This window comes from Aphelocoma coerulescens, chromosome 4 (genome assembly GCF_041296385.1).
Source record: "Aphelocoma coerulescens isolate FSJ_1873_10779 chromosome 4, UR_Acoe_1.0, whole genome shotgun sequence".
NCBI classification, from domain to species: Eukaryota; Metazoa; Chordata; class Aves; order Passeriformes; family Corvidae; genus Aphelocoma; species Aphelocoma coerulescens.
The window spans coordinates 74,209,296-74,281,384 of record NC_091017.1 but is presented as its reverse complement, the minus strand read 5'-3'; the positions used below and the strand labels follow the sequence as shown (position 1 = coordinate 74,281,384).

General features: G+C 43.3%; 1 long non-coding RNA gene across 1 annotated transcript; it reads right to left on the bottom strand.

Moving 5' to 3' along the window:
- Positions 1–43,240: 43,240 nt before the first annotated feature.
- LOC138110072 (uncharacterized) lies at positions 43,241–65,636 on the bottom strand. Its single transcript, XR_011150779.1, has 3 exons — positions 65,508–65,636; positions 54,095–55,801; positions 43,241–43,819 (listed from the first exon to the last, which is right to left on the bottom strand). It is a non-coding gene; the product is annotated as an uncharacterized lncRNA (long non-coding RNA).
- Between the last annotated feature and the right edge of the window lie 6,453 nt (positions 65,637–72,089).

Sequence of the window (72,089 nt, the reverse complement as noted above, 5' to 3'; positions counted from 1 at the left end):
AGCTGACTGGTGATCTCTGAACCATGCCTGCAGCAGCACTGATGACAGGAATTGCATTTGGTATGTCTCAGTATGATATTTTGTGTCATATTTTATGCTGATGTAAACTGATATGGTTTAACTGATTGTATCAGAGCTGGGCCAAGCTGGACTGATGGAGGATCTGACCCAAATATACATCTTTTAATTCATCCTGAGCTGAAACTCGTTAGGACTTTGGAGAGATTCACTGGGTTGTTTTCACTTACGTTGTGTGAAGTATGTGTCAATGTAGACAGGCCAGAGCTATTCATCAAAAAAACCTAAATAAAACATTACTTCCCCACTGGAAAACCGAATTTAATCTCAACCACATGCACAGAAAAAATGTCAATTTCTGACAGGATTTTTCACCAGAAAAAAAAAGTGCAGAGATGTTTGTCTGCTTTCATCAGCTCAGTTAGTCTCAGGAGCTATGGTTCCAGGTTTCTTGTGATCTCTTGAGTATCCAGCCAAGCTACATCTTTCATGATGTCTCATTGCAATGCCCCAGGAATAGGCACGCCTCAGATCTAGATCTTTCAAGCTTTTATTTCTATTATGGTGATGTGTGAAAGTGCCAGTGCTGCCCCCCTGAGATAGTGAAAGTGTCAAAAAAGACAAGAGGCAGAAAGTGAATATATGACAAACAGCAAGATGAAAGGGAGAAGCAGAGCAACAGCCAGAGCAAAGAGTTTGCAAACTTACTTCAATCACATGTAGGCACAAGCTCACTGTTGTGAATCACAGAAACATATTTAATAGAAATAGCAAAACACATCTGCTGTCCCTTCCCTCCTGCCTCTATCCACTGCCTCATTGGGGTTTTTCTGCAGGGATTTCAGCAGAGCTTTCTCTCTGGAGTTCCAAAGGAAGATGAAGAACAGTCAATAAATAAGGATCTTTGTGAAAGAAGCTCTTCATTACTGGATGGCTCATGGTTAGCAACTACAATATGTAAGCAGCCAGAAAAGGGTGAAAAAGCTCTCAAAACTCATTTGGGAAAAAAAAATTGAAAATTATATGGAGGCAGAGAGTTTGTATGGTAGTGTGTATGAAAGGAGCAAGTAAACTCCCACCTTCCACTGACCTCAATTTGGGATCCTGTGCAGGAGCTGCTTCACTCCTGGGAATGCAGATTCCTTTCAAGTTGCTTCACCCCTGCTGGACATGGGAATGTGGAATGAGCACGGACTCAGGGTGAATATGGAGCAGTGCTGCAGTGCTGTGCTGAGCTGTGATGTGCTCCTGCCTCAGAGCCCTGCACTCACCGGGGCTCTGCCAGCTGAATTGCCTTGGCATCAGCTCCTGGCTCACAGGGACTGTGCAAGGGATGATCCCCAATGAGCACTGGGGAAAAGTGGAGGGAGCACAGGAAGGACTACAGGTGCACAGTTAGGTAAGACTGATCTGATTGCAGATTAAAGGCACCTAAACACAGTCTTGTACATTCACTGGATGTCCGAATTTCCATCACAGCCACCAGAGATGAAGGACACAATTTACTGGCTGAAACAAGATTCTGATGTGATTTAAGAGGCCCCACTTCAGGTCCCTACCACCTGCTTTGGAAGGGCACGGGCCTCCCATTAATCCTATTTCATATTTATTAGTCTGCACAGATGTCTCACATGTGCTGGGGGTCTCAGGTTACACCAGACAACACCCTAAACCTGGATCAAGCTTTCAGGGCTTTCTCTGAGCCAGACCCTACCTGTATTAACTAACCAAACATGAATTCGTTTCTGGTGATTTATGAACATCAGAGGCTCGGGTACTTTCTAAACACCCATCAATAAATACCACAGTTCTACAATCTGATGGTTTAGGGAACAAAAAGGCAAGTTTCAGCTCTGCTCTGCAGAGATACAAAAGTTGGAAAAGAACTGGAGTGGAAAAGGGCAATTCATTTCCAATAGGCAGGGGTAGTTGAAAGATAATTCCTTGCCTTGGGTACCCAACCAACCCTTTAGGACATTTCCAGCAAGAATGAATAGAAATATTTCACTCGTAATCAGCCCTTGTGATTAAGCACGGCAATAACTCTGGAGGTGTGTCAGGGTCATTTGTCACATGAAGAGGGATGTGTAAATGTACTTAACCATGACAAGTATGAACATGTGATGGTGTCTTGGGTAGATTTTTTGGTTGTCGGTGGTTTGGTTTTTTGGTTTGTTTTGGTTTCATTTGGGGTTTTTTCTTTGTTTTGTTTTGGGTTTTTTGACAAGGTTTCAGGGTTTTTTTATTATTTTTTGTTTTGCTTTTTAATACCTTATAACTGAGAGGTTTTTTATTACATATTTCCAAGGGCTTTATAAAAAGGAATGACTTATTTCTATAAGCTCAGTAACAGTGAATATGTAGAGCCTAATTCCAAAACCCATTTCAATCAGTGACTCTGTCCATTACCTTTTGAGCATCAGGAGCAGAGACAGTGAGCAAAATTCCTACGTTCAGTGTCTGAAGAACAAACATCTCCAGTTCCTCATGGTTTGCATTAAAGCTCCCAAATTCATCACTTTTTAAAATTCCTCCAATCACTTCTTCAGACATTGTTTGTTAAGAAAAGGCCCAACCCTGGTTTTCAGTGACATCTTTGGTGTCATAGAGAGATCTGTGTTAGAAAATGAAGTGCTGATAATTCTACAAAGCCATTTCCTTCAACACGTCCTCCCACCTCCTCCTACCCACTCCATGTGTCTGCTTCATCCATCTGTTTCATCTCATGAAATGCATGGATCATGAGCTCCCTGGAGCACGTCCAATTTTCTCTGCCTCTGTAGTTCAACATTCACATTTTCCCGTCCTGTAGACAGGCATAAATATTGTGTAGTGAGCAGTTTGCCTTGTTTCCAATTCCAGCATGTCATATCCTGAAAACTATCCCTTGTTCAGAACGGCTCATGGGTTTATTTATCAATTAATACACGGCACTATGATCTTTGAATCCCCCACTGGGTGTATTCTCGATGCACGCGTTTATTGCTGGTGCTCTGCTATTTCTGTGTAAATACCCGAGTTGCTCAATAATCCCTCAGTAAAATTGCATCTGTGTGACACTGAGGGCCCAGCTACAGCACCTGCATTCAGAGGGGTGAAGGGTTTTGCACTGCTGGGGCCTCTCAGCCTGAACCTTAAAATGCATCTTGTTGCCCAACAACTGCTGCAGGGGCATTCCCTCAAGCTGAGGTGGCAGCACAGGCAATTTGCGTTTGAATCTTGCCCTTCAGATTAAAAACAATAATTTTGAGGTAAATACTCTGACATGCGATAGTATTCATAGAAATCAAACAATATATGGCAAACAGACACATTCTTTTCCATTAAAAATGGAAGCAAATGTAAGTGAAAGGTATCGACCCAGCCTGGGACAAGGATGTTACAATCTGCAATAATTAAAACCATTCCTTTGACCTTTGTGGAAGAAAAGCACCAGTCATTCCTATAGATTTTACAGGCATGGAAGTCTTGGTCTAAAGTGCAATTTTAATTTAAATAGGCTCCCCCCCCCCATTGCAAACAGCCTCGGTAGTGATGGGAGGATGTGTGCAAGAACTTCAGGAATAAATTTCTCAGGCTTTTACCTTGGAATTTTATTTCTCTTGTTTGTATTGGAGTCACTGCCAGGGTATACACCCACTGACAGCCCTGAGAGAGCAGGGAAGAGTCAGCTGAAAAACCTCAATATGGAGATTTTGATCTGGGACCCCACTTCAAAAGAAAATCATAGAGTGTATTTAGCTTGGATCTGGCCTTATGGGTATAGTGAACCAAAGCTGTCATGGTTTCTTCTGAATTTTTTGGACTGTTTTATTTCCAGCAATATTTCTGTTTTCCTTCCTTTGTGTTAAGAACGCGATCCCATGAGCTCACATTTTGCTAATCCAATCAATTCTGTGCTTTGCAGCTGGTGGAAGTGCACAGACAAGCACCATCATCTCTCCTGATGATTCATAACTCACCACAGCCCAGATGAGTTCCAACACTCAGGAACTGCAAAGGTCATCCCATGCCTTCACTTCCTTACTCCCAGGAAAATGAAGGAAAAATCAGGAAGGATTTTGCAAGCATGGGGGGCCATGGGTTGTTCCAACTGTGATGACCTGATCCAGGTAAAAAATACTGAAAGTCTCCAAGCAAAGATCAAAAGAACCACCAGACATCTTGCTGTTCAATGTGCAGCTTCTCACTGGAAGAACAGGACCCATGCAGGGAACGCGCTGTCACTCCACGCTGCTCTTTGTCTTTCTGCATTAATCTGTAACTATCTTTTTTACTGGACCTTCACGTATTTCCATTGTGAGGAATGAGACAACTCTTAGTAGAAATTAAAACAATTTATTAAAACAGAAAAATTGAAAAATTGCAAAAATTAGCAAAATATAAAAATTTGGGATCCTAGTGGCTCAGGAGGTATGCCCCAGGAACGCAGGGATTCAAGATCTTCAGGCTCAGACAGCACTGGACCTCAGGTAGAGAAAAAAAAGGGCTTGCAGTGCTAGGCTGGTCAAAAAGAAATATATTTCTAAAAGGCTCCTGGAAAGGAGTAGGTTTCTCCAGCACTGAACTCAACAGGCTGGAGAGGAAGGGGGGAAGAGAAAGGGCATGTCTTTCTCTTGCACTTTTATAGCCTTTGCGCTGCCCACAGTCCACCCACAGCCCGCCCCTTTGGTTTAAGGTGATTGGTGTTTTCCCTTTGACAGATTATCTCTGTCCACCAATGGCTCATCATTGTCAGAGGAGTGGTATTAGTTGAGATAAGGGTCATTAAAATTCAGGTTGCTATGGAGCTTACAGGGTAATGGCTGTGGGAGCTGGGCTGTTTGTTGGAACTGGGGTTTTGAAATTTTCTCTGGAACCAAGTACAAGTAAAAACATAAAAAAATACATCCAACACATCTTAAAACACTTGTAAAAGTATACAGTAAACACAGGAAGGATAACTCTTATGGTGTACAAGTGATTAATGTTTGAAAAGGGATTTTAACTGGGGAACATTTAACTGGGGATTTTTTACTGGGAAGGGTGCAAATGAACTGCTTTGAACAAGTGAAAACCATAATAATAAAACTTGATTTGTGTACCTGGGCTGATGGGTTAATTTTAACATTCAATTTAAAAATATTTAACTCAAAATTAATTAAAGCACTTAATATGCAAAGACCAAGCACAAATAGGGATTTCATGTATGACATCCATGCATCTAAATCACACTCCCTGTAACAAATAAAGAAAAACATCGTGGGGCATGTAGTCTTTTTTACTGTTACCGTTGATGAAAATCTCCTTGTGACCCAACAACATTGACTTTGCCAGGCGTTCGATTAAACCCGAACAGGGAGCACTCTGATGTGAGCAAATACTTGCACAAATGAGAAATTCACCATGAATTTGTGAGGAAAGAGACAACTCTTGGTTCTTAATTAAAATAATTAAGAACAATTTATTAAAAGAATAATCAGCAAAAAAATTTACAAGTAAAAAATCATTAGGGATCCAAGAGAATTACAGCCAAAAACCGCGTCCGCAGCGATTAAAGACTGGTTGGCCAAACCGGTTCCAAGTCTCCAGTGCAGAGAACCTGCAATGCTGGGGTGACTTCAGCTAATCTGAAGTCAAGGTAATTAAAATTGTCTCTGGAGAGAGACAAAGGCCTGTGCTCCCAGCATCAGGCTTCACCAGCAGCTCATCTGAGGTGAAAAAGGCCCCCTGAGTGGGTGTCCAGCACTTTTATAGAGTCTGGGTCCCGCCCATGACCGCCCGCTGTCCAGCCCCCATGGTCCTGGATGATTGGTGGTGTCTTGAGGTGAGGTCATCTCAGTCTGCCAACGGCTCCCTGGTGTCCAGGGGAAAGATTTCCTTGGCTCCAAAGGCAGGAAAAGTTCTCATTAAAATTCCAGGTTGCCACGGTGCTGAGTTGCAGGCCAATGGCCAGGTTCTAAAAATAGCTCCCTGTCAGTTCGAAGGTCTGCTTTTGGCAAAGCTCAAAACTCACTTAAAACTTACAGGGGTTAAGAACACTTGGTAAAAGGTCTAAAACTGGGATATAAGTATTTCAGAGAACTCTTAAAAACGGTAATTAACTTGAACATATACAGGAATTAAGACATTGTGGGTTTTTACACTTTTTAGGGACTAAAGAGGGGAACAAACTTGTGGAACTTTTATTAACAAGGGATTTTTAACGAGGAATCATGTAAAACACTCTTTAATCAATTAATCAGGGGAATAACTTTGGAACTTAATAACTCTCAACTGGGTTGATGGGTATATTGAATAAGCAATAATTAAACAATTAACAAAAGATAAAACACTTAATATGCAAAGGATAACTCTCAATTTCATATATGACAAACTACACAAATGTGATGCGTGTCAAACAGAAACCTAAACACAAGAAAATAAACCCAGGGAAATGTAAATATGTAGAAAAGAAAATAAACGAGTCTTTTTTAGACCTCAAACCTGAGGACCATATTCTCATAACAAATTGCTGTTAACATCAGAAATAACATCATGGTCTACCTGATTCTGTATTAGTTACCACATAGGAGTAAACAAAATTAATTTTAGCCCATTATTTTATCCCTCTGCAAGTTTTCAAGCATCTCTTTTCAGGACATGTCGCATTCTAGCCTAAGAAAAGACTATAAGGTGAACACAAAAAGTGAAATAAAAAAAAATCTTGGTTATAGGTCTTTATACTATTATCATTGGGACTGGGGAAAGCAGTCACCCTGGTGACTAATTTAGCGTCATCTGGTTCAACCAATGAGTGAGATATACTAGATTAAACACCTACCTACTCCTCCTTCCCCCTGGTTCTGGAAAACAGGGTCAAAGCAAGCAATCAGGAAAGAAACAGGGCTCTGGAAGATAACTGCAGAAGAGAAGGAGGTTGAATATACCAAGACAATTGTGGGAAGTGCAAATCACAGCTTAAACTGCTGCTAAAGGAGACTTCTTGGAAGTGCATGGTCCTGAGATAGGATTGTGATTAGCTGCAGTTTGAACATCCAAGAAAAGCTGACAGTGTAAATAAATAATATCAGAACACCAGAAGAGTTCTTGGCCATCACTGAGACCTCTTCTGCACAAGAGCAATCACTTCATGGTGTTCCAAGCACAAAACATTTAGTCTTCAAAGCTGCAAAAGCACCACAGGAGATGAATAGAAATAATGAAATCATAGAATCACAAAATAGCTTGGGTTGGAAGGGACCTTTAGAAATCACCTAATCCTACTCCACTGCAATGAGCAGGGCCCTCTAGCATCTAACCTAAATCTCTCCTCTTTTAGTTTAAAATTTTTCCCCCTTGTCCTATCCCTATCTGTCTGTGTAAAAAAGTCACTCTTCCTCTTTTTTATAGCTCCCTTTTAGGCACTGGAAGGCTGCAATAAGATCTCTTCAGAGCCTTCTCTAGGCTGAATAATCCCGACTCTCTCAGGCTGTCCCCACAGGATCCCAACAGTGACCTCTCCCCAGAGAGGGGGAGGGATTTATATTCAGCCACATAAAATTCCCCCCTCACCCTGCAATTTACAGCCCTTTGCTCTGCTCTGAGCACTGACCTTTTATTTACACCCATTAACCCAATTTACTGCCTGAATTATAAATGTGTGTGTCAGCAGCACCAGGAATCAGCATTTCTGTGTGGGGCTCTGTTCCATTCGTCTCTTGGACGAGCTGCTGGGGAGAAGGGGGATCCAAAGCATTTCCCCTGATGCTCTTCAGCAGCTCCATGGAGTGTGTTCCCACTGTAACACACTCGTGCACCTCAGGATATAAAGTCATGTGGGAGCCGGGGAGTGCAGGATGCCTCCAGGTAATGACAAAAAATACACAGCTTTGGATTATGAAAATGTTCCCATGCTAATGCTAAATGCAGGTTTTCTGCTTTTCCCTAGGCTGGAGGTCTGGCAGGAACTCATCTGTAGTGAGTCCAGGTGAGCTTGGAAAGTTGGCAGGGGTATGGAAGTTGAGTTAATAATGAAATGAGGACTGTGAAAGATCCCAGATCATGGAACAGAGAAATAGGATGAAATAGTTTCGAGAAAGTTTGTGGGAAGATTGATTAGACTGAGCTTATTTAGGCAGTGTAAAGGAGCACATGGTGTGGCAACATGAAATAAAGATGGTAATAATGTTGTGACAAGTCATTTTGTATGGCCTCTCATGTCATCCAACCCAAATCACGTTCAACAGCTGTCCTGGGTTGAGTTGTATTCTATTACCATCCTCATGAGCAGTGGAAATCAGGTGGGGCAGTGTTTCCTTGCCTCCTCCCCCCAGACTATCTTGCTGTTAATGGCCCATCATTGTCCTGCCCATGACTCACAGATAACTCCCTCCAGACTATCTTCTGTTAATGAGCCTAATCAACACCTGGCCTCATGACTCATTACCCCATTGTGAGATGCTCCACCCAGAGGGAGGAACCAAGCATCCCATCATGGATATAATCTGGGACCCTTAACACCAGAGACTGGCTTCCCACTGGATTTCCAGAGGACAGGAGCCCCACAGCCACCACTGGACTTTCTGAGGAAGAGCAGACCCCTTCTACTACAGGATCACCACTTCAGAGGACTGCAGCCACCATTCCACCAGACTGCTACCACCACCCTGCCTAACAGGGACTCAGGTTGTATCTTGACTCTGTCAGTGTTTTCTTTTACTTTCTTTTCCTTTTCTTTAATTTCCATTAAATTGTTATTCTGACTTGGTGCCTCCCACTGGTTTGTTTTCAAACTAGCACAACAGCAAAGACAAATTGGGTAAGAGGAAAAACCCTCTGCAGATCTCTGCTAACAGACTGTCTGCAGTTACAGGTTCCTTTCTTAGCAGGTTATTAATAGATCAGACAAGTCAGCTGCTCCTTCCACATCATTTTTGGGAGGCAATATGGACTATACTCGAGGCTGAGGATTCATCTGCCTTCAAAGTAACCACTCCAGGCTTTCTTTAGTAGTCAGTGAAGAGAGATTGACACATAAGGCAATGAACATTATCCACATGAAAGGTTGGCAGCATTGTTCCCTGGGACCACTTCTTTATTCCCTTCATCTGCAAGAGTGATGAACAGATCCACCTAGAGACCCACCTTTTAGGTACTTAAACTGGAAGACATGCCTCCCACCCAGAGTGCCTGATATCCTTCCCTTACCTTCCTGCTCTTCCTGAGCAACAGATTGATCTTTATCCTCTTATTCCCTGCTTTATGACCCTGCCAACTGCAATACAGAGCACTGTCCCACTTCTGGTGCCACTTTAGCCTCCGCAGCATGCATCCTTTCCAGCCCTCCCCAAATCCCGTCACGCTGACGAGAATTAAACTCATTAGTGAATCATTTGCTTCATAAAACATTTGGTTGAAAAGCAAGATGAATCTGGGGAATCCTGATGGAATTATACACATCTCAATGAAGGTTAGCATTTCAATGAGAATGTTATGCTTTTTTTTTTCAAGTTTCAGCTACATTCATTTCAATTTTTTTCCCTTTCTCTGATTCTTTTGTACAAATCAAAGTGGGCACATGGAACACAGATAAGAATTCACCTCATTTCATTTATATATGAATTTCTCACCTTAGGTTCTCTTTTTGGTTAATGAAAAGAGGCCAGAAAAATCGTGCCCTTTTTATCTCTGACATTTGTATTATCTCTATATAATCTCTCTGTATAAGGGTCTATTTCCCAAATCCAGTGTCAGGGCTTATTTCCCAAGTCACAGAATCACAGAATGGTTTTGGTTGGAAGGGACCTCAAAGATCATCTCATTCCAGCCCCCTGCCATGGGCAGGGACGCCTTCCACTAGACCAGGTTGCTGAGAAATTCCTGCCCATTAGAGGCATTTCTGTGCTTTCTGAGCAAATCAGCAGGAAAACAGTAAGAAGTTGGTATGCTTGGATAAAGCCATGTTATGAAATGAACTGTACCCCAGCCAAAACCAGGACAGGATTTTTTGAGATTTCCTTCCTGCACATATTGAGGGCCACTGCAGAACAATCTACCTGTTGATTTTTCAGCTGAAGTTCAATTCTTGAATTTTTGCACTTCTATAATTGATTGTAAAACTTTGTAATTCATGCTAAGTTTGTTATTTAAAGATGTCATCCAATCAGGGAATAAAAAAAAAAGTGCACTACATTTAACTAGCTAAGATAGAGCAAATTACAATCAAATATACAATTAATATATGAGTAAACCTCATGCAAGCTGAAAATAAGATGTACATATTTAAGGCATGATAATTAACCACTGGAACAAATTACTGAGGCTCATGGTAAATTCTTTTTCATTTGGGAGTTGCTAAATCAAGACTAAATGTCTTTCCAAAAAGATCTGTTCGGTTTGAAGTCATTAGGTGAGAAGCAGAATTATTGATGAAATTTCATATTCACTGTATTTCAGAAAGCCCAATTAAATGTTCATTGCAATCTTCCCTGCCTTAATAAGGATTAGTTTATTTGGATGTCCCTTTACAATAGTAATGAAAATAACCATGAGTATCATAAAAATGTTAATGTTTTAATATAATATGCACTGATCTGATCAAAGTACCATTCTACTGTTTACATGCACCTGGAGTGACACAGCCTGAAATTATTGGAAGGAAATATGCCATTAAGGTTCTTTTCCTATACTCAAAAAGAAAATTGAAATTTCTTCCTTCAAAGTATTTTGAGATCATTTTCATATCAATTTCAACATAAAATACTGAAACATCACTTGAGGTGGATATTCCATGTTCATTTTCTATGACTAATCTTTAAATACATTAAAGCACACAATGATAATAATAAAATAGATAATGCAAACACTGAACACTGAGCATTTGGAAACCTGACCTTGGCTATAATTAGGGCATTTATACTTATTTGAGCTGCATATTCCTATCAGGTATTGATGTCATATTGATTTCTACTTTAAATACCAGCTTTAAAAGAATAGAAACTAGTTTTTGGTCTTATTTTGCCTTATGCCTTTCTCAGCTGTTGAACTATTTAATAACAAGACAAGATCACAAGTAAGAGAACTGAAAGACTGCAAACACAATGAAACAGTGAAGGAACGAGATAGCAGAGAGTAAAAATGTTTGACAAGAGAAAGGACAGAGTGTGGCAAGAATAAATATTCCACAAAAGCAGCAATAATGTGGCTCTGTGAAGGTAAGGAGGGGATAAAGTTTCACTTGAGAGGTAATAATTTCCACTGGATGTACTGGGATAGCCAGGGCTATGGGGAGAGAGGAATGATGAGAGGCAAATTCCTACAGAAACCGAAAGATTTTGCTTCATGTGATAAATAACTCGTCTTTCTCAGGATAATTCCTTCACGCTGCAGTTCTTTCCAACCAAGACAAGTTTATCCCTGATTTCTAGCTGTGGTGGGATGACCCAGGCTGGATGCCAGGTGCCCACCAATGCCTCTTTGTCACTCCTCTCCTAGCCTGGAAAGGGGAGGAAAAAATCTATCTAAATGCTTGAAAAGGGCAGGGAGGGATCACTCACCAGTTACTGCCACAGGAAAAACAGACACTATTGGGGGACATTAATTTATTTCAAATCAGAGTAGGGCAAGCAGAAATTCAAGCAAATCTTAAAAACCTCTTCTTCCCATCCTTCCCTTCTTCATGGGCTCAAATTCACTCCCAAATTCTCTACTTCCTTGCTTCCAGTGGCACAGGGGGACGGGGAATGGGGACTGTGGTCAATCCATCACATATTGTCTCTTCTTCTTCCTCCTCAGGAGAGGATTTCCTCACATTCTTCACTTGCTCCAGCACGGAGTCTGTCACATGGGATACATTCCTTCACTAACTTCTCCATGGGATGCCATCCCTCAGGAACAGGCTGCTCCAGCGTGGGTCCCCCATGGGGTCACAGGTCCTGGCAGCAAGCCTGCTCCAGCGTGGGATTCCCACGGGGTCCCAGCCTCCTTCAGGCATCCCCCTGCTGTGGTGTGGGAACCTCCAGGCAGGTCTCTGTTGCCCTGTGGACCTACCTGTGCTGCAGGGGCACAGCTGCCTCACCATGGGTTGCCCCATGGGCTGCAGGGGGATTTCAGCTCCAGCACCTGGAGCAACTCCTGCCTCTCCTTCTGCACTGATGTGGGGTCTGCAGAGCTGTTCCTCCCACGTATACCTCTCTCCAGCTGATGGAGGTTTCTCCCCCTTCTTGCACACATTATCCTGAAGGCACCATCACCAATGGCCTCAGGCTTGGCCAGGGACAGGTCTGTCTCAGAGCCAGCTGGCACTGGCTCCATGGACACAGGGGAAGTATCCAGCAGATCCTGACAGAAGCCATCCCTGCATCCCCCTCTACCAAAATCTGGCCATGGAAACCAAACACCCCAGCCCCGAACTGCTCAGCAGTGCTTGAGTTTCCACTACACAAACACCAATTAGTGAGCTGCCACAGTGGGCTTAAAATTGCATGGCTTGCTTGTGATACAATTTTACTTGCTAGGGGGGAGAAAAAAATTTAATTCCACTGTTTAGTTCTGCCCAGAACAAACAGATGTAGGAGCACTCCCAGAGCATATGGGTTAAATTAGTGCCTGCTGTGTCCCAGCACCAGCATTTGTCTGATTTAGTGACACTTGTTTTAAACAGTTGGAAGAGGGTCCAGGCAGCTCTGGAGGTGGTTTTCAGCTGGATTCATCCTTAAACAGCAGCCTAATAAAATTCCGGTTTTATGTTCAGTGTGTGCTGAGCTGCCACCAACTCTGGGTCACCAGAGGAGGCATTCCCTGAGGTAAATTGTGCAGGTCACATACTAGCTGCACAATGTCCTTTTGATGATAAAATACTAAGCAGAGCTGACATTTAAATTAGCATCCCTGCATGTTTTCCAGCTAGATAATGATATGGGTAAGACAGCCAACACCTGTGGCACCGGGAGGGATCCAGTTCCCAGGGAGCCCTGGCCAAAGGTTTGTCATCATCCCAAAACCATTTATGTTGCAACTGATTGAAAATAGGCTCAGGCAGTCAGAACCCGGGTGTCTTGGGAGGTGCTTTGGGTTAACAAGCCTGGGTTTAATTCTTTGAGCCTCGTCCCTCCCGGGACTCAGTTGGCTTCACAGAGCTGAGGTCTTTGCATCAACCCTAAAGCCTGGGGAAAAGAGGGATGAAAAGAAGACAGAGCAAATGAGCAGATAGACAAACCACAAAATCTCTTTGCCTCTAGAGAATGGCAGAATAACTAAAAGGACTAAAATAACTAAAAGGTCATTACAAGGACACAGAGCGAGTTTCTCAGCATCGGCTTTCAGCAGTGCCTTCCTGAACAAAACAGCTCCCCTTCCCCTCTGCACCAACATCAGCTCCAGGGTCTGTTCAACAGCTGAAAGGCAGGGTGTTTTTATGCCAGAATGGTAAAATCAATGCCCTTACGCAGCATTTTCTGATGGAGTTCAGCTCAGTAGTGAAGAAGTGGCTGTGTCTAATTAGAGAGACAGGTCCTGCACAACCCCAGTGCCTGCCCATGCCCTTCCAAGCACAGTGGGTGGATTTCCTCCCTCAAGGTGAGGCACCAGGCAGGGTTGTGGAGCTTCACACTGCATCAATTTAACTGTGTTGTAAGGTGCAGGAGCTGCCTCCCCTTCTTTCAGCACAGTGTGCCTCGTAAATATTATTGGGTATCAAGTGGGACTAAATGAATCCACACAAATCAGCCAAGTTCCCCTGCTCCAGCATCTATCCTGAAGCTGGAGCCTGACCCTTCACCACTGCCTGATTTGATTTGGAGCATATTGAGGATATTTATGGCCCAGTGGCTTTAACCCTCATCAAACACTAAACCAAGAATACCCACACAGAGAGTTTCACTTCTCAGCCCCCACTGGCTGTAAATCAGCTTGCTCAGTGAATCAAGGAATCTTCCAGAGATTGTTTCTGGCTGCAGGAATCACCTTGCACAACCCTTCCCCATAAACAAGGGGTGCCTTTTGGCAAGGATCCTTTCAGGGCTATCTGCAGGCAAACCAGAAGGATTTTTTTTGTTGAGTTTTTTTAATTTGAACCTACCCTTTGCATCTTTTGGGCTGCCTTTTCACTGATCCTTCCCTCCAGCAAACCCCTGAAGATGAAAACCTGCTTAGCCTTTTTCTGCAACAGGCAGGGAGATGGCAACAGCTGTCCAGGCTAAGAGAAAAGGCAAATTTCAGTCAACTCAAAGCAAGGATGAAAATTGGAAAATTCTGTTGCCAGTGAGTGCAACCTGGCACTGGGGAAAGCACATGAACATCAAAGTCAGATGGGTCAAAGCACTCAGCTCTGAGTCAATTATCATATTTTCTTAGACATAAATCACATTTCAGACAGCCTAATTCCCTCCAAAAGTAACAGCACTTGAAAGTGTGTCCTCGGGTAACCCGTGCCCAGGATGAGGCAGGCAGAGGGGTTTGGCTCTGGGGAGCTGTGTCACCCACTGCCGGGTGTGCACTCAGCCCCTGCTGCTGCTGAATCAGGCATTTCATTTGGGCAGGGTAGACATGCAAAAATATGTGAATTTCTCCACAGCAGCTCAGTGTTTGAAAATCATTATGCTGATTTAGCATCCTGACCCTAAGCTGCTCCATGGCAGATTTAGTAAATATAGCCAAACTAAAAGAAGACTGTAATAAACCATTAAGTGCAAATCAAATAGCTTGGTTAATCACTGTGTAACTGCAGTTTTATACAGCTGTCTGCTTGCCTGAATTGCACTGGGATAAATCTGCAGTGGCAGATTCGACCCTTTGCTTCTGTGCTTCTGTTCCCTGCCTGTAAAAAAAGCAGGATAATATATTTCCCCAAGGCACAGGGCTGTTGCAAAGATACCTAAACTTAAAATGCTGATTCTCACTTATTAATTTGATAATATGCTGCTCAAAACTAGAAGAATGCAAAGAGCTGACAAAGAAAAGGCAAACTAAAACAAAACAAAACAAAAACGAGAAAGCAACTAACCCACAAGTCAGGCTTCAAGAAATGCTGCTGTTGAGCTTAGGCTGAATGTGCGTGGGAGTGAGGGCCAAAGCATGACATCTTATTTTAATTAAATGAAAGTAATCAGTTCTCTCTGCTCAGGAGAGATAATGCAGAACTGTACAGCTTGCTGTGGGATGTTAATCCTAAATAAGAAGCTGGTCTAGGATACAACCCTGTGCCTAGAATTGCATTAACACAGCAAAGAGGGGTCTGGATCAGCCCTGGTCTTACCCAGGGTGCTTCTTGGCTTTATTTCGTAAGGGCTGATACTGCAAATGTAAGAAATTAAGCAGATGTCCCTCTTCTTTTTGTATTTCAGGTTTGATATCATGGTAGAAGTTTCCAGACAAGGCAGACACAGCTGGAAGGTACAGGTAGGGAAGGAGCAAGAGAAAAGGGTAGTATGTAAAGGGAAGAGGGGTTATTCTTCCAAAACTTCTCAGGAGAGTGATCTCGGTAAAGTATTTCTGTGAGTAATTTCTTGCATTGAAAGTTGGAGTTAAGTCATTGGCTGTGCTGGTGATACAAAGCTGGAGAGCAGCATGAATACAAAGAGCATTGGAAAAGTCACACAGGAATAAACACATGCCTTTGAAGCTTGTCAAAACAATAAAAAAAGGATTATACTCTGTAGCACAAAATGATCTCATGCATTTTGGGATGAAAAATGGGGATTTCTGTTTTAGGGTTTTTAAAAAGGTGGGAGTCACTTCTGGACTGAGACACCAGGCAGATGCAGCCATGGAAGAGGCAAAGGTGACCTGCAGCTACATCACCATCAGGGACCACTGAGCACCCACCTGGTGTTCTTGGGAAATCCAACAGTCAAAGCTGCAGAAAGTTTATTCCTGGCATTGAGAGGATATTCTATTTTATGCAAGAAAAAGGAAATTAAAATAAAGTAGGTGACTGCTTCTTCTGTTTACTCTAGAAAAATGAAGTCTGAAAGGGATGAAATTGCAAAGCTGTTCTTGGGGATAAACACCAGGGAGGAGAAAATAACTGCTTAAGTCAAAGGACAGACCTAGAGAAAGAGAAATAGGTGTAAACTGACCAGAAATAAATAAATCCAGTCAGAAAATCCAAGGGAAAGGTTTCTTCCAGCCAAAAGAGTGAGGTGCATTCATCCAAACACGGAGGGAAACCCAGTTTTTAACATAGAGCTTGATGGATAAAAGTGGAGTAGAGTGGGTACACAAATATTTTTACAGGGTGAGGAAAGGGGGAAGGAAAGGGAAGGATGTTGGGGTAACTTCAGCACTCAGAAGACAGTAAAAATATAAGCACTCTTCTTCTTAAATAGTTGAGCAGATTGTAAACAATAAAATAATCTTACTGACAAATAATGGATGTCAGCTAATACAGATTTGTTAAGAAGAAATCATGTAAAGGAAATATAATCTCTCTCTCTGACAGGATAACAGGCCAGTGGAGAGAGGAGTAGCAAGGAATGCCTCTTTTACTTAAGGCTTTTGGCAATACCTCATATGCCATCCTCATAAACAAGTGTCAGGAGCCAACTCAGCTAGAAACAACCATAGAATTGGTGCAAAACTAGTAGAATAATCAGACACAGAGAGGAGTTGCCACAGGTTTGCTGTTAAAGTGATGTATTAAGTAGTTTTTCACAGGGTTTGCAGTGAGTCTTGCAGTCATCAGTGTTTTCATCAGTGAATTCCTGTTCTATTTTATTGCTACAAGAAGAGAGAAAAAGCTGCTTTGTGATATGAACAAGTATGAGAAAAATTGGTTTGGACAAGTGCAAAATAATAACCCTCAGTAAAAATCAAGTTATACAGATAGAGGATGGAATCCAACTGCTGAAGCCATTGCTCCTCAACACAGTACCTGGGAGACTTTGCAGATCCAGCCAGGATCACATTAAATACGCTGGTGCTCCTAAAAAAGCCAAACACCATCTAGAACCATATGAGACACAAATTCCTTGGCTCTTAACTGTTGGAAGTGCCTTGATTCTCTAGATTTAGTGCCACACATGAAGATGTAGACTATGTGTAGACAAGTGGAACCAGAAGAACTTACAAAGGTTTACAGGTCATGACGCCTGGGAGAGGAGTTGGCAGATCTGGGGCTGTTCATACTGACGAGGAGAGGAGAGAAGCAGAGAGAGACAGCAAACAGATTCTGCTGCAAAGAGGATTTCTATTCTTGCTGCCTCTGACAGGAGAGTGAGGACGAATCTTGAATTATATCAAAAATTACAGGGTAGACATTTAGGATAAATAATCTAATGAATGGTGAAGAATTTGAATTCATTATCTGGATGATCTGTCTTCTGCATCAGAGTTATTTAAAGATAGACCAGGAAAATGTATGGCAGGAAGAACAGGAGTGGTGATCCTGGTGAAAGATTGTGTGACAGTATGAACAACTACTCAAATTCCTCTTTTTCTCTGTTTTGCTTTTTGGTTCTGGTGAAATGGTCTGTACAATAAAATTTTGGAGAATACAGGCAACAAGACTTGAGGTCCAAAGACCAAAGTTCACTTTGATGTACACACATACGTGGTTCATGCACCACCCTTATGTATCCTGGGGTCTCTTACTCTAGCAGGGGTTTGCAGCTGGAGTTCTGAGAGCTCAGGTGTGAGGGGTTTATGTCTTTTGGGAGGATTAATCAAAACCAGTTATTCTTCAGCACTTAATTGTGAACACTATGAATCAGAAGGAAGTAATGGTCAAAGGATTATAACAGAAAACAGATTATAACAGAAAAATAATTAGCAGATACCTTGGCTTATTAAATTAGTTTTAAGAAACTTTTGGATTGTTAAGGAGTGGGAGGATTTTTATTTCTTTGGCATAACTTTGTTTCCAAGTCAAAGAGTAGTTTCTGAACACTAAGCTAAACCAGAAGTTTTGGGGTTGGGTTTTTTTTTCCCCCCTCCCAAAAAAATCTCAACCATCTTATGAATGGAAACACAGATAAATGAGTGCTCACGCATAATTTATAACATTTGCTTTAACACTGATGAATCCCAGGCTCACTTTTTCTCTCCTGACTGAATGCTGATTATCTGACCTTTCTCACATGAACAAAGTGTGGCAGCTTGTGACCTGCTGCAGGAGGAGCTGATGTAACCTCGTAGCTGTGTCTCACCACCCCACTGATCACACCAGAGCTTGCTCTTTGCAGCAGTTTTGGACACCAGCCCTCTTTTGAGTATGGGGCTGGTTTTGCAATAATCCGGTGCATCTCTGATTATCAAACTTTCAGAGAGGTGACAGATGCCTGTTCTGACTCCCTGCTGTCTCCAAGTCCTGTACCAGCAGGAGAAAGGTGATATCTTTTCAGAGCCTGCCATGGGAAAGGAAGAGTTTGGAGCATCTTCTACCTGTTTATCTAATTCTCTTTCCTCACCTCCCCCCGAAATGCAATTCTTTGGTATAACCTAAACAAGGGAGCTGAAACAAACAGCTTCACAGCGTGACTATAATCTATTTAAGCCATTTTAAAGCCAGCAGATGTTTTATAGCCTAAGATTTTCAGTGCTGTCTCTTTACAGACTTCTGCTACTCTGCAGGTGGCTCAAACTAGGCCAGTGACTGCAGACAATTAAAACTTAAAACCTTTCATTAGCAGTCACCAGGTCTCCAGGTCACTCTGATGCTTAAATGCACCTTCTGTCACGATTCTCTCAGGGCAGGTCAAACTGTGCTGGACCCTGCTCAAAGCCATCAGAGCCAGCCAGCCATGACCTGCTGCCTGTGGTCAGGAGAAGACAGAAATAAACTCCCTGATCCCTTCAGTGACCTCTGGGTCTGGCAAAACTTAGCAGAGCCTGTCCTCTGTATGAGATTTGAGAGATGCTCCAGAAATTTGCTTCTCCCCAGTGCCTACTCAGACCCACCTGTGAGTATCACACTCTAATACTGCCATCAGAAGCACTTTGGGCCACAGAATCCTCCTCATTTCACAGGTTTCACATCCATCCTCACAATGCCTTCCTACCACTTCACCTGTTATAAGCTGCAATACCAATTTGCAGGGTTACTCCTGGCATTCCATGATATGTTGGCCCCTCTTACGTGGAAATTCTCAGGCTCAATGAAGGATCACTTGCTGAGGGCTTGCATGAGGCTCAGGTCAAGCATTACTGCAGGAGGAATTGATTCCTTGATGCAGTGTCCTCCGGCTTTAGGAATTTTAACAGGGGCGGGGACATGCCATGAGTCAGATGCAGATAAGAACTCACCCAGATCAATGGCATCACACAGTGATCTGCAAATCTGTTCCTGGAGTATAAGCACACACAGAACACTGATGCCTTTAACAAAGGCTTCAAAATGTAGATAGAGAGGAGTAAGTCTGGTTTAAATGTTACTGGCTTCAGTATGCCGCCCACATGCAGGAAACACCAAAGTAAACCATTTTGTTTGCCATGTCATATTTAATGTAAACACCAAATACTACTTGTTTCAATATTTCATTGTACTCTGCAGCTGTCTGAATCTGTAATTTTATGTTCTGAACCAACTGAGTCGGAATTTATGAGTAGGTTTTTAGTAATGATCTGCCAAATGTGAAATGATTGCGCTTGTTGTTTAAATGAAAAAGGAGTGAACCTTTTCTTCATGCTTTAACTCAGCCTCCTGAGCTGCCTTTTCGATAGAGGACTGCAGCACTGAACAGCGATGCTGTCTGTAATTTCTCCCCCAGGCTCCCCCCGGTATTTAGATTTCAGCTCCTTGATTTTAAAAGGTCACTTAGCAAAAAGAGAATGCCACACTGTTCATTCCTCCCCACCTCCCTGGCCCATACTGTCTCTCCTCTTTTTGTGGAGATACGCAGAAATCAGCAGACAGTGCTTGTTTAAAAACAGTGCCTGAACTTAAAGGAGAACTATTGACTCTTGTTTTTCATTCATTGTGCTCTTGTCTGGTGTTAGAGGGAGATTTTTCCTAAAATGCAGCTGTTATCACCCCGCTCCTCCCATCTCTTTCCCAGGCATCTTCTGCACACTTTCACTGAACCCTGTGTGCCACAGCTCTTGCCCAGGGGCAAGAGTCACTGGAAGCTCTTCTCATTGCCAGCTGAGTTTGCCATGGCCCACTGGCAAAACAGTTCCCTTGATTGGAGTCTTTCATTTCTAGCTCATTCTAGGGAAAATATCCAGGTTATTGTAAGCCTTCCCAAAGTACAAGAGATGCAGCCAGGTTATGCTGAGATAACTAAATATGCTGCAGAAAGATGCTGGGTCTACTGGAGAAGTCCTTCATCATCCTGTAGTGCCGAGATCAAACGCTGAGTGGGTTCATCCTTGTTGTCTTTGAACCCCACCAGAAAATAGACCCCAGCTTCTAACCCAGCTGGAGCTCTCTGGGTCATGTGATGCCATGATGATATTTGCCTTTTCTTTTATACCTTTTTATAACTCTTTATAGCTTTTGTATTCTTAGTATTTTTTAGCCTACATTCTTGGACTTAATTCTCAAGCTCGGAGACGAAACATCTTAGAAGCTTCATAGCTAAGGATCAGTGTTCCCCAGACACCAAGGTCCTCTCCAGAACACATTTTGTAAACTAAGATATAACCATCCAGGGGAAGGTTCCTTGGGGAGGGGGGCTCACTTGAGCCTCTTGTTGGGGAATCTTTGATAGATGTGCTAATTAGTAAGAGTTATAATGAAATACCCAATCTACTGTGGGTGTGCATTGCGGGGTGCATTTCGGCGCATTCCGCCTGGACGTGGTGCACCTAAGGATCCTTAAAATAAATACTGAGGTAAAATCCCTTTTTGCTTTCTAACCATGTTTGATCCTTGATTTTAAGACCAGGAAAAGGCATCAATGTCCACACTGTTCACAGCAGCACCATCCAGAGTGGACTGGCTATGTCTGCGCTTCATCCCAGATCTCCTCTGAGCCCTGTGTGGCGTCCCTGTAGTGTTGATCCAGAGCTGCTAAGTGCTTTTCTCCTCAGAGTGCCCGGAATAAGCAGAGGGCTGGGTTCACAGCGGGGTTTTCGTGGCATGACGTCCATCAGGGTTGTGTGTCCCCGGTCTGGGGCATGACTGGAGCATGATCATGGAGAGGGGACAGGGCCGTGCTGAGACAGTGCCCAGGGCACAGGGAGCCCAGCTGACGTGGTCTGTGCCTGCACTGTGTGTGTGTGGCACTCACAGGATGTTATGCTCATTCTTAAATATTATCTCAGTTAATATCCTGCTGTCAGGAGAGGCAGAGGAGAGAAAACCGTATGGCTCTGCTATCATTTCTCCTCAGTACCAGCAGCAGAATTAGGATATGTGTGTTACTGAGAGCCAGCTTATCTGTGGCAGCACTTCAAAACAATTTCCTTCATCTGGTCATCTTGTGCTTCAAGGCTATTCACTTATTTAAGTATCTTTTAGCAACCAGTATCACTCAGGCAGTGAGGATGCCTGTATTTTAAGCGAGTTTCATTATTTCTTTGCTATATAGTGTAAGCTCTAATATGCTCACTCGGAGAGACTCTGGTTTGAGATAAATCAGGAAATGCTTCCAGAAAAAAACTGTCATTTCTTCTTTCTTGTCATTGGTTCTTTATTGTAATTCTTATTTGTTGCAGTTCCCTGCAGCAATTTCTTTACTGGGATTGCTTTCTGGTGAACTTTTTGCAGTGAACTTCAGCTGCCACAGAAATTGCTCATCACATCTGCATTCCTGTGTCATCTGCACCCCACTGTGCTAAAGCTGATGGGAGACTGAGGGCTGTAAATGTTGCCTGGTTTTCTTCAGTCCCTGTTCTCTTGCTTGTACAGTGCAGGGAAACATATAAATTGTACATTCTTCACAAATAATGTGGTGCCCAGTCCAAAACCTGCTAACCTAATGGAAAGTCCCATCAGTTTTAATGGAACCTGCTCCTTATTCCACCAAGAAACAGCTCTGATCCTCACTCATGCTGACTTCAATGGGAATAAATCCATGTGTAAATTTTAAAGAAAAGGGTTTGTGAACGAGGCACTGCCTCTGTGTGTCCACCACACATCACTCCACCACAAAGCTGGCAGTGCCTTGTGCCTGCTGTCCCCAGAGGCAAAAGGAGAGGGGAACTGCAGCCACGATGGACAAACACCAAAGGGGAGGCAGTGGATATGCCAAGACAGGCCAGGGGATACAACTCCAGCAAAAAAGTTATTGCTGTTCCTTCAGAGCATGGAATCACAGAGTGGTTTGGGTTGGAAGGGACCCCTAAAGGTCTTCTCCTTCTTAGAGGACCTAAGGGTCTAAGCCTTCTCAGGCTGGGTTTTAGGCTAAAGGCAAGTCAGCCTCCTAATAAATGGAGATCTTCTAAGCTCATTTAGTGTATGCGAGACATCCCCCCAAAGGGACATTTGTCTTCTTTAAGGGGGCAATTCCACAGTCCCTTTATTCCACCCAAGGTTCTGGCTGCTGGTATTATTTCAAGATCCCTCTGCCTCGGCCAATTATTCCTTTGTCTTTCTTTTTGTCATTGCTAGATTTTCTTTGACTGTGCAGTGTCCCAGGAACTGGGCTGGCTGTAACAAAGGTAAAAACTCCACACTTCCCCCTACTAAAAACCAAAAAAACACCAAGGGAAATTCTCTGCCAGCTGAATTCCCCATTCAGATTCCTCATGGAAATGATCTTTAGCACAAGGGAGCAGGCAGGATTGTACAGGGAAAGGGAGGGGTGTAATAGGATTGCTTATTTTCTACACCAGCTGAGAGTGATGTATTAAGGAGACTGTAAAACAGAATCCTAGAGCAGATGAAATAAATCCCCCTCTGGAAAACACTTTAACAATAGCAGAGAAAGCCCACACAGACTCTTTCAGCTTGAACAATTAAATCTTCAATGTCTATAATGAGGTGAAATGGATCCACACAGGAGAAAGGAGATTTCCAAGGCATAGAGGCACATTCACACCAGAGCTGTGCAAAGCCACTGCTGCAGATTGAGCATAACCAAGAAAACTTAACCAGCTGATACCCTTCATTTTGTTTCATAATTTTGAGGTTTGGACCAGCCAGAGCCAGCAAGCTTCCCCCTGAGCATAAAATAATTCTCTTTAATTGCAACAGCTCCAGCTGAGAGTGATGGAGGGAGAACACAGTGTGTCCCTGTTCAGATCCATAGCAAAGCTGGTGTGAAAGGATTAGCTGTATTGGTGTGGCAGGAATTATTATTAAAAAACAATATATATATATACTCTTTCCTCCAGAGTTTTCCCCTTCTGGACTTTATGTAAGGAGCTGCTCACTCTGAACCAGAGGCAAAGCTCAGGCTGTCAGAAGTCCATGGAGACATGGGAGAGACACCACCAGAACAGCAATGATGGTGTTATAAAGGCTTTCAGCTTTTTCCTGTGAAGTAAATGCCTGCCTGCTTTTTGAAACCAGCAAAAAAAGTGCAGAATTGTTTTAAGGGTCTCATGTGAACAAGCAGCAGGCAGGAACTTCAAAGTATCAGCAGAGAGGGCTCTTAAGAGATCTGAGAGGTGTTCAGAGTCCAGAGATGCAGTTCCTTCTCCTCATCCCCCAAGACTGGAAGTCACATGGGTGTGAACTTGGGAATACAACTGGTGCAGCAGACTTTTAGATATCATAGAGGATTAAATCTGCCAAAATTTAGTGATCTGGGTCAGGAACAAGGGAAGCAGAAGGAGGAGGGGCAGCCACAAATCAAACTATATATCCTAACTCAGTCTGTGCCCAAGCAACTTGACTTGCAACAGTTTGTACTGTGCATGTTTTTGCAGGTAACACTGTCCAGATACTAGTTCAGAGTTTGCTCCATTATCCATGAAACCTTGGTGCCCAGCCAGGCTTCAACACCTTAAACATGAATCCAAGTCCACAGACACCGCACAAGTTCACAGGGACCACAGCACACACAAAATACACAGAGCAAGAGAAAGACCCTCAGCAATTTCCTTGTGCTTTCCTTTTATGTGGGCCCTAAATTCTTCCCCTATGAAAAACACTTTAAGTATCGTGCCTTAGCCTGAGAAAAACACTATTGTCTATCAGCTTCAGTCCACCTGAGATGTGCATGATGCCCTTCCATTCCAAAACTAAAATTGGTTTATTTTCTGGGAAATATAGTTTGTTACCAGTATTTAAAAAAATAAATAAATAAGAAGGAGAAAATAAGCCAACCATTTAGCCTTTTTCCTGGAAAATTGACACTTCTAAAGCCATTTTTAGGGGAAAAGGCATGGAAAGAGTATACTGAAAATCATAGAAGTCTGAACCCTGAAATAGGCACTATTAATCTCAGGATTTGCAATTTAGGATTGATTTAGAGGTACCAGACTTAATAAAGGACCTCATAAGCACATGTGCTCAAGGCTGAAACAACATAAAGAATTTCTTACTGAGTTGGGGTTATGCTAGGACAGCTTGAGGGCATTGAGACAGGATCTGGTCAGGGCTGGATACTCCAAGTGCAGTGAGGTAGCTCCATCCTAACAGATGGCAATGCTGCAAATGAGCTGAAGAGGAAGGTGGTAGAACAAAGAAAGGGGGGCTGGAACAAGGAGTGGTGACTGCCTTTGGGGGGGGATGGAGTGGGGGGATTTAGTTTAACCACAAATTTCAGTGCTGAAAATAAGGAATTGATGGAGAAGGGTGACTGACATGAGCCTGGACCATTTGCCCTCTTTTTCTGAGGAAAACAGGATGAAGGGAACAGTTAATTTTTTTCTCCATGGAAGACCTCAGAAGAAATTAGTAGTTTAACAATATTGTCCTGAGCAGAGGTGAGTTTCCTCAGGCTTACTTTATGCAGACACTTAAAGTATTTACAATGCCATAGCAAAGAAAACAGACACTGAGTCCTCCTGCAGCTCAGCAGCACCCCAGAAACAGTGCTGATGGCAAATGGCAGCAGGAGTCTCTCCTCAGAGGAGTGTGGGCTTGTCAGAGCAAAAATTATTTCAGGAAGCATCTAAACAAAGAAGGCTAATGCTCTCCTGTGAAAGGGTGAAAAATCAGACCAGCTCAGTAATATTTTAAAGTACATTCAGTAGTGTCTGAACTTAGTGCAGGGAGGTCACAGCCCTTCTGAAGGGACTGGAACCAGCAGAGTCATCTGTAAAGCAAGGTTTCATAGTGCCTGGCTCCCACAGCCTGCAGGCATTTGAAGCACATCACAGGAGTTCATTTCCTGAGGACAAACATAATTCATTACCCAGATACCTCACCCTAATATTTCTTGCTCTAATTCCATTTCAGTGAAGGCCTGAGTCCAGTGGAATTACATTGGCACAGGAAAGGAACTTCAGACTAGCAGGTTTCTTACTGCTAAATGATAAAGAGGCAAAAATGTTCTGCCTTTTCCATCTTTTTCAAAAGTGCTTGATCCAGAACTGGCAGAAGTCAACAGGGAGTATTTCCATGGACTTAGCAGATGTTGGATCATAACATCCCTGGGAACCAGAGCACTTCACTCATTTACCAACCACTTCCTTATGACAGATAAAGGAACTGCAAATGTCTGAATTTATGGTGAAAGTTCTCACCAGTCGTAAAATGCAGAAAACTGAAAAGCTGCAGCAGCTCCTATAAAGTTACTGTAGCTGAAGTTGAGATTGTTGCTTCGGGGTAAATAATCTCTGTGTTGTCTTTAGCAATTTCAGGTTTTAAATTATGGAGTATTTTTTCCTCTTTTCCTTTCATAAAAAAGCTGTTGTTCTGTAACAGGCTTTCTAACGAGTAATGAGATCAAGGCAAAAAGAAAGTTAAATATTGCTCCATTCCCCTGGCAGCATTATTTGAATGTCCCCGACATTATTAACGTCAAAATACCTTGGACTGAAATAACAGCAGTTTTTCTGATACCAAGAGGGGTTGTTTTCCTTTGCTTGCCTCACTTAACAGTGGATTGAACAGAGGAATGGGGAATCATAAAGGACAGGTCCTGCTAAATGGGGATTGCTTGGAGTCCAGAGGCAGAGCAAGCAGCTCAAGGCAAGGAGAGGGCTCAGAGAGAATCTCTCTGCAAGGTGGGTGCTGTGGTGGAAATACTTTGTCCCCTGGATGAACTCCTGTCCTTGAGGGAAAGGCTCAGGGTGAGATCTGTAAAGTTCTGCCAAAGCACTTTTCAAGGTAAGGCTCAGAATGGGGCAATGGGTGGTGCTGGCCAGCAAGGACAGACAAACCACCAGAGTCCCTTCTCTCTGAGTTGTGGACGTGGAGAAAGACAACAAAATCCTAAATCTATTTATATATGAGAACTGTCTGTGATAGGAGATATTTTCAAGTCCATCTCTGCCTGATTGGAAAGGGATAAATGACTGTGTGTCTTCCACCTCCCCAGGCAGCTGTTCAGCAGGCTGCCAACGCAGCCTGGAACAAGATTTCCCTCATCTCCCCAGTTCAGGTTGTCCCAGTGAGTGTAAGAATTAAATATTAATTGAACCAGAGACCTGTGTGAGAGAGAGAAAGGATAAGCAATGCTCTCTGGAACAGCCTCACAGGGAAAGGGGGAGGAAGGGCTCACAGGGGCTGTTCCTGCCCTGCCTGCCGGAGCAGAGCTGGCTCTGCATCCCTTCTGCAGGTGAACACTGCAGCAATGATGCACTCAGGTGCCCCTGCAAAAATACCCCTGGGAGGGCAAGCAGAGAAAAATCTTTGCCACCTGGCAGTGGGAGGAAATGCTGAAATGGTTGTGGCAGGGGAAAATGCTCGGAGGCAGGAGGGGATGTCAGGCAGCGCAGCTCCCGGGCTTGCAGGGAGAGCTTACAGTGCAATGCTGCCTGCGCTCTGCAGGAACGCTCTGCTTCCAGCCAGGGATGCCTGCAGTGGAGTGCCCTCCTCGGTGAAATATTGCAGCTGTGCTACTGCCAGATACTTGTGCAAAACTTTTCAGAACTGGAAGTTTAGAAAAGAGGGGAAACAAACAGCCTGGTCTGAAGTCAAAGTAGGGTAAAAATATGAGCCAGGGGTGATCAGTGCTGGGATGGGAGGTGTTTTTCCTCTAGAAGGCACTGCCAGGTTTGTGCAAGATTTGGAGCTCATGAAATTGTACACTCATTACTCCAGGCAAGGAAATATTTTGGAGCTTGCAGAGCATCCAGGCAGCAAAATAAAGGCTTGGTTCTGGCAAGGCAGACTCTGGATTGATTGCCACAGGTAATGGAGCCACTAACACATGCCAGTCACTTGGGGAAAAAGACAAGCAAGGCAAACAGCTCCTATTTTTAGTTCACAATTTAGTTAGCAGCTAGTTCACACTGCTGCTTAGCCAGTGCAGCATTAAACACAAGGTGGGCTGCAGGTTTGGCTCTGGGGAATGGAGCCAGATTTTTGTCACAGCAGGAGTAAAGGCACACCATGCTGTACCTCCCAGGGTGAGGCAGAAAGGGTAACATGGGGACAGGCTTGATTTTATGAAGATAACTTTCATCTGGATTGGAGGAACGCTAATGCAAAGAGGCATCAGTATTTGTTAGTTACATAGCAAAGTCTTATTATTTGTTCAGGGACTTATCTGAGTTTCAGGTAATGAGAGTGAGGAGTAACTTGGTGTCAGCATGGTTGCATTTGATATGTGTATTTTGACTGTAAAAGAGCAAGCACTAGCACTGCCAGTAGTGTGAAACCTCACATAGTACAAGGGCTGCTGCCTTCACCACAGCACTAACAACAGAAAGCAAATGAAGTGCACAGAAGTTAAAAATGAAAGAAGAAAGTTGATTTTACTTTTGCAGAGTTTAGAGTTACAGCTGAAGAAATTTAGGGGATGTTTGGTTGCACCAACTGTTATTTATGATGACTGTGAATGAATGAAATATCCTCTGCATTAATCCCTTCTGAAAATACAAAACTTTCTTATGCCTTATGTATTTTCAAACTTATAGTGCAAAACAGACCCATAGAAAAATACATAGACAAACATAAATATGAGGTGGTTTTTTTTTCCTTTGAGGTATCCATGCAGCATCAGTATCTATAAATTTACATTATAGCTCTACTGCCATCAAGTGATGAAAAGATATTTTAGTGAAGATATCAGAGACAAAAAAATAGAAATCTGTGTAAGTTACAGAAGTTACAGAGCTCTTACACAGAAATGAGACATATTTAATATTCACCCCTGCCTCTTCCCCATCCATGGGGATCTATTGTTACCCATGGGAAACCATAAAACTCTTTGGGAACTGCAACCTGAGTAGAGGTAAGGAGCCTAATTAAAGTGCCTGTCAAGATTTAATTATTGTTTGGGGGTCTCATAGGTGAAGAATGATCCACATGCATGTCCTTTCTTACCTCTTGAGTCGTGTAACATGGTGGGGAACAATAGAAGCAGCTTCTTGGTGCTGCCAGCAGAGCTGTCCCAGTTTGGTACCTTCTACCTGCCCTTTCCCTCCTTGGCTGCTCATTAGTGTCTCCCTACTTGGAAATAGGGGCTGTTTCAAGCAGAGAGGGGGAAAGGTGCAGAACCATCAGATGTGGCCTTTCAGTACTTAAAGGGAGCTTAAAGAAAGATGAGGACTGACTTTTAGCGGGGCATGGAGTGATAGATGGGGGTGTTTGGTTTTAAACTAAAAGAAGATAGATTAAGACTACACATAAGGCAGAAGTTGTTGGCAGTGAGAGTGGTAAAACACCCACAGGTTGCTCTGGGAGGTGGTGGATGCTCCATCCATGGAGACATTAGAGGTCAGGTTGGATGGGGCTCAGGGCAACCTGGTCTAGTTGAAGGTGTCCCTGCCCACAGCAGGGGGTTGGACCAGGGGGTCTTGAAAGGCCCCTTCCAACCCAAACCTTTCTGTGCTTCTATGACTGGGTCCAGAGTAGGATATGACTAGAGCATAACTTAAAAAGTGAGGGACAGTGGGATGGAAAGTACAAGGAGTCACATCTGGAAGGGTTTTCTGGCATGCTCCTACAGAATCTGGAGTTTTCCATTGAGAGGGACACCACTGAGGAAAGCCAGCTCTCTGGGATTTCCCCACAAAGGTGGTGTCTGTGGGACAGGTCCTTCCTTTGCACTTCACCACCTGACCCACAGCCTCTATAGTGACTTCAAAGCAGCTGCCACAGGAGCCCCCTGACATGGACTCTCCAGCCTCCACAATGATTTTGGCATCAGTGACAGGGGAGGGAAATTGCTGATTCCTAACACAACACCTCACTGCACACACTTGGAAAAAAACCAGTTTTCATGGGGTGCCAAAGACATCTTTGGGTTATCACAGGATCTTTAAGGTTGGAAAAGACCTCTAAGACCATCAAGCCCAACCATTAACCCAGCACCACTCTGTTCACCACTAAACCATGTCCCCAGGTGCCACATCCACACGTTTTAAACATTTCCAGGGATGTTGATTCCACCACTTCCCTGGACAGAAATCCTCAGAGGTGTCCCTTTTATTCCTAAACCTGATAAACAGCAGATCTTCAGCCGATGTTTTGCTACACTTCCAGCTGTTGTACATCCATCAGATCTGAACTGGAAGTATTCTGGGCTTGTGCAAAGGAGTCCTGTTTTTGGAAACTGCAAATATCTCTGCTCAATACAAATAAACAAATCAGAGACTGCTTGAAGCTGAGAACCCCAAAACAGCCTTTTTACATACATGCATTTGGTCTTGAATAGAATTAAAATCAGATGCATTTCACTAGTTTTTTCTGCTTAGTTGTGAAGATATTGCATACTATTAAAAATGAGTTCACCACAGGTTACATTGTGTGGAAGGGAAAGGGAGGCTATTCAAGAAGACTAAAAAAGCCCCCTTAGGTTCTGGGTTCAGTTCCTAAATGGCCAGGATTAGGTTATTTCTGTGCAATGCGTTTTGAATTCCTGTGGAATGAAAGACAAAATACAGAAGCAGAGAGCCTGGACCCTGAGTCAGATTGCAAGGAAGAAAAATCAGAAGAGGCTCTACTGGCTCAGAGTCCTTTTGGGAGAATAGTGGCAAAAACAGCATTTGCCATCCAGTAGAATCCAGTAGAGTACTGAAGCCAAAGCAGATCCGACAAGAGCTGAGCTAACGGGTTTTGGGAGACATAAAGGGGGAAGAATGTCCTCATAAAGCACGAGGACTAATAATGGACTCAGGATATTTTTTCCAATTGCCCTGAACTTTGTTTGGAGCACAGCATCATCCAGAGAGACGTTTATGGACTAAGGCAGCTGAATATCAGGGCTGCCTGTCATGCCTCAATCAACATAAATGGAGAAGGGAAACAGTGTGAACAAAGGATAAAAAAGAAGGATGGAGACAGCACAAGGCAGCAAACAAGACTGTTATTTCACACTTTTTCCTGACGTATTTATTTATTTTCTGTGGGCTCCTGTCACGAGGCAACAGTATATTTTATGAGCTGGGAGATGCTGTATGCCTGAGTGAAGTTGCAAGGGAAAAGTGTATTCAAACATCTGGACCTATATTTTATTATTATATATGTACATAAACACACAGGGATACTATGAGCATAAAAAATCTAACATGTTTATTTGAACATGAACATATAAAAACCAAAGCAAAGTCCAAATGGGGATAAATATATCTACACATATATCTCAATTTTAGATAATTTGCTTTCTGCAGTCAGTGGTTTCCAAAAGGCCATTTCCATGCCAGCAGTGTAGCCTTTTCTTTGGAGTGCAGCAAGACAGGAGAATAAATGTTCGATTAAGAGCCTGCTTGCCTGTGACTGATAATGGTTTTGACATTTGCCATCTCCTGACAGCAATGCCAGAGCAAGGTGGGGAAAAGGAAATCAAACAAGTTCTCTGCAGATGGAGATGAGAGGGTTCAAACATTTGAGGCTTTTCACTTGTGGCCTCAGAAACAACCCTTCCCACCATGCAAGGTTGTGTCAAACATTTCAGCTGTTCAAGCAGCGGCATTGAACTTTCTGAATAAATTCAGCAGCTTTCAGGGGGCCTGGCTGGAAGGTGTTAAAGAAAGAGAAATGGTTATTTTACTTAGTAAGTGCCCTGATCACCACCACTGCCTCACTCAGGGAGGGCAAGGAAGGAAATGCCCAGCTGATCACCAACCAAAGCTTTGCTTTTGATCTTGTCAATTAAAGCAGCATCCTTCTAATCTGAGACAGATCCAGAAGTTAAATTCCCATAGGCCAGGCCAGAGTTCCAGCACTCTGGGCATCAAAGCTGTCTCAATCCAAGCTCTTGACCGGGGCGTCTGGGTCTGATGCCATTTGCTCTCCTCTGTGAGAGTAAACACTGCTGCAGTTTCAGGAAGAGTTAAGATTAAATAAAGTTCAGTGGCTCTGCTCGACTGGGATAAAACCAGTGCTGAGTCTTTGAATCTGGCTGCCCTATTTGCTCCTCCAAATGCCTTTGCTGAAAAAGTGCATATTTGCCAGAGAATGTCCAAACCTCAACCACTAGTCTTTGAAAAAATCTGAAGTTTTAGTGCCTCCTTTGCACACCTATACAAAGAGCTGATGTGAAATGCATTTCAATTTGCACTAACTTTAGGGAGAGGAGAGGAGAGTTAGGAAGCTTATTTTAAAACTCAGCTTAACGGATCCAGAATTAGAGCCCCTTCCTTACTCAGATTCCTGAGCCAACTCAAGCTAATTGCTCCAGCTGATGGGTGAGTTGGGCACAGAGCAGCAATGAGTGAAGACTGTGTGGGAAGAGTGATCAAATGACCTTATAAAGCACAGAAATGTGTCCTAATGCATCATGTCAGGGCTCCAGCTGGTTTAACCTGACCGCTGTAATAGGATCAAGTCCAGGCTGCTTTGGAGGTGAGTGCCAGCACATACACTGGGCAGTGTGCCATTCCCTGGGGATGCATCACCCTTCCTGGCAGTATTTAGAGGTATGCTGTCAGCTCATTGATGTGTCTCTCCAGTCCCTTGGGCAATGAGCCCCTCACAGCCTCTGATGCCTCTCTGCTCCCCAGAGCCTGTGGGGTGCACGAGCTCACCCCTTCCCACAGCAGGCAGCTGAAGCAGAGACTCTGCCACAGTTAATGGTCTCCCAAGCCATATTTCAGCAGGATGAGTGTCCTCACATCCAGGCAGCAGGGTTTATTCCACCTTTGAAACTTTATGAGAGCTCCTGGCTTCTAAGTGTGATGTTTCCCTCGAGTGTGATGTGGCTGGTAAGCAAGGAGAGGAGACCTGCTGCTGCAACATGTCACACAGATTTACCATTAGCTCAAGAGCTGCAGGCTGGTGGGTTTGTATGTGAAGATCCAGGCTTCCAGTCTCAGAGGCACAGGGCATGAGGATTTTGCTGTTTATAGCTCATTAATTTATTACCCTAGGCCTGTATGGAGGGCACTTTTCCACGTCTGTCTTTCACATGACATTTTACAATGTGACACAATAGGGCAATTTCGGACAGAGAAAGTGGAGCCATCAACTTGTCCTTTCTAGCCAGGGGATGGATTTTGCATAGCAAAGCATGAATGTGCCTGTATGAACAGGCAGTACCAGCGTGAACCACACACATTCACCACTCACACACCAATGTGCTTCACCCCCTGTTCTCAAACCACAAGGGTCATCCAAATCTCTGCTCAGCACTCAGCTGCAACAATTCAAATTGCTAACACAGAGGAGAAAGGAGGCTTTTGAACAAAACCCCAGCTCCTTCAGCTGACAAAACCATGCTGTCCTGACCTCTTCTATTTGCTTCCCAGTCTTTGTCATCCAAGGCTGTCTAGAAAACACTTGAAGAGCAAAAAGAGAGTGTGAAAATGGGAGTCCTTAAATGTAAGTTTGGTATTCCTCTGCTGTCATTAAAAAGATTTATTCAGGGCTACTAACAAGAGTCTATTAGGATGAAGTGTTGTCTTTGTGGAGAGGAGCCCTGCTTCCAAAGGGTTGCAAAAAGAATAGAAAACACTGGAATTTTATTGCCAGTTCTATCCATGCTTATAGCATCTTACTTTCTCTCTAGGTTTTTTCAAAGCAGTGATTTCCTAGGGCAAATAAAATGCATAACATCCATAACACAGACAGATACTTGAAGCAGTTAGACAAGGTCAGTGCTGGAAAGAAAACATGCCCAAACCAACAGGGGCAGTCTGGGTTCCTATGCAAGCAGAAACACAGCTGCAGTCTGTTCAAAACCTGCCCACTCCTTTCAAAAGAAAACAAACTTATAAACAACAAAACTAAATACAATAACTCGAGCAGAACCAAGGTGTTATATTTGAGGATGTGCCTGTATATGTTTATGGTTTATTTTTATTTTCCTTGTCATGTGTTGTTACCAAATTAAAAATCCACATCATGCACAACAGCAGGTGGAATTTCTATTTCAGCACAATTTTAGCTAAAGAAAAAAGAGTCCAGCTTGAAGTTTTGCAGAACAATTCAAGAAGAAAATAGAAAGGGAGGAGAGCAGCTGAAGTGGATCAGGCTATGGGCTTTTTATTGTCTATGAATATAAACTGCAAAGAGAATGACACTGAATGCTGGTGAAGTCCCACAGGTGTGCTCATTAAATGTTCACAGATGGGTCATCTTTGTGCACTTTCTGGCTCTGGTCAGTTTAAGGTGACTCCTACAACACAGGATACGAGGATTCCCATGAGAGGCTGTCCAGAGTTATTGTCCCATTTCCCCCCCTCCTACAGTCTGACCAGAGTGACATGAACTCTATTCTTGGCTCTCATATTGAAGTACTAAAAAGGATGTGCATTTCAAAAGGTTTCATATTCTTCTGGGAAGTGGATAAACAAACACACTGACTTGTTACAGCAAATATTTTGTACCTATTGGGATGTTCATCTTGCACAAGATATTGGCAAAACGACAAAGCAGGATGAGATCATTTTGTGAAGTTGTATCTGTCCTGGGGAATTAAAAGGACAGAGAGAAAGAAGAAAGTTTAGTTTTCTTGAAGTTTATCTTAGTACTAAAAATGAAATTTCATGGGCAATGCAAAGGTTGGCTGCAAGGGACTGCAGCCAGCTCCAAAATACTTGGGACAAACGTGTAGATTTTTTTAAAAATGACAAATTATTCACTCCTGTCAGAGAAATATCATCAGGCAAGAAATAATAGGGGCCAAGGCTTTGTCAGATTGTATCTTCTCACTAGTGCATCAAGGTAGGACTGATTCGAGAAGAGAGCACCTGGTGCTGCAAAGGAAAGGAGGAAAAAAGAAAACACCTCACACTTAAGGATGCTGAAAAGCCTTAACTTCAACTTAACTTAAAGGAACAGTACACAGGAGTGTGCAGGCTTTGCCATGACTGACAGAAAGAGAGAAAAATGAAAACCAAACCAACCAGAAATCCTGTTCAGATCCAATTTGCTGAGGTGGAAGGGGAAGTGGTTGTTGAAGACAGGGGTTTAGTTTACACAGCAGATTTGGAAACCATTTGGTGTATCTGGTAACCCCTCCTGCTCTCCCTGCTGCACTGCCTGAGTCCCTTTTCCATGAACACCACACCACACCAAGCTACGATGCTGGGAAGGGCTCACTAAAACCTTACTGATTTCTCTTGCAGTACACGTGGTTGGAAAGAAACACCCACTGGGCTCCACCACCAGCTAATGCAACCATGGACCAAACACCTGCTGGGCTGCTGTGCTTGGGCTCCCAACACCAAACCCAAATTTCGACATTTCCTTTAGTCTCAGTTAGTTTCAGGATCCAACTTGTGCATTCTTTGGCCCTGGAAGTCTGGACCCTCCTTTCCCTCTCCAGCCCAGTCCACTCCCTGGAAAGCCAGCATGAGCCCATATCTACAGAGCACAGCTTTGCATGAGACAGCTCATGGGCAAGCCCAGGATAATCCAACAAAACACAGCATCTGGCACACTGAATAAAGCATCACTGTAATTTATGTGAGGTTGGAGAGATATTGACTTCTCCTATTACTCCTCTATAAATGTTTCATACAGGGCCAGATGCAACCCTGTCCCAGAAATGAGGGATGGAGGGCGGGAGGACAGGAAAACAGAACGTGGCTGTGTCACCCCTGACCCAACACATAAACATTGTACCAGGCAGAGATAATAGGGGCTATAATCACTTTATTTGTCTCTCTTCATCTAAATCTTCTACTTTTTCAATTTGCCAAGTCTTCTCAAGCAAAATTAAAAGCAAAAATTCCCTGGATGGGTCTTACAAAGCCAGTTAGTGATACTCTGCAGATTTCCTCCTGGGCTCATATCCGTAGGCAGGAATGCTCAAGGAAAAGAAAAGCAAATCATAAACAGCAAATTCAGAAGAACAAATCTTGAAAGCCACTGTTGCAGTAAATGTCTGTGCATGTCAGAAAACATTCTCACAGGAAACATCACTGAATAATTTTGCATGATGAGCAAAATCTTTTTTTTTTTTTTAATCAAACAAGGAAAATCTGCTTACAAATAAATGCATAAAACCTGAGATAAATTCCTGCAAATACATTTTCAAGGTTGGTTGAAGTTGTTAATGGCTACATTTGTCCAACCTTTAAAAATTTTGCTCAAGCATCATTCATATTAGATGACCTCTTGCAGTGAGAATGCAGAAAACTCCTGAAACCCTTGTCAAATCACTTTCATCCATCCCTGATAGTAACCATTTGAGGCATTTCCACTTCCCTGCTCTGCCTCCTGCCACCTTGGAGAAATTGTTTTGATACTTCTTCCTTTTCCTCAGAAATTATTTCACAGCAAAGGAAATAAAAAATGACAACAAATCCCATCACTTAGTACGTGCTAGAACATGTTCTTCCAACTGCAGTAACAACCTCACTCTTGGGCATTTCCTGGGAAACTGATGGCCAGCTGCCTCAATGCCCTGCAGTCTTGCTTCAAGCCATCAGCTCTCCCAGTCAATCACTCCTCAGAAAAAGGGAAAAAAAAGCTCTGGGCCTTGGTTTAAAAAAAAAAAAAAGGTGTTAGTGTAACCCCTTATGGTGTGATATGGATAAACCTTATGGATCACTCTTCTGGTCTCTTCATCATGTTCATCAGGTTCAACAGCCCTGGCAAGCCCAGCTCCCCCCCAAGCACATCCTGGATGAATGGTGGCCCTTCACTTGATCCCCTCCATGTCCCTCTCCACCTGTGGACATGGTTTTGTAAGAACAGCCTAAGCAGCACCAGCCATGGGTAATAAATTTTCCCTGCTGGGTGGCAGTGCAGGACGTGACCCACGACAGCAAGATTCATCCTTTTCTGGATTGTGTTTTACCTGGCACCTCCTGTCGCCCTCAGGTCACAGAATCACAGAATGGTTTGGGTTGGAAGGGAGCTTAAAGATCATCCCATTCCACCCCCTACCAGGGACAGGGACACTTTTCACTAGACCAGGTCAGAGCTCCATCCAACCCAGCCTTGACAATCCACAGCTTCTCTGAACAACCTGTTCCAGTGCCTCATCACCCTCACAGGTCCTCTCCAGTGGGGCTGCTTTTCAGGCAGTCAGCTCCCAGCTGGTTTCTCCACCCCAGGAACAGAGTTTTGTGCTTCCCTTTGCTAAACCTCATGGAGTTTAATTTAGCCCTTTCTCCAAATAAATCTGGGTCCCCTGGGCAGCCACTCTATCATTTGTCACATCAGACTTTCCTCCTAGTTTAGTGTCATCCACAAATGACTTGTTTTGGTAGCACAGCCAAAGTGAAGAGACCATTTAAATGCCACCCCTGGTGTGTTTGCTCGTGGTAGAGAGTTTGTGTAAATTAGAATCCCCTGGGCTCCTCGCTGTGCTGCCTGCTGACCCTGTCCTGCAGCTGCCCAGTAGATTTTCCCTGAGTATTTCAATGCTGCAAAATAAATCCTCATTTCATAGCAATTCCTGAAATGAAAGTACCTCAGCGTGTGCAGTCTGAATCATCTGTGGGACTGAGCTTCCCTGCAAGCTCAGAGCCATAAAGCATCCCCTGCCCCAGCTGGGAGCAGCCATGGGCTTGTCCTGTGGAGATGTTTCTCCTGGGAAGATGAAGCAGCCTGCAGATCTCTCAGTGCAAGGCTTTAATAAAAAGTTTAGCTTTTGGGCTCCTTTGCCTGTGAACAGGAAGAGTTTCCCTGCTTTCTTTCTCCTGTGCAGATGAGCTTTGTTTTTCACAAATATATGAGGGCAACTCTGCCTTTTTCTTTCCCCTGTCAGGTCTCTTTGCCAGTGAAATAGTCTCCCTCCCAGGCATAGATCACTGGCCTGACTAGGCTGCTGTTATGTTAGAAACAAAAAAATTATAATGCTGCCCTTTACTTTGTGTCATGAAGTCAGGTTTAACTCACTCCTCTCCTTCCCTTTCTGCCTCTTAAAATTCACCTTTAAGAACCTTAAAGGAAAAGCTGTTCTAATCCAGGTCCAGCAGAAAATATGGTCTCTAAAAACAACCAAAAATCAGAAAAAAAATTTCAAAGTCCATCACTATTTTTGGAGAGCTGCCAAAGCCATGTGAATGATATGTAAAAGACAAAATGTCTAACAAAATGCTCCAGTGCTGCAGCAAATATTTCAAAGAAGAGGCATCAGTGTCCAGTTACTGCCCAGGGTGCTGGACTGCAGGGAAACATCAGCTTTTGGGCAACAAAAGCTCCACACAGGTGGTGGCTGTGGTGGGCTTGCTGTGGCAAGAGGCAGGTTCATTGGCTTTATCATGCTTCCCTGTGGTCACTTTGGGACCATTAACAGCACCTGAGAGACCAGGCGTGGTGCCAGCTCTCAGAGCAATGTGCCCAGTGAGGCAGGTAAAAGCTAATTTATCCCATCTTTACTTCAGCATCTGCCCAAGTTCACATCATTTTCTACCTGAGGCACTATTTTGCTTCTGATCTACACCAGAACACTCCTGTCCTGAATTTTGTTGCCTGACAGAGGAAACATCTCCCTGCTTCAAACCAAGTTATAGATTAGTATATTTTACCACTGTTCTCAATCAGTGCTGCTTGCCTGGGGTATCTCCCTTCTCACTGTCCCCTCCTTACACTGCACTGATAAAGCACTTCCAGACAGGCTCTCCTCTCACTTGTATCTCCCCACTCTCTTCTACACTGCTACATGGAGCCAAGCATGGACAGAAAAGCAGAGCTGGATGAGGCCTAAGCAAACTCTCATTTGAGCCTTTAACTGCAAATTCACATCTAATGGGAGGCTCCCTGTTCCCTACTTGCATACTGAGACAAGTTGCATCTCTGGTGGGCTTCTAATGTTATTTGCTGTCCTCCTTCCTACAAATCTGGCAAGGTTTATATTCCAGGATTTAATAAATTATGGATTTGCAAACAATAATTAAAATAATCCACTTCTCTGCCTTTTTCTGGTTCAGCTTGACCATTGGTTCCTGAACAGTCGGAGTGACTCAGAGGGGCCAGTGATCTGAGCACTGCCCAGCCCTGAACTCTCTGCTGGCATTTCTTAATGACAGTAAATAACAGCAAGTTTTGTACATATTACTTTTCTTTCTCAGCAATTTACTCTATTTATTCTTTTTGGGTCTCATCCCAGACTGAGATTAAAAACGGGGCCAGCTTAGGCAGGTGATTTGTTTTGTGTACGTCCGTGTGTCTCATTGCTGTGCTTGAAGTCAGACGTGCATAAAATTTGGTAATTTGGGGCCATTGGGCTCAAAGTGTTTTCTCTGACTTTCCCAGTTTCCCTTACCACAGATCTGACATGACTGCCACTCTCATTTTCACTTTATCTCTGATCATCAAACCTCTGTGAAGAAAGGTCAGTGACATTTCGCAGTGTTTCTAAATGATAACATCTCAGACCTGGTCAAGCTTGCACTAAAATGCTCTTTTGATGACAAATAGGCCATCTGCACCCTGTCTTTGAGTAAATCCAGGAGCCCACATAAACTATTTCTATTGACAGCTATAAAAATGAGCAGAGGCCAAAATCTTTCACATCTCTGCCTTTGTCCTCCCTCGGAATTACTGATTGAATGTCCCCTATTTTGAGGGAAAACTGAAATATGGATTTTCTTCTCATCATCACCACTTGCACAGCTGCATCTGTCATTAAGCTGTCCTAAAGATCTGTTACCCAGGATCTTGGTGCCAGGTATATATCGTATCCTGAGGTGAATTGTGGCAAGGCATAAATTGATCATGAAGTTCATGCCTTTGAAACCCAAGTGAAAGAACATCAGTTGTCATCAACTACAAGAATATAAATAGAAAATATCAAATCACTTCTGGCCTAAATGTGTTGTGCAATGAAAATATGTTAAAAAAAAAAAAAAAAAAAAAAAAAAAAAAAAAGCCAAACTAACTAACAAATCACAAGTTAGTTTGATCAGGGACAAAAAGTTATATTTTTCAATGTAGGACATAAAATGAACAGAAATTTCTTTACTCAGCCTGTCCCTTCTCCATGCATTTTTGTAGCACTGCGTGCTACAACTAAAACCTCAGACTTCTTGTTCAACTCTAACTTTACTTCTATTGTCCCTGTTGAAAAGTCACTGCAGAGCTACAACCTTCTGCAGTTTAACTTCCTTCACAGATCCAGGTGAAATGTAGCCATGATCCTTTTAAAGCCATTTGCACTGCTGTCAGGATAGGTGTTTATTTTAAACTTCTGCCAAAGCTTCTGATGTAGTTGCAAAGTCTCTTACATCATTATGTCAATATACTCTCATTCCCCTTAAATTGCCTTTTTCTAGGTAAATAAGCAAAGCTATTACCTTTTTATTTTTACTAAGGTATGTTCTCCATCACCTATTTCAATTTTAGTTAATCCTCCTTGAATATGTGTGACTAGGACTATATGTTATCATTCTAAATGAGATTTTATAGCACCACATAATTCCCTGTTTCTGCTGGAAATTCCTTCTGTGAGATATGCTCACATCCAGTTTTCTCTTCTCACTGTTGTCTTGAAGGCCCATAACCACCCTAAGATCAACAAATGTAACCAGGACTTCTTTCTTCTCTATTGATGATTTCCAAGCCTGCAGCAGGAATCATTTTTTTTCCTCTGAAAAAATAGAAATCTTCCTCATTATTACAGCTGCACTGGAAAGTATGTGTGTGCCCAATGCCATTTTTTTCCTTTTTAATATATAAATTTTGTTATTTGACATGTGAATAACGCCACCTTTGTTAGACTTATATTAGACCCGCAAGTCCACGAGTGAGTTTTGTCTGAATTCTGGAATGGAGACTAATTAGTCTCATAATTTAACTCTTTTAATCCTTTATGCCTGCACTTAAATCTCTGATTAATGTGCTATATAAAAGAATATTGAATACTATCTGCATGTTAGCTGTAATGAGTTATAAATACTGGAAATCTCCCACCATTTATACACGATACACTTGTAATGTGGGTCTTACAATATGAAGCTTAGAGCAAGATTCAGTTGTCTAATTAATTACCTAAAACAGGTATTCAAGATGCTCTGGGGTATCTCAGGGAGCTCAGATTTGGCAGATACTACACAGGACCTACAGAAGACCTTGGCTCTTCTGGAGCAGGTGCTGCAGGGCACATGGAGTACCCTAAAATTTGCCTAATTGTTGGGCACCTGACTGAAACTCACCCTTAATCTACTGAAATTAGCTTGGGGAGGTGAAATGAAAATTGGAGCTGGTAAAAAGACTACATCAGATTAATTCAGTTTAGAAACAGAGTTGTTGTTTCCTTGCAGAGACATTAACAGGGCAAGGCGGCGTTGCCTCGTTTAGGAAGGAGATCTTTGGAGATGGCAGCCTTCAAAATTAGCTCTGGGCAGCCTGACCTATGCTAATTTCAGCACACTCAGGCTTTCCTGCATTCTCAAACCACCAACATGATCAGCAGAGCTCAGAGATCACAGCTCACCCAAAAGCTTTAAGCAGATGGATGCCTGAGGGAAAACTCTCCCCTCGGTTGTACTATCCTGGGCTTTCAGAGCTGTTCACTTGGATTTTGGCTTTCTCTAGAGCACTGGGACAAAGAAATAGACTCTCATCTGGTCACACACAGCATTATGTGTTAGTTCCTTGCCATTGCAGGAGCCTCAGTTACAAAGTTTATGTCCATTTCTCCTATTTCCCAAAGGTTTGGTTGCCTGTGGAGATGAATGCTTGAGTTCAAAGTCCCCTGGGAAAATCTAAGAAGGATGCAGTGACTTGAAATTCACAGTAAGACAAATTAGATGATCTAATTACCCCTTCTGGCCTCAAACCCTCTGAAACCATACAAAAAAAAAAAAAAAAAAAAAAAAAAAAAAAAAAAAAAAAAAAAGAAAAAGAACTCGCCTGTGTGACCACGGAGAAAAAGAAATGTTTCTCGTTCAGCTGCAGATAATGATTTTGACATGGTCTCTGAACTCTTGGCTTTGCAGACGCCAGAAGCTTAACAGCTTGAGGAAGTTTTGATCTCTGATTCCAGCTTTTATCTGTGGAGGTGGGAGACAAGGAAGCACCAAGTGCAAAGCTGCCAGAAAAGGGCTGCTTGAGTCAGCGACTTCCAGCTCTTCCACTGTGATTGTAATTGATTTCTAGTCACAGCTTAACAGGGGGAAAGCACCATATCCTGACCAAGCTGCCACCTCACCCTGGACTCTTCAGGAAGTTGGGAGAAATGTTGCCTCCAGGTTTTCTGGGACTGGGCTCTTCGAAGGAGGAAAAAATAGTGTAAGAAACCACTTGGTTTAATGACAACTGTGCAGCAAAATGGGATTCTGAATTGCAGTGGATTCTAAAATCTGCTATCTCAACAGGGCATGTAAAAATAAATGAAATGGTAACATAATTGCTCTAGATTTTCTATTCTCTCAATTAATTTTGCTTTTATGTTCACTGACACTTTTGCCATGCTGTAACAATGTGCTTTGAAATGTTCCTGTCCTGCTCCAGAAGTCTGCTGGGGTGATGTCTCTGGCACAGAAGTCAAAACTGTCTAAATTAATTGCTCCTTTCATCCCCTAATTAGAGCCATGCTAATTTCCTTCAACATCATTATTCTATAAAAGCCACTCCTTCAGCCCCACGTTGCTCCACTGTGTTGATGTGGGAGATGGAAATCAAAAGAGCACCAGTAAAGAGGATGCACCACAGGTACCAAAGAGACTCTTGCTGCTCTGCATCATTTTCTAGGATGTAAAGCAACAAGATTTTTTTGATAATTCCACAAATTCTTGTGCAATTCCCCTTTTCCTGGTGGGAGTCCAGACCAACACTTAGCAAACCTCGGTAGTGGGAAGTCCTTCCTCAGCTGGCCTATGCCACTGGGTGCTACAAGAAATTTCTGCCTAAAGGGAAATAAAAGTCATCAAAGCCACATGTAGGATATGACATCGAGTCTTAAGTAGTGAATTTCTAATTTCTCATACTAAAGTAAGTAGAGATTTAACAGGAGATTTTCAAAGCTCAGGTTCATTACTGGGATTTCATTGTTAGGTTGACCGTGCAGGTATTTTGCAATATATGTTTGTTTTTTTCTGTTTGTTCTGAAATTGAAATGGTTATTGTAAGAAAAGACCCACCTTCAAAGTTGGAATGTGGAAGGTCAAACATAGAGGAGAGCATTCAATTCAGGAAACAAAGATTCCTATTTAGAAATTAAAGACCAAACATGCTTTAAGGCAAATGACTTTTTGAGACAAAGTGCAATTTAGTCTTTACTTATTTTCGTATTTTTTTATAGTTGCCATGAGAATATTTTAATAACCTCTGTAGAGTTTAAAATGATGCAGGTAATTGCTTAAAGTAATTTTAGTGCTATTAAAGATAACAAACCTCTTGTGTGAAATACTTTGCTAAGCAACGATCAGCAGAAAAGGGGTAAAGATCTTTTTACTGCAAATTTGAGTTCTTTTTATAGGTGAGCTGAAGTGAGAATATAATTACATTATCTATAAAATAAAAGGTGGGCAGGCATTCAAACACCTACCGCCTCAATCTTGCGTTGACTCATGCAGAAAACACATCAGAATCTTAAGTAGATCCCTTTCTCCCATTCAGCAGCCTGTGTGTGATCCCTGAACCCCCCTCCAGTTTGCACTGATAATGTTTAAATTGCAACGTTATTCATCACAGCACATTCATAATACCTGAAACAGAATTCCTCCCAGATTATTTGGGAGACACTCAGAGGAATGAATGAGTATAAATCCTGCATATCCTGCTTTCATTCCTTTTCCTGACCTTCCTGATTATGGCTACAAAATAATTTCCTCCTTTTTGGCTCTACTTCATGAAAAATATGTCAGAGAAGTTGGTGTAGGAGAAGTTTGAGACTTTGAAAAAATAAGGCACACAAAAGCTGGAAGACCCCAAGTGAGCCGTAATAAAACTCATTTCTCTACGGCACTATGTCCTGATAATGAGCTACAAGGATCCTTACAGCCTGAATAAACAAACAACTTGCATTTTTTGTCTCTTTTAGGCTTTTTTAAGGGATGCAAGTGACACAAGCAAAGCATAATTTCACCAACTCTTAACCAGCTGACAGTCAGACAGGCTAGCCAGGCATGTAATCTAGAGGATGATCCACCCCATAAAACAAGGGATGCAACAGATGCTTCTGCAGAGGTGCTGATCTCTCCCCATCATTGAGAAGGATGAATCTTGCTGTCAGCAACACATTTCCACCAAGTTGTTAAATTAAATGTCAGAGGATTGCATTGCAGACTGATGCTGCACTTCACCAGGGCTGCACAGCACTGTCCAAACCCTTTGCTACCTCATGCCTTTGTGGCATCCTTGCTATCTGTGTCTGAAGCAAGTCAATCCCCAGAGAGTGGTTCTGTTTTCCCACAAGAAATCCCAGTTCAAACAGATCCTGGATCCCTTGGGGTGTTGGATTTGAAACCTGATGGGAACTGAAGGCCACTTTTTTCCCTGCCTTTGTTGTACGTGTTCTTCAGCTCTGGGAACTGTTGGTCCTAAATCATGAGGGGATCTTCAGTGTTAACCTGCTCCAAGGAATGTGTGGAACAGGCTGGGCAGCAGTTGCCAAAGTAGCTTGGAAAAGGAAAAGACGACACGAAACCATCAGTTTATCTAGAAAACACATGGGACATGCTTTAGGTGAGTAGTACTGGCCCAGCCACTCCACAATAGTAACTTCTTGCCAAACTGAAAAGTTAAGGATGGCTTCTTCCACCCTTTTTCATTATGAGCTGTTTCTCTCTCCTAAAGCAGACCAGAAGAGCATTTCAGAGCCTACTGCTCACAACAGGAATTTGCCTATTTTCCCTTCCTTGCCTTTTCCCTCCCCCCATTTATTTCCCCCCCCCCCCCCCCCTCTGGACAATGTTTCAAGGTGGAAACAGCTATCTTCCAAACAGCTTGAAGGGGGGAAAATATTTTTTGTTTCCCATTCTCCATAAGAAACATGGATTTTTTAGCCATTAGCTTCTGTGAGCTGCATGTTAATGAGTCTGCACAGTATAAGTAATGATGATGGATGCTTTCCACGTGCACATATGGATAGCCAAGCATTATTTCTTTCCATAGGCTCCCTGTAATCACTCTTACCTACAGGAGCTGCCATTTGGGACATATCCATCCCTGACTGTGCTATCCTTCCACTGGAGCTCAGTGTATGGGGTGACCTCAGTTCACAGAATTAGTACCTAATCACTGTGATTTGGGGAATTCCCCTTTCTTTTGTTATTTATTTTTGACACAGGAAGAACTGCATTCTTGTAGTTTTCCCTCCTGGTCTGGTCTCACTGAACATAAAAGGTAAAATTCCTTTCTGGTTGCTTTGGTTTGGTATTTTGGGGTTTTTTTTGCTGTAAAGCTTCATCCCTGAATATTTGCCACATGCAGGTGCTCCTGACTTAAGCAAGCAGCCCCTAGGAAAGTCACAGAGACATTTGTATTATGTAATGGGAAAAAAAAATTATAATTTAAATTTTTCAAGGTATTCCTTTACTCCTCTCTCCAGAAAAATTATCAGCCCTGAAGAAGAACTGAATAATATATGCAAGTAATGACTCAAAAGTTCCTAATTTTACATATTGGTACTTCAGCCAAAGTAAGCAGTCAGTGAAGAATTGCTGGGTGCTCTTCCTCCCCTCGTTCACATCTAAACCAGTAAATGTGCACTGGTGGATCAAGCTAAGCATCCTTCTAAGGCACTGCTCAGTCTCATTTGAGAATCAATAAGGCTGAGCTGCACAGCATTATCCTGGACAGCAGTGGACGCCGAGGGATCTGACCAAACGCTGGTGCACAGTTCCGAAATCAGACACGCTCTCCAAAAGAACAGCTTCTCTGAGAGGGATTTAAGCTGCTCCTGTCACAAGTGATTCCCAGGGAGAGATGTGAGACATAAGCCATAAACAGTCTCCAGAAGCAAGGCAAAGGACTTGCTAGAGAAATTTGATCCTGAGCAGAGAGGCAACAATGTCTGTGACAAGGACTAATGGGGATGTGCCTGTACCTTCTGCCTATATTCTCCTTGGAGAGATTGAAGAGGCTTTTCAGCCCCCAAAAGCTCTATTTTAATAAAATATAAGCTAAAAGAGTTAACTTTTCCAGTAAAGAAAGCCTAAAGAAAGTAGATTAATCAGCACTGAAATGAATGGAGCGAGGCAACACTTCCTCCATGCCCACCTTGCCTCTGCCCAGCAGGTCCCTGCTGGGAGTGCTGAGCCTGCAGGCGGAGGACAAAGCTCTGGCTGAGGTCTGGATAACTGGATGGATGTGGAAAACTGCTAGGCATGACACAAGAAAGTCCTGAATGTATTAAATAACAATGTAAGAAACCAATAAATCTACAGATAGTGCTGTGGGGAGTGGCCAGATTGGGGGGGTACCAAGCTGGGAACACCAGGGACATTTTGGGGATCCAAGTGTAGCAAGGCCAGCAGCAGCACCTGGGGAACAAAATCAGCAATGCTGCAAAAAATGGGATTGCAAATACCAGAAATAGCAAATAACCATATCAGAAACAGCAAGTCTGGGGATGGACACAGCAAAATTGTGAGCACTGGATAAAAACAGTGGGTAGGTTTGGGTAGGTTACTTGGGAAGGAATGAGGGTGAAAAGGAGGAAAGTGGGGGATGCATGGTACCCACACCTTTCTTCCATAATCAGGAGGGACTTGGGGTGTCTAAGGGAGCAGTGATGGAGGAACACGGGGGTCCCACCTAACACCATCACCCCTTCATACCCTTTTAATGGCAGAGAGAGCACAGATTGTTTTGCATAGCTGCATCAGATGAAAATCTCTACAAAATTGAAATATTCTGGCTACATTTATTTTTTCCACCTGTCTACCCATGCTCAGACTATCCACTCTCCCCTTCCCAAAAGGATGTATTTGAGATCTACTGCCAAAACCCAGTGGAAGTCTGGTTTTTGAGATTGAGAATGATGGTGTTTGTGGGGTTGTAGCCACAAGAGGAAGATCTTGTGAATGAAGTCAGGGCAGGAACTGTGAAATTGGAGATGTCCTACTCTGTAGACCAGGCACACACTCTCACTCCCCACCAAAACAAGATTCTCAGTCTTGCTAAATCATTTTCAGTAAGAGACTTCTGTTCTCCTCGTTCATCTTGGAGTGGAATTTTCTTCACTTCAGGTACAATATTCCAATACTCCCCCCTTCTTTTGGCACTGATACACTCCCTGCTTTCTAATGACCAACACAACCTCAAGTAAAGCAAAACCAGCAGCACTTCCAGCTTTTTACCAGCTATAATTTACCTTACAAAGGAACACCTTCATGGCCATTTTGAGAAGCCTCCTGACTCCATGAGGTGACTTTGCCTAGGGAAAAATGTCGGTATAGGACAGAGAACCCATCCTACCCAAACAGGTCATGTTTTCAAGTTTCTCTTTTGTGTGTGTGGCTTTATGTGGTTTTATTTTTCCCTGTTATTTTTCTTCCTAATTTTCAAATGAAAAAGAATAACCAAGTACTAAACAGTGGGTAATAACTCTCACTTTATATCCCCATCAAAGTGCTGGCAATTGTCCCCTCCTTCCTCTGAAAATAAGACACAGAAACAATAAAGTCTGGAGGTAAGACTGTAAGTACCAATAATTATTTTCACTATCTACTGAGAGATTTCAGCTTGGACAGTCCCCATTGACTTATGTGCCACTTGAGCAGGCATTCTGGTGTCATTTGCAGAGACGTGTGGCTTGATGAGGCTTTTATGAACAATTACACAATGGTGTAATTTACAGCATTAGCCCGGCGTGCGCAGCGTGTGGCAGGACACACACAGCAGAGGCACAGCGTGGAGAGAGGGAAATCAGGAAAACACAGCACTGCCCAGGCAGCCTCCCTAAAAAGCCAGCAGCTGAGAGGCTGGGCATGCAAACCACATGAGATCCACTCTGACAGCTGAGGAAGGCTCTCCTCACCTTAGGAGCTCGTTCTAATGCTGAGAGCCAAATTAACACTGGCCACTTTTCCTTTGGAAGGCAGAACCTGAGCACTAATGAAACCACAGTAAGTTTTTCGACATTTAAGTTCTTCAACTCTCTCTGCATTAAATCTTTCTACCAAAAGCCATAATTATGATGGCTGTCATTATTTTTCATCACGGTAGCAGCACTTTTTGAGCAGCCAGGGGCTCAATTGTATTGCAAAGTTGAGTCCTAACTTGTATTGATCCAGCTCTCAAACCAAAAGCCATTTCTGAGATTTTTAGATTTTTAGCTTTTGTGGCTCAAAGAGATGTGGGCTGCACTAGAGTCACCCTTCAGCAGGGAAGCTGTGATGGGCAATTTTAAACCTACAGTTCATGGATTGAGACATCTTCCAGAGTTTGTGCTGTCAGTCAAGCCAGACAATCCATTTCTCATAAGAAATTCCACCTGAAAAGCCCTTGAAGCCAAAAAAAGGTCTCACAGTGACTCCACTGCACATCAGCCATGCACCAGATCCAGGCTCCAGTATATGAAGAAGAGGAAAAACTCAGTTGATGTGGAATCTGAACAAACCATCTCCTCTCACCGACCAGGGCTCAGGTGACATGGCCACACCACAACTGTGTGTTCAAATTCCCTCTGCCAGGGGCTTGGAAGCAAAGGAAATGCAAGTTTCAGCCCCTGAGGCTTAAGAGAAAATGACCACAAAACAATATACTACTTCTGGACCAAAAACTCTTATTAGGCTCTCATGTGCAGATATCACTGATACCTGCTGTCTTTTTTGGGGAAAAAATGGCCAGTTTTCTGTGCCTTAAAAAAAAAGTTAAAAGATGAGAGGTATGGTTTTGTCCAGAAAATCTCCCTAAAAAGAGGAAGCCAACAAGCAACTGCAGGTGGATACCAAGGTCAGGGAGATCTGTATGGGCTCAGGCTGGGCTTGGACATTTCCCATGACTTGTCAGCCAGACGGTTGCTTATGGACACCATTCCCAGCTGCTTTGTTTTCCCAGTTCACTACATACAGAAAATAAGTACCACGCTCAGTCATCTGAACCCCTCTTCCTTCTCTGTCCCAAACTGCTGCACAGCCATGTCTTGTTGTTTAGTATTGAATTTCACCACATTTCTGTTGCACAGGATTTAGTGGGAGCTGCTTCAGAAGAGGCTGATGTATTGTCTCCATATTGCTTAGTTTTATACATATCAATTTTAAAGCCAAACGCTTGCACATTACTGAATTTCCATGATGTTCTCCTTTCACAGATGAGGAAAGTGACTCAGAGCTGTGAAACTGCCCAAGGCTATGATGGAGTACTACAAGATCTGAGTTTCTTTGTTTCTAATCCCATACTTAAATTGAGAGTTGACAAACAAAAATTATTGAGCACCCAGCACCTCTCTCCCCACCACCAAAAAGAGTTGTTGAGGTTGACACCAATGTATTCTTACTGTGTGGCCCTTTTTGCTGCAAGTGGGCTAATGTAAAAGGAATTCCCTCCAGTCTGGTTGCTTTGAAAGCTGTGACATAAACTATAAGTAGGTGATCACAAAAAATTAATTAAATCCCCTCAGCACGCACTGAAAAAATAATCAGTGTTCTTTTTGTAGCAGACTCGACAGGTTTATAATAAGAAATATTTCATTAAAGCAGTAAAGCTCATTGTCTGCAAATGTTGTAAAGTAAAATAAATGAGAATTAAAACTAAAGCTTTATTAAGTTTTGATGAAGATTCTGTCCTTGAGATGTAAATGCAGGGCATTCCTCTCCTAGAAAACCACTAGGAACGACATATATGATGTACCACAGATGGAATATTTTCTTAGATAATGAAATCACTGAGAACTCTGGGTGTGAGTTAGAGCTGAATTTGTTCTACCTCTTCCCAGACTGCCAAGTTTAGGAGCCCATGGATGGCCTTGCATGTGCAAGGATGAAACCCAAGTTCCTCATGACTAATAAAATAAACAGGTCGTTCCACAATGAACTTCATTTGTTCAGGAAACCTGAGATGGAGGCACAGCTACTACAGATGAGCTGTACCCCAAAATCCACCTGTCAGCCCTTTGGTAAGACCTCTCTTAACTCAAGGTGGGCACCTATGCATTTCCAGGCACAAATAAAGATATAGCAAAGCTATTTTACAAAGGAATTAAATTATTCTATATCTAGAAGAGGGTGAGGCTGAAATGGGAAATGTGGTAGAAAACCGGTGAGAGGATGAGATGTGGATGAAAAATGATTCTTTTGCAATGAGGCTTCCCCTGCCTGGCAAAGAGAGCTGAGAGGACCTAATTCCTCTTGGTTTGTAACAAGAGACAGAGAAAAGTACCCTGAAGCTCAAGGAAAACACTGACAAAAAGAAAAGCTGCTGGGAAATTGGCCATTAATATATCTAAACTGGCAATTAGAAAAAACTTCCATTAAATCAAGTCCCAGCTGGAGATTAAAGAAGAGGGAAAGAAAAAACCTCTTAAAGACAGAGCTTCACACCATCTGAGAGGGTATGAGGTGCTGTTTTTTATTACAGACAACTTGACACCCGAGACCAATTCCAACCTCATTCTGCTGTGTTCTCCAACACTGTCAATCCTGTCATCACAACAAGTGAAAATTGAGGGCACTCAACACCAGCCAGTCCCAGATTCAAGAGCAGCAGAGAACTCTAAGGCTCAAATTTGCTTTTCTCAATTGCTGAAAGTACTGGCTCAACAGAATTCTGAGAAGAGCCAGCTGGGCATGGCATCCCCTGGCCCTGTTCATTTCCTTCAGAAATAATTTCTCAGAAAACATGTTTCCATTTTCCAGTGCAGTCCCAGGAAATCCTGGATCCACCGTTTTCCTTTTTTCACCTGCCTGGGCAAACACGTTTTAGCTGCTGATTACTTGGGCTGCAGTGGCTCCCTTTGGAAGGAATACAGTGACAGCAGAAGAGGCTGATGGAAACTGTGACAATTCCCTCTTCCCCCAGCTGATTTGGAGCAGCAAATGTTAATGTTAAAATGTACAAATGGCTCTGCATGCAATTTTAATATGATTATCATACGAGAAAAAGAAAGACCATCTGTGGAAGTAGGAGATCTTAATGGGAGATTTAATTGACTTCATTTATCTAAGGGGAGATACACGTGTTTCAGGACCTCCAAACCAGTTAGGTTGACACCTTTGCTGTGCTAGAATTAATGGTTTGCTTGATGGAGGGTGCAGTACACCTGAGGGATTGTAGCTGTCATATCCCCCTCTGAGTAGGGAAAAGCAAAGTTATAAATCACCTTTATCACCAAAATGATGACTAAGGACAGAAAGTAATGTTTTAGCACGAGAAATGGGTGAATGAGTGGCACAAGACCCAAAGGCCTCAGACCATAAAACAAATAACTGTGATTAAGCAGATCAAAAGTCTTTAAACTATCCAGGGCCATAAGGACCAAATTAAACCCCAACCATTTAGGAAATGGGCTTCATAAGATTTCATGTCATGAGCCTCTTGGCAGGTGTTCAGGAACCTCATTAGGAAATGGGAGAGAAAAATCCACTTTATTAAGACAAAAAGATCACGTTATTTTGCATTTCTGTGTCAGAGGGAAAGTCAGCAGCAGGGAGAACCATGGTTCTAACTGAGCACAACCTGTCCAGGCACAGCTGGTTGCCCAGAAAGTGCTCCAGTGCTTGTACATCCCATTCTCCTCATCTACCTTAACATCACTTAATATTTTTTACTTCCTTTTCCTTTTGACTTCCTTTCCATCATCACTGCCAGCAGAAACTGGCAAGAGTTTTCTAATTAAACAGTGCTGCTAAATGCCAGCTTGTCCACATTCAGGATGTGTCTGTGTAAGGGGGATAGAGGTAATTCCCGAGATCTTCTCTTTTTTCTGAAATTTTTAAATTACTGTTCAAATTTTCCAGAGGAAACCAGAAAGGTCAAGAACAGCCTGTTCATTGACCTTTTTCATCCAAAAGGAGATGCAAGAAAGACCATCCTGACTAGGGATGTCTCCCAGCAGGGTATTTGCTGTGATGCATCAATCAAAGAGAGAAAGCAGGTGATGATGGGTCTTCCCAGCATCCCTAAGAAATCCTCTGAGCTCTTGCCTATACTCCATTTAGTGTTTGTTATACAAGGACTTCCTTGCAAAGAAAAAAAGCAAAAGCAAAACTCTCACGTATATCTGTAAATATTAATGTGCAAATATTTATGTATTATCTCAAAGAGCACAGCTGCTCTCCAGCAGCTTCCCTCAGCGCCAGTTACCAAATTTCCTTCTCTTAAGTTACAAGAAAGGCAAAGAAATTCTGCCATCACTGATGACCTGTTTGGAGCTCTCTTTTCCAGAGGCACTGAGATGACGAGGTGAGACGTTCTTCACTGGGACTGCTACAATTAATCCTGAGCCGTGAAAGCTGTAGAGGTAAAATAGCAACACAAACGAGGCTTATACACCACTTCAATTCTTCAAATACTCTTGGAAAAGCAGGAGCAGCTTGGGAAGGCACAGATTTGCTCTTCAGAGCCAGAGCAAGTCATCTCAGTGCAGATGGAAGGAGGGAAGAGGATGGTGCATTGATAGTCCTCACAGTGTTTAACCCACACTATGTCCAGGCAGATGCTTTCTGAACCCCCATGGGACTGAACTCTTTAAAGCTACTTCTACACTGAGCAGGAGCTGGATTTTTTCACGTCCAGAGAAGGGAACTGAGCTTGTGAAGGGTCAGGAGCACAACTCTGATGAAAAGCAGCTGAAGAAACTGGGGTTGTTTAACCTGGAGGAAAAAAGACTCAAAGGGAACCATATTGCTCTCCACAGCTCCCTGAGGAGGCTGTAGCCAGGTGAGGGTCAGTCTGTTTTCCCAGGTAACAAGAGACAGGATGAGAGGAAATGGCCTCAAATTGCTCCAGAGGAGGTTTAGATTGGATATTAGGAAAAATCTCTTCACTGAAAGGGGTGTCAGGCACTGGAACAGGCTGGCCAGGGCAGTGGTTGGAATCACCATGCCTGGAAGTGTTCAAAAGATGTGAAGATATGGCCTCGGGGGTCATGGTTTGTGGTGAACACCGTGGTGCTGGGTCAATTAATGGTTGGACCTTATGAGGACCTTAGAGGTCTTTTCCAACTTTAATGATTCTATGACTTTGTGTGAGCCCTACAGCCCCAACAACCCAGGCTGGCTGACCCTGGTGACCTCTGGGTGGGCTGGGACACCTCTCCAAGGCAAATTCTCTGAGAGGAGCACAGGGAATATTCAAGCCTGTCCCCAGCATGAAGGGGACACAGCTGAGATGCACAAGAGGCAGGACCCTGGAAAACCTTTGCCTGGACACCTGGAAATCAAACTTCAAATCCAACATCAGACCTTGGTGCAGCACAGAAGTTTGAAGCATTTAACCACAGACAAACCTTCTGCACCCAAGTAAATATCAGTTTTAAATCGTCTTTAAACAATGCAGCAGCCAAGGCTTGCACGCAGCAGCCCTTCCACACAGGACTGCAGCAGAGAGGGGCCGTCCTGCTCTCACTTTAAATGCTTCCTATCAATCTGCTTTTCTGAAAAACACTCCGAAATAGCTTCTGGTAGCCAGATGAAAGTTTTTCTGTGACATACACTACCCTCTGCTGCTCACACGGGTTAATTACAACGCAGTGTTGAAATTCCTATGCTTCTGCGCTCGGTAGGGGAGACCTGGTGCTCGGTGTTAATCCTGACATTAATCCTAAATGCACAAAGGGTGTGAGTTATTAATCGCTACAAACAAAAGGGAGTGGTGGCTTGGCCGCTCGTGATAACTGGGTTTATTTAGAAGGCATATCTGGATTCTATCTGAACTTTGAGACTTTTTCCTTACATCTACACCGAACTAGAATTTGTTCTGTGCAGATATTAAGGCCAGAGTCTTTCTGCAGCAGAATTTACTGGGTGGTTCATGGAGCCACAAACATCAATACCTGCAAAATGTGTTTCCAAAGTGGATGTTCTGTCTCCCTCCTTCTGATTCAGCACAGGACATGAAGGTCATCACATCAACTATCAAAAAACAGCCTTATTCCAGAAAATTATAAAGTGATAATAATTTAAGGACAACTGGCAATTGGCAGAGATCCAATTTTGAATCATACCCTCACATATTTATCTGATTTAATTTGTCCACAGAGAGGGACACAGACTCATTTATTCCAGATCCCTTCCTGCTTCCTCTCAGTGCCTGGCACAGGCTGGAGCCTCTGCTGCCTGCACCCTCACATGAGGGTGAGGGCAAAGAAAAGAGAAATATGGGATCACTGCTCCTTCTCAGTCATGCAGAAGAGCTCACATGCACATCTCCTCTGTTTTTAGGACCTACAGAGCATTCCACATCAGCCTCCTCTCACCTAAAAATGTCCCTGTCTGAGTAGCTGCATGCAAATGGATATTCCTGTGGAAGTTAATTGCTGGAATAGCTTCTCCATTTTCGCTGCCTAAACCAAACAGCACCAAACTCTTCTACCTCTTGAGAGTCACCCACAAGCTTTTGACAGGGATGGGAGGAATAAAAATAACCCCCAAAGCTGAGCCTAGTCTTCCTGCAAGGCTTGGACTGACAATACAGGGTATAAAATCAATGTATCAAGATCTTTTGACTGCTAAGTGCCTCTGCAGTCATTGCTCCCAACCACTCTGGCATGGATCAAACACGGAGACCAAGGCAACTTGTTTGGTTCAATACATTGAGCAATTCTTTAGAAGATGTGTCTGGTTTTCACCCCCATAAAACCTCAATGACTGTCTTTCTTATTGCTTTACCTCCTGCCACAGGCCCAGAATCTATTCCCAATGAAGCGTTTTACTGGCATCTCTTTACTGGAAGGAGAAAGATAACTCTTGACGGACTAAACAGCCATGCCAGAAGTTGAAATATACTTACACCTCTCCTCCTCTAATGATCCTCAAAAGTTTCCATAGAAGCACAGATTCTGGAGGAGTTGAAGGAGGGAGACTTTCAGCTCAGCTCATTACTGCAGCCACCCTTAGCTAGACCCATTTCTGAAAATCTCCAGTGAGATGTGATTAACTCAATGCTCTGGGCAGAGTCCCCTTGAAGGCTAGTGAGCTTTAAATGCACAGGCAGTAGAAATTTATTCTGCTTGCAAAGCCAGGTGCCTGCATAAGTCTTTGTTGATTCCAGACTCTGTTCACAAGAATAAAAGCAACTGAACCCGCTACACTTTGTGTGACCCTGCTCAGAAGAACTTGTGAGGATTTTTCTTCTAAATGTCTTGAATTGGGCTGTAATCAACTTTCATTGCTTCCAACTCTTTCATCCTGATTTCTGCACAACAGCCCAACATCTTGAAAATAACAATGTGAATAGGAACAAACTGTAAAGGCCCTGGTGAGCTGTCTGATATTTATTACTTGTGGGAATTGATTTCTTCTTAGTGCAATATTGACCATTTTAGGAGGATTTTTTTTTGTTGGAAGAGGTAGGAAAAATTGCAAGTTGGTGTCTCATTGGTTCTAGTGCCATTCTTCTATACAACTATGCCTTTGTCTGACAAGGTACCATTGCCTAATGCACACCAAAAAAAAAGCAGGCAAAAATATTTCTTTTAATTGAATGAACAGGAAGAAGATGATCTGACCCCTCTGCCTTCACATGGGAGGCATGAGGTATTTGCCATGCAAGGATCAAAAGCATTCAGCTGAATGGCTCATGAAAAGTCTTAAAAGGCAGCAGGACATGGTGCAAGGTCAGGCTCTGTTGTGGATTGGACCCTCAGGCAGCGTAATTCTATGTGGATTTGCCCAGGAATATTCAAAGTCCTCACATTGCCTTTTTTCATCCATTCTGGAGGTCAGGAATGAGTTCCCATCTCTACCTGGACACTTCTTATGCCTTTTGGGTATCATTCCTACTTAATTTTCAGTTTAAAATTTAATGGCAAGACATATACAAACAGCCAGCAAGTTTGCCTCCTTAGGAAGTCAGGCTAAATATTCAATTAACAAACCAAACAGCATCAAACTCTACCTTGAAACTTCAGTAACTTATTAGCTTTGCCTTTGCAGGTGCTGAAGACAATAAAATTCCCAACACTGAAGCCCTAGTCAGATACTGAAAAGCATCCAAGCTCCTAAGGCTGGGGCACTGGAAATAATCCGTTTCCCTGCCAAAACCAGAAGAAAGTTAGCAACCAATTTAAATTCCAAGGCAAGCTGCTTTCGTGTGCGTTGTTCATTTGTTTGTCTTTGCTAGATGGGCTTTTGCTTCCTCTCCGTCCTTAGCTCGTCCAAGGCTGCCAAGGAGCAGAATGATGTGGTGTGGAGAGGAATTGGAAGGAGTCTCAGACAGCATAAAAGTGCTTGTTTTAGAGGCAGAGAGGATGAATCAGGTCCCCACTGCCAGATCACAACAGTGAAACACACACTAAGATGACGCCATAAAGAAAGTCACCAGCCCACCTCATCCAGGGACAAGCCACAACATAAACCAGGCTGCCCAGGCTCGCTGTTGATGCTGTGTTGACTGTGCCTTGTGGTTGCACCACCTGAGAAGAATTTCAGATTTAACTGTGCCAGCTCTGCCACCCTCAGCCATCTGAGCCACAGGTTCACACGCTTGAAAATCCATCTGTAAAAGGAAAAACAAGATGCCAGCTCTCAGCAGACCACCCTGCAAAGGGCCAAGGAATCAGCCTGCCATAGCAATGATTGCCCTTCTAATAAGCTCTTGTTTAAGGAAAAACTCAGCCTGTTGCAGCCATTTACCCTGCTGAGATTCCTGGAAGGTTGACAACCCTTCCTGCTCCCTGTGGAATGCTTTAGCTCAGTCCCAGAGTGTGATTACTCAAGTCTTTCTGTAAGTTCCTATAATTCAGGGGCTGCTGCTTCCCCTCACGGGTGGGCTGTGAGCCACTGCTGACCGACTCTGCTACTCATCCACCTGTGCAGGCTTCAGCCACTCCAGCAAAGCTCTTTGGGACAAAGTACACCCTTAGAGTGATTAAAAGGTAATCATTAGTCATTTACTAATGATTCTAGCTTCAGCTCCCAGAATATTTTTGGGTTTTTGACTAATGACTGAATTTCAGTTGGAGGATTAATTCTAGAGACATATGTCCATACCTTTCCCCCTTCCTTACACCAGAGTTTTTGAATCCTCCTGGATCTCAAAACCTAGATGATGATTTCCCTCCCATCTGGGTAGTGCATATCTCAGGACTAAGATATGAGAGCTAGCCAAAAAGTCAGAAGGATCAAGGCTGGAAACACTCAGGCATCTCAAGGCCACCAAGTCTCTTCACAGAGGGTGAGGACACTGCTCTCTTTTCTGTAGTGACAGAACTGAGGAAATGGCCTGAAATTGTGTCAGGGGAGGTTTAATTTGGATATTAGAAGAAGGTTCTCCCCCAGAGGGTGGTTGGGCACTGAACAGGCTCCCCAGGGCAGTGGTCACAGCACCAGCCCTGACAGAGCTCAAGCAGTGTTTGGACAATGCTCTCAGGCACAGGCTGTGACTCCAGTGAAGGGGATGGCTGTAAACAAAGGGCTCAGGTGCATCAGGTCACACCACCTGTGGTGGTTTCAGAAGGTATCACTCCACAGCTCTCTGCTCCTCTGCCAAAAGGATGGGGTGCACAGACAGAAAACAGCAGCAGTTTGGGACATCTGCTTTAGGACACAGAGCTCACTTGTTGGGCACAAACACTCTGTCATCAGGTCAAGTAAGTGTTTGAAAGTCTGACCAACTTCTGCTGATCAGTTGCTATCCATGGAAATTTGCCAGCTTGGGGTTTTTGTTTGGTTTTGGTTTTTTTGGTGGTGATGAGGTTTTGTCAGGTTCCCCCCCACCCCAGAGAAGTAATTTTAGATGGGATGGTATTTCTTAAAAACTCTCCATTATTTCCAGCTGTGTAATCTGTGAACATGTCATGGTGCTTCAATATTAGCATATGCCTATGTAACACTTCAAATTAATATTGAATGTTTGGGTGCTGTTTATTTACAGAGCTCAGGAGCATGATGACAGATCCATTTAACCACAGAACCACCAGTCAGCAAGAATATTCTTCATAAATAAAAGCCTTTTTCTGACCCAAACATCTCATCCTTTAATTTGTATCTACACGCCAAACACTGTCATACTGAAATTCAGAAGCCCTAAACAACCACCTCCTCACTGGTCCTGTGGAAGCAGCTCCCTGTCTCAAAGGTCACCTTGGAGAAGTAAAGAAAGGTTGTGTGTCATGGAGGGAGAAGCAGGTGATCTACAAGATCTGGTGGCAGGGAAAGGCCACTGCAGTGAGAGTTTAAGAGGTTCTGCAGAGTGGATTTTCACACTCTGTGAAGATCCCTTTAGAGCATGAAGCCACGTGCATGCCACTGAGAGCAGCACACAGCTTTCCAAGATTCCAAGGACAGCCAGCAGCTCACAGATCTTGATTCAGGTTCTGATGCTTTGTACATCTCCAGTCAAACTGCATTTGGGAGAAAAACTTTCCCTTGCTGCAGTACTGATTCAACATCATTATCCACACCAATTAACCTCCTCGTATTCCTTCATCCCTCACTGCATCACTCCAGTGCTGACTTCAGAAGGTGACTTAAACTTCAAGGGACTTGCCATAATCTTGCCCACAGGGAATAGGGTTGGTGATGCCTCAAAATACTTGCTCGAGCTGTAGCTGTGAGGTTATCACAGCTTCAATGGGCACAAAGCTGTGCACACTGACTTCATAGATTCATATGCATATTAGTTCCAGATTTTCCATGCTTTAAGTTAGGCCATGAAAGCATTTAGATCTCAAAGTAGAATCACCACAGCCACTGAAAAGTACTTGAGCATTGATAATTAGCAGGGAATTTGCAAATTCTCTTGTAGCTGAAGTCTTGGGCAGGTCTACAGGAGCTGCCTGGAATATTCCACGTACAAGGGCCACAGACCCAAAGGTTTACTCTTTCATACAACAGCTTTTGCCACCACTCTTCACTGTGATCAGCAGCTACAGAAGCCATGCTGCCCTAGTTCACTTTCTGTGATGCATATTTCTATCCTCCTGAAATCAGAGTTATTATAAACACCATGGGACTTCTCAGGCTGTAAAGGCCGTTTCTAATTCCTGTTTGCAAGATGAAGAGGCAAGACTCAGCAAACAGAGTTAAGGTGCAAAGGTCAAGTCATACTCATTTCTTCCTGTACAGATTTATACTGGAAATGAGACATGTCCTCTATCTGCTCAGATAACAGAGCACCAGCCTAGTAGAGCCAGTGAAGAAAACAACTGAGTTTGATTTTAGACCTCGGTGTGTGGACTTCCCTCCAATCAGCTTGACTGTGTGGCATAGAAGCACCTTGAAGTGATGTGGTAACAACATTTCTGCCAAGGGAAGCTGCTGTTTGTGAATTTTTTTTTCCTAACTCCTTCAGATTTCACAACCTTTTTCAGAGCCTGGAAACAGCTGAAGTGCTGTTGTTAGCAGTAAGCAGCCAAAGAAAAGGAAGGAGAAAAAAATGGAGCCATTCTTCTAACCATATGTCTGTTCCCCAGGTCTGTCTAGAGAGTGCAATTACCAATAGATAATCACTCAATTTAGAAATGTTAGACCCTGTAGGCAGCTTTCATGACTGAACACAAGGGATATGCAGTATTAAATACTTACTCTGCCTCAAGAGATAATTCTCAGTAACACTTAGTGGGTCAGAAATCATGACTGCAATCAAATCCAGGTTTTACATCTTGGTCCAATAAAAATATATCAGGTGCAGTTTAGAAAAGAAAAAAGAAACTTGCATACAAGCAAACAAATCAGGAATTTTCTCTTCACATCTCCCTGCCCATCTTTTTTTAATGTTTGCTCTGCATTAGAGAAACAGGAGGCTGGGACCTTTTGCCTCTTTGCCATGTTGAATTTATTGCAAGGTGAGTGCTCCTCACAGCTCAACCTGCTCCATGAGCAGAAGAGAGGGGGAAAGAAGTTCAACCTGCCCCCTTGGATGCTTTCTCTATCCAGAGATGTGTCTTCCTTCTGCCCAGGTACCTCCTTCCTGCCTCTTGGAAGGAGTTGCTGCAGCTGGAATGGAGCTACAGGGAAGCCCTGGCAGCAGATGCAGAGGGGAGGAAAGGCCCAAGGCTGGCCCTGCAGCTGAGCCCAGAAAGCTCATGGCACAGATGACTTTCCTGTTTAGACTTTTCAGCCGGGGAGGTTCCAGCTCCCAGTCTGCTGAGACAGAGCAGAGCACGACCAAGAGCAAATCTTCTGTTTCTTGTCCCAGTGTTCTGTGCCTTTGTATCACAGGACTTTGGAGCAGGGCCAGCACCAGCACTGGGTGTCTGAGCCTTGGCCGCTGCAAGGAGACCTTGCTGTCAATTTTTATCTTCAAGCCCCACTCAACACCAGCTCAGTAACCCTCTCTGGCTGCAAGAGCCAGCAGGATGGATTTTGACAAAGTGCTGAAAGACACTTCTGCAAAACAGTTTGATTTCTTGAGATAGAAAGACACACAGCTGCAAGGAAGAGCAGTTTCCCTTGCCCCCATGCAGGCAGCTTTATTTGTGTTCTGGATGGATCTGTGACAGTGCTCCTGACTAACACACAATGCACTCAGTGACCAGAGAGGGAGGCACCAGGCTACAAAACCAAAACCCTAAGTGTCCACTTTAGCAAGTGACACTGCCACGCCAGAGCCATCATTATTGCTGCTTCTGAGAAGGAAAGTAGGCTGGCTACAAGCAGCAAAAAGAAAGCAAGGGCCTGCTCCCCAAAACCACAAAAAATAATCCCCCCTCAATCTCCCACCACGAGCCCTGTGAAGTTCAGGTGAAAGCTCTTAGGCTCTGAGAGCAAAGGCAGAGTTGGGTAAATCTTGGGAATGCCAAGAACCATTCCTGGGATAATCCCACCTTGATCTTACAGACTTCCAACTTGTTTTGCCCCAGATAAATCCCACTGAAGCACTCACACTGGCATGCTGAGAGCTGAACAATTTGAGCAGCATTTCACAGCCCCACACTGCTCTCAGTGGCCCTGCAGCACCAGGACTGCTCCAGCCAGAGTCAGAGGATTACACACACATTTCTCCTACCCTGTGCCCTCCATCTCCTTCCAAAGGCAATGCAGATAGCTTAATTTCAACACTGATGCATTAAAACACATCTAAAGGTTGGTGTGTTTCCTGCCTGGAAGGGCTTTCCTTTGAGGAATTTTATCAGGAGTTATATGAGAGGCAAGCTTGGGTGATCAGTATGGATAGAGATGTACAAATGACTTACCTTCAACAAATGTTATTTGGGCTTCTTTTGATAAGGCAGTAGGGTAAAAAGCCTTGAGATGTATTCATTGGTTAAGCTGGGAATCAGTTTTTATCACAGAAACTGTTTGACATCTACAATTCTTGGTTTGTTCACAAGACAACCACTTTCAACTTGACATAGTTAGAAATCAATGAGCAAGGTTAAAAATGACATTATAACTCAACGTTTTTGTGCCATAAATGTGACTGTAGTTATGCTAAATCAATGGAATATGGTAGCCTGAATTTACTGCCAAGTCCCAGCAAGGGTGGTTAATTCATGGATATTGCTCTACCTGGTTTAGAGGTAAAAGTGTTGTTAAGAACAACACTCTTGAGCTGTTCCCCCACAGCTGTCATTCATCTTCCATCCAGCCTGTCAGGCTTCTGAGTGTGTTGAAAGAGACTTTGATTTCAGCAATAAAAAAGGTATCTCAAATTTTGCTTATTTTGTTGCTGTGCAAGCACAGCTCCCCTGAAACGAGCCTGTGTTTCAAAGCTATCAGCTTGGCAAACGTCTTTAACTTCACAAAGGAAGTGGAACTGACTTGCTTCTCAAAAAAGCAGCACTCACTTCATTTTTTAACTTTTTATTACTGCTTATAAAAAAGCCATTCATAATAATTCCCGTTAATATACATCCAACCAGTTTTGCAAGCATTTTACATCTACAGCTGCCTTGCCTCTTGTTCCTTGGTAAAAATACCTCCCCCAGAGGTCCCTGTGTGTTTGGAAACCATCTACCACATGTGTCACTGGGTTAAGAAACATGAGGAAAAGCAGGAAACCAGACACCACATGAGCTCATCAACATCACGTGCCTTGAATGCATTTTAAGTATGATATAAACCCACCTCAAAGGGAGATCATTATGATAAATTGTTTTAATTCTATTTTGTTCACTCAAACCTAAGTCGAAATGACTCAGTTGAGTTACACAGGAAAAGAAGTAAAATCTCTCTTTTCGCATTTTTACCATTGCTGTGCCTTTTGGAAGGGAGATTTTCCAGCTTGCTTGTGCAGATCAGTGAGGTTTGTATACATCTGGATGGTAAAAGAGGTGGGGGGGGGTTATGCTTTTCTGATGCTTTCTGTTGAAATCTCACTTTGGGTTTTTGTGAAGGCCTTGCCATGTTCATTCTTCCAGAACAGCTGAGGAAATTTCTCTCTGAAATTAACTTTATATGAAAGATAACATGGCTCCACTGCTATGTGAAGTGAGGGTGACTGGATTATGCATTGATTTGTTTCTGCTGGAAAACAGGTTTTTGTCAAAAGGAATTTACATTCTACAATGAAACTTTTTTAGCAGTCACCTTTACATCCTTTTTCAGGAGGAAAATTTCAAATAAAGCAAATATTTGAATCTACTTTGCCTTTCAAAGAACAGGTTGCAGACTGAAAGCAGAAGTGGAATGGAAGCCAACTTTTTTAACATAAAAGTACAGGTACATGTTCTTTTATTTTATTTCCCTCGGAGGGTTAGAAAATAAATAGCTGTGTAATAAAATGAATTAAAGCAACATCAATAGGGTTCCCAACACATTTCTTTAAAAGAAAAATGAAATATTGTGCGTAGAGCTGCATTTGTAGATTTTTCTTTTTTTTTTTTTTTTTTTGCTATGGTTATTTATTTTGAGAGAGAGAAGGGTTATTTGTGTGGTTATGGCTTCTTACCAGGATTATGGTTCCCCATAAGATGGTACTGCTCCATCATACAGGGCTCTGAATTATTTCAATAGGCTTTGATATAACTTTGAATTTCACAGGAAGGGGCAGGGGAAGCGGGAATGGAAAACTTCAGCTGACTTTTTTTTCCCCTTTCAGCCCTCAGTTCCTGCTCACACATGTTTATAGCCACTTCCAAGGATGATAACTTCTTTGAAAGGGTTGCAATTTGAGCATTTTTATACACCCCAGGTGTATTGCATCTATATAACTCTTATTACCATATAACTCTTTCTAACTACAAAACTCCTTTAGGGAACATAATACTGTTTGCATTAACTCAGGAGCTCAGAGCCAGCCAGCAGGATCTGGGGCACTTCGTGCAGGGCACTGCACATGTCCACATCCTTCACTCCAGGATGGAACAGGCCCACGAGCCCTTTTTATTCCTCATAATGGCCAAATAGATTATAAAAACATTTCTCTGCAGGAGTGGCTCTGGAGATAAGAAATGTTCATCAGGATTCAACTGGAGTGAATTTAATTTCAGCCAGCGCTATCTCTAACTTTGCTATTGTGCACCTGATGCCTTCCCACACTCAGCTTTGAGGGGAATAACACAACAATTCCTGGCAGTGGAAAAACCAATAGCAGGAGATGAGGGACCGAAATCTCCTGGCTCAGATGAATATTTATAGCTGCCACGTGAACATCTATTTTCTTGGATTACACTAGAAGATGTGATAACAACACTGAAGGAAATTACTTTATGAATTTAATACTCATATATTTCCTGTAGTGATTTCATTCATCTAGGTTTGGTGGCGTTTTATGTGGATGCTAAGCTCTGTTCTATCACTATCCTTATTACAGCTAATAATCATCATTATTGTTACTGTAATTAATTGCCAATCTCCTCCTAAAAAATCTTCTGTGAACACAACAGGGGAAAGATACAATAACAGTAGAAATATAGAGGCATTTAGGAATTGCTTAAGCAGTCCAACTGTCTAAGATCTCGTGCTAAGGACTTCCTACAGCTAAAATATGTCTCTGACATACTTAATAGCTTTCTGCTCAGCACCAAAGGGATGAGATTACACTCAAATTAGGAATTTAAATCCTTTTTCAAAAGGGCACATAGCGAGAGAGTCTGTCTCAAGTGAAAGCCTCTCAGAGCTGCTCTGGTAGGGACGAGAGGACTTGGCTGAGATGAAACAGAAGCTAATTTTGTGAGCACTGGACACAGATTTTTGTGGGTCTATCCACTTACCAGACTGTTAAAGGTGAAGCAAAGTGCAGACCCCCCCCCTCTGGAGTACAAAAGATGGAGACACACACAGGCACAATTTAACAACCCAGATTGGTACCTTGGTCCATCTGGGATGCACTGGGGCATGAGAGCTGGAGCTGGCAAAAATTACACAGGACCTACAGAACTCCACACCCTTCTGTCTAATTTGGGCATTTGGGGCATCTCAGGTAGCACCTGGTCTCTCCTTTAAAGTCTCTGTACCCTCCAAAGAGATTTTCTTGATCAATATCTCCTCAATCCATGCCACAGCCAGACCCATCTCTCTCCCAGGTGGGCAAAGTCAGTATCTGTTTTCCCCATGCTCAGCACAAGCAAACAACACAGCACACAACATTAACCCGAGTCAAACCATCTCCCATATTGGTCACTGTTGTTTTTATCACTAGACAAACAAAATAAGGAATCTCAACTAGAAATAATCTCTTTTAAAACATTATGCTGAGAGATGTTTTTGAAGAGGTCTGGAGTCCACAGGCAGTCTCAAAATTCAGTAAAATCAACAAGTTCTTCAAATTATTTTTTGAAGAACTCTTAATTGAAAAAGTCAATTAAGCCCCCTTTCCACCTAAAGACACCATGGAACTGGGGTTGTGTTTAACCTGATCCATCACATGATAGAGCAGCAAACTGCAGCACTGCAGGGGAGCAAACACTTGGAGAAGGTGATCTCACTGCCAAGGAAAGAAAAAGTCTTGAAAGAATGAAATGCAGGGTCCCAAGGAAGTGATTTTAAGTTTAATACATGAAGAAGCAGCAGGAAGGGGCTCTTGTCTGGCTGTCAGCAGGTCAGGCTGGGCAACCCAAATCAGATATATCAGAGAGAAGCCATGGACAGAGTCTGTGGCCCCCAAAGGCTGCACAGAGCTCACCATGAAACAGCCAGGTGTCCCTGTGTTGTCAGGTGCAAGAAAAGCACTGGTCACCATTCAGCACTTGGGAGAGGTGACCCTGCCTAGGAATGGTCCCCCTGTGCCAGTAGTGCTTCAGACAGTGACCAGTCCCATCACCATCTTGCCTGGCTCCCAGGTCACCCTCCCAGTTTCATCCATGACCTTCCTCAGCTGGCTTTCCTCCCAGCTCAGTGGCTGTGTGCTCTGAGACAGAAGCACCTTTCACACATGCTTGTGGGGAGGCTGAATTACCATGAGTTTACTCCAGGAACACGCAGACACCCTGCAGGATTTACAGCCCCATTTCTCAAGCCACCACACAGATGGGTTTGAAGGGACAGTCCCTTTCCTGAGCTGGGTATAGATGAAGAAAAAAGGAAAAAAAAAAAAAAAGCAACAAAAAAGAACCCCAACCTAGGAAATTTATTATAGTTACTCAGCAGCAGAGTAAGGAAAAAAAATGCCAGTCCCAAGCTTGGTGTTCTGCCCAGACCATTTTACCATTCCTGTCTTTTAATACATTTAACTTTCGCTTTTACTGGCATTTTGTTGAAACAAACTTTATGGTCCATAACATCAATGGCACTAAAATATGACAATTAATCACAGTCAGCTGCCAGGTTGCCACTGAGTTCAAGCTTTTAAGTCACAATTAGCAGACACAATATTTCAGGATCTCAGTTTAGTCAAAACATGGAAATGCTGAACCATATTTGATCTATGACTTTGGCAGAGATGCAACCAGACCATTATTGTACAGCTGTATTCATCATAATATATCTGGTCTCTATCAAACTCTGCTGTGTTCACCAGGCCATGAAGGAAAGGACTATACATAATCCTTGAATCTGCAGAGAGGATGGTTAAAGCCTTGTTTGCCCAGCAAATTTTACTGTCCTGTTCCACACACACAGAGCCAGTAAAATTCCTAAGAACAAGCATTTTAGGACCAAAAATATCAACTTTTGCAGTAACAGGCTCCAGTAGTGCCAGACCAGCTGTACATTCAGCTCCCAAAGATGCTGCCAAAGCAACAACAACCAGCTCCAGAGCAAGGAGGGGCTCACCCACTTTTTTAATGGCTCTGCTATTTACACTGTGCTTCACTAGCAGAGCAAACAGACACTAAACACCAAAAAAAAAAAAAAAAAAAAAAGAGGAGAAAAATAAATACCTTTTACTGTCAGGGAGAACTCTTTCTTCTCTTCCCTCAGTCCCTGCAAGGCCAATGTAGCATTTCAGAGAGAGGCTGCTAGGGGATGGAAAGGATATTTGGGAGATGTCAGTGGGTGGTGGAGTAACTGCTGAGGACTCAGACTCAAATCAGCTCACCAGCAAATCAGAGCTCCTTCAAAATCAGATGCAGGTGCAGCTGAAAGACTGGCACAGGTGAAGCCAACAGGGCTAAAACTGCCCATTCAGATGCACATCCTGCTTGAGCTTCTAGCCTGAAGGATACTACTGGAATTATAGAAGTTACACACTTGACATGGCAACCAAAAAAAAAGGGATCTATGAACTGACTGTTCTCATGAAGTACAACTCATGAAAAGAAGCATTTCCCCTCTCCCTCAAAAGAAACCCACAAAGAAATAAACAACAACAACAAAAAAAAGCTTAATGGTTGAAAGGAGAGAACCAGAAAAGCAAATTAAAAAATAAAAAATTTTTAAGAAGACTGGTTCGTTGTCTGGCAGTCATTGATGAATGGCAGGCGGAAGAAGAAGAGGAAAAATTAACCCCAAAGCACCCGTGAGAACGCGTCCACTGAGACTGAAGCGTTGCTTACAAATGAGCTGCACTTAAAGGCACATAACTGCACTGCACAGAGCAGATCCTGTGGGGCAAATTCATCCACTTCATCTCCCCATCCTCATGGGCTGAGCCTTCACACTCCTCTGTCCATGAGCTGTGAGCAAGGCCATGGACTAGAGGCAAAGCCAGGGCTGCTGGGTCTCTCTTCCCGTCGGTGCCCCATGATCCAGCCCAAAGAGGCAGCACAGCCCTGTGCGTGGTTCCCCGGTGGGGCTGCCCAGCCAGCCACCCCCATCCACCTGCACCCACCTCCTGAATGGAAAACAGACCACGAATCCAAGCCATCCATCCCTCCATATGGCAGCAGTGCTCCAGACATTTGCTTCTCGTGCAGGCCTGCCCTGCCCCTGTGCCACGCTGAGCTGGAAGATGTCTGCAGCCCGAGCCCAGCCTGCTCCGTATCCATCAACACCCTCTGCCTCCGAGCTCTGCCCTCCCCTGCTGGGCACGAGCCATCTGGACTCTGGCACCTTCACGGTGCTGATATGGATGTCTCCCAGCTCTCAGAGCGACGGATGCCTTGCCCAAGTCTCCACATGTCACAAAAATGACCTACTTTCCCCACTTGCCAGGGTTTGAGTCTTGTAAAGAGGTTGCACAGAGCCTATTTCTGGCTTGGCAAACTCATCTCCACGGTGGAGTTTTTTAACCAATTGTGCTGAAGATGGTTTATAGGTTTGCAAGAGCCAAAGTCAAATCGCATCACTGGGTTATTTTTGTATTATTATTCATGAAGCTCATTCAAAGCTCGATTCAAAGGGCATCTGTACACAGTTGGGGAAGAGCTGGGACCCCCACTGTAATAATGAGTCATTTCTCAGTGGAGAAGGAAAAACTTACCATGTCAGCAGGACGAATGCACATGGCAGAGCCTTGAGAGAAAAATAAAACAGGGTCAACGGAATGGAAATACAAGAAAATCTTAAGGGAAACAGAGCAAAATACACAAGTGGAAAGAGTGTGAGGTTAGGGTTGTATAAGGAGTTCCTTTATTAGGAGTTGTATAAGGAATTGCTCTCATGGAGCTTTTCAAAAGCTCCAGAATGAGAGAAAATCATTCTGTTTGTAAAAGTACTTTGCACCTCCCTTCCCACCAATCTTACTTCTCAAACTGGATGTCCAGGTGTACAATAGATGGTGCAAGGACCCCCAGATTGAATCAGTCTTGTAGACTTTGATCCATTAATAAACTTACCAACTCAGGGAATTATTTTCTAGAAGGTGCTTGGCTCAGAGCAGACTGGATGGCAGGGGAAGGCCAGTCCTCAAACCTAATACCATTGTTCTCCAAGGAGAGAGCAAGCATCCCGGTAGGAGCACTCACAGTAATAGGGAAAGCAGGAAGGAATATTTTCATACTCTTGCTGCACTGTCCATAACACATATTTGTCCTTAAGGACAAAATTTTCTCTTGTACTGGGCAGTATCAGCCTTTCCTGAACTATCTGGAACTTCTGCCTGATGTTTAGTTAGAAAAGTACAAAGTGGCCTTAACTTTGTGTGAGCTGAATCAGAGCTGGGCTACATCAGTGTCTCTGCAGGGGAATTCAGGGGAATATCTGTTCTACAGGGGCTGCCAAATCAGAGCCAGCCCTAACAGCTCCAAGGATGAAGGTTGGTAACCTGCACAGCTGGCACTCCCACGCTGCTGCTCACAGAAGGAAAGAGTTCTTCCCAGGATAGGCCAAAGCTTCAGATGCCAAAGGTTCATCTGCCTCTCAGGCAGGGCTCAGCTGGAGGTGGTTCAGTTTCATTAAAACAACAAGGTGTTAAAACCACCACTGGCTCCAAGCCTGTTAAAAAATATTCTTGGTCTCACCTGTGTCAACCTTTGCATCTGGCTGCTTCCCTGCCAGCTGTCCCTGAACCCAGGCAACTCTACCAGCCCTCCTGATGTCCCCTTCCCATGTGATGACTATACTTTTGATAAAATATCAGTTCTTTTTAATTCATTGTGCTTTTCTCAAGAAAATCTCCTGGCTGATTTTTTTCCAGGTGCTTCTCTATTTGTTCTGAGGTGTTTGCTTTCATCACTTTAAAATGTGTTTCATTAGGAGGCTCCTTGCTCTAGTGTGGCTAGGAAAGCCTAAGTGACAGACTCACCTCTTACAGCATCATTTTTATGCACTTCTTTCAGCAGAAGTTTTTTTTGTGGGGCTGATTCTTTTAATTTTCCTTCCCTGAGCTCTTCTTATTGCTGAGGTTTTTCACAGAGCTGCCAAAAGTACCAATAGAAGCTTTTCCCGTGCATGGTGGCTGATGCTGCAAAGTCCATCACTCCATGTGGGAAGCAGGAATGGTTCTATCTGGAGCAGGGAGCCCCATGGATGAGCACCTGGCTCCACAAATGAAGCAGTTTTGAATTTAACACCTCAGCTCTTTTGCCATGATCACGGTTGTAATCCTTCACAATTACCTCCAAGTACCACTTGCTCCCATTCAAATGAATGATCTCCTGCAGGCACTGCTGGGAACACATGGAGGGAGGGGGAGAAAAGGAGGGAAAATAAGGATATAACTAAAAGGAATGAGAATGCAGCAGATCTTCTGCTTCTTTGTCTCCCTCCTTCCCTTGCTTTTCCTCTCAGAATTATAATTATGGCTCAAAAAGTGCAGGTTGTTTACAGGAAATGCTGAAAGAGTTGCACCAGCAAAGGTGATGAGGGATCCCAGGAAGATGGAGTGTGGGATTGCTGCTCATGAACTTGATGATCCCTGTGGGCCCCTTCCAACTAAGGATATTCTAGGAGTGAAGGACCCTTCAATGCTGTGAAGCTGTGGTTCGTGCTACCTTCCACATCACACTGCTTTGTCTTCTTTGCCCCATCTTAAATCTTAATGCCAAACCAGTCTGAAGCCTTTTAATGGATCACTTATGTCTTCCTGAGGTGTGTAGATAAATTAAAGAGAAGCCAGTAAATTCACTGGACATATTTTGCCACCTTCAGAGAGTCTAGAAAGTAAAACTGATTGTGAAGCAGAACTACAACTTGCATATTAACCATGATGGGCAAGAGCAGTAGGATTTCCTCTCCTTTCCCTTTGACACAGCTTGAAGATGGGTCACCCCACCTCTAGACCAGGCAATGAGTAAGGAAACCAAGCCCTGCCAAAGTAAGTAACTCAAGTGTGCATGTAGTCAAAGACCTTAAAATACTCAGACTCTGCTGGGAGTGCTGCAGAATCAGCCTGCAAAAAGGAAACTGATGTGTGGGATCACAGTGGGGATACAGAGCAAAAAGCAGCTTCATGTTCAAATAACAAATTTCTGAAAAAAGATGCTGCTGCCTGCCTGGGTTTGCTGCAGTGACCTCGTTGCTGACCCTGCTTTGAGCAGGAGACTGAGCCAGAGGCCTCCTGAGGTCCCTTCCCCACTTGAATTATCCCGTGATCCCCCAGCCACTCACCTCCTGCCACCTGTGTTGTGTACTTAGCTTGAGTTTCCCTGAGGTAAAGTGTTCAAAGGCTTTGCTCAAAGCCTTGCAGAACAGTAATCCATGGTGCAAATCACTATTTTGCATGTTTTGCAGGCACACACCAAACCAAGCACACATTAGGAGCAAGCCCTGGGATGATCTAACCAGGTCTGCAGGATAAAAACAACGTAACGTGTGTAGGTGTTGAAAGCCAGGAAGAACCATCATGGCCACAGAGTGTGACCTCCTGAACACACAGATAAAAGCATTTTAGCCAGTGTTCTGCACCAAACACTTCTTTGCCATGACCACTTTGCCCATAAATGCAGAAGCATTGCAAACACCTTCAGAACTGAGATACCTGGAGGTCTTAAGGCTGGATTTTACTTCCCCAGTTAAGAAAAGACACACATAAAGCAAGCAACTGAATAGGACAGAAATATTCCCAAATATTTGAGAGTAGCAAGCTGCTACTCTCACTCTCTCTTTAATCACCTGGTTCGTTTAGTGACATCAAACAGTCTCTCTGGGAAGAGTATGGCCTGTGCAGCCCTTGAAAAATCTCCACAACCCTGAATTCTTTGGATACTCAGTGCTGGCTATTCCTCCAGCCACGTGGGAACAGGGTGCTTTATCACAGAATCATGGAACGGTCTGGGCTGGAAGAGACCTTAAATATCATCTCATTCCAACCCTCCTGCCATGGGCAGGGACACCTTCCACTAGACCAGGTGACTTCAAGTTCTCATCCAGCCCTTGGATGAGACTTGAAGATCCGGCTGATCTTTAAGGTCCCTTCCAACCCAAACCATTCTCTGGTTCTATGAACCACCTGGAAACCATCTCGTGCCACCTTGTAACCCCCAGACCTGAGGCAGATCACTAACATGGATTGCAGAGGTGTGGTCAGGAATGTAACTTTTCCACTTCTTCCTTGTTCAGATCCTTCCCGGAAGCTTTGGCCACGTTGCTTAACAGCTTCGAAGATGGGAACCTGCTGCAAGGCAGAAGGGTCCTCAAAAGGCCAGCTCTTAAACCCTCCAAAGAACTTTTCCCTTGCTTATGCCTTTGAAAAGGGAACTATTCAGAAGGCCTTTATGGCTGTACATCTCCAGAGGATGCAGAGTTCCCCTCATTTCAGTTTCTGAGCTCTCAGGTTGCAGGTAGGTCAGGTTTTCAGGCTCTTCTCCACAGCCTTGGGGCACAAGCTCCCAAAGTGCCCCTTCAAATGGAGACACAGCCACTGCAATGTGCTGTGTGAGAGAGTTCATTTCTAGCAGCTGGCAGCCTCACAGGGACACTTCTGGATTCCAGCCTCTGGAGCTGGGTGCTTATGGAGCAGAATTACAAGGCACTCAACAAGAATTTGAGAGTTGGCAGCAGGGCTTTTGGTCTAAACTTTCAGCTGAGTTCCTGTAATCCAAACCATCTTCAAGCTTCTGCATGACTGGCATGCAGGAGATCCTTAGAGTCAAGGGGACTTAAACAAACCCCAGCTCATTACAACTATCCTCTGAAAAAAAAAAAGAAACATAGTTTGAAGCTGTAAATCCCAGCACTCAGACTCTAACAACATAGAAACAATCTATCCAGCAGAAGATGTTCTCCCCATCCTGCAAGCATTATTCACACATTAAATCAGAACTGACAACGCAATCTTTTCAGCTGAGCTGTTCTCATCCTTCTTTTTTTATCATGATGAAATAATTCCCCTTTTTAACGACTTCCAAGTGTTCCTACGGATGCATTATTGAAGTGACAATGCAGACTCCAAGAGGATGATGTGTTTGGGGTTTTTTTCAAAGCAGTAAATAGACAGGATGTTAATGAATTGGAGAAGTATTAAAAATTTGTTTTGCAAAAAGAAATGTTTTTAACTCCATAAACTGCTGCAACAACTATTGATTGTATTTCCACCACAACAAGGCAGGCAGGCAGGCAGGGGCTGATTTATGACAGCAACCCACCCTAACTATCTAACCAGATTTAATATAGTTGCCATCCCATGACACAATGATGTATACTTTGGTGGCAATCTAGAAAACAATTTGCAAGGAGTAACAGCTCATTCTTCAGGCATCAGCCATAAAGCTGTCACGGGAGGGTCCCCAGCCCTGTCTGTGGGACAGTGATGTAGTGAGGACAAGTGCAAAGCCTCATGGGCTGGGGGGAGAATGGAGGATCTCAAATTTATGGATACGAGCATTTTCAAGAGACTGTGTTGTTACTGGGTTTATTTAACCATAAACCAAAGGTAACAACATCTCCATAAGAATATGCAGCGTTTACCAAAACCTCACTTTTCACTGTCAGGCAAAAAATGCAAAGGGGCCCTTCCTGTGTAAGCTGACAATGTGGTGTTTACTTGTCTGGAGAGAGCTGGAAACAGCTTTCCACCTGGGAAACCAGAGACAAGGTTAAGGAGAGAAGAGGAGGGTGGAGTTCTTCAAGGAAGAACACCCATGTCCACAGGCTGCTGGGACACAAAACATTGTGCAGGACACGCCCTGAGGTACCTCCATAGC